Here is a 71,013-nt window from a genome sequence, read left to right as displayed (position 1 = left end):
AAAGAGAGTCAAGAGAGAGTCAAGAGGGAGTCAAGGAAGAGTCAAGGGAGAGTCAAGGGAGAGTCATAAAGTCATAGAGTTATACAGCACAGAAAGAGGCCCTTCAGCCCATCGCGTCTCCACCGGCCACAATGCCCTGTCTAATCTAATCCCATTTTCCAGCATTTGGACCGTAGCCTTGTATGCTATGGCATTTCAAGTGCTCATCCAAATGCTTCTTGAATGTTGTGAGGGTTCCTGCCCCTACCACCCGTTCAGGCAGTGAGTTCCAGATTCCAACCACCCTCTGGGTGAAAAGTTCTTCCTCAAATCCCCTCGAAACCTCCTGCCACTTACCTTGAATCTATGCCCCCTTGTTATTGACCCCTCTACTAAGGGGAAAAAGTTCCCTTCTATCTACCCTATCTATGCCCCTCTTAATTTTGTACACCTCAATCAAGTCCCAACTCAGCCTTCTCTGCTCCAAGGAAAATAACCCCAGCTTGTCCAGTCTTTCTTCATAGCTGAAGCGCTCCAGCCCAGGGAAAATCCTGGTGAATCTCCTCTGCACCCTCTACAAATCAATCACATCCTTCCTATAGTGTGGCGACCAGAACTGCACACAGTACTCCAGCTGTGGCCTTACCAGCGTTTTGTACAGCTCCATCATAACCTCCGTGCTCTTATATTCTATGCCTCGGCTAATGAAAGCAAGTATCCCATATGCCGTTTTAACCACCTTATCCACCTCAGGCGTCTATGTACGTGCACACCAAGGTCCCTCTGATCCTCTGTCTTTCCTGGTGTCTTACCATTCATTGTGTATTCCCTTGTCTTGTTAGTCCGTCCAAAATGCATCACCTCACACTTTTCAGGATTAAATTCCATTTGCCACTGCTCCGGCCATCTGACCAACCTATCTGTATCGTCCTGTAGCCAGAAGATTACCTCCTCGCTATTTACCACCCCACCAATTGTCGTGTCATCTGCGAACTTACTGATCATACCTTTTGCATTCACATCCAAATCATTAATGTAGACAACAAACAGCAAGGGACCCAGCACTGATCCCTACGGTACCCCACTGGACACAGGCTTCCAGTCACAAAAACAATCTTCCACCATCACCCTCTGCCTTCTGCCACTAAGCCAGTTCTGGATCCAATGTGCCAAGGCACCCTGGATCCCATGCGCTCTTACCTTCCTGACCAGTCTCCTATGCGGGACTTTATCGAAAGCCTTACTGAAATCCATGTAAACCACATCCACTGCACTACCCTCATCCACATACCTCGTCATCCCCTCGGAAAATTCAATCAAATTGGTCAGAGATGATCTTCCCTTGACAAAGCCAAGCTGGCTATCTCTAATTAATCCTTGCCTCTCCAAGTGGAGACTAATTCTGTCCCTCAGAATGTCTTCCAATAGTTTCCCTACCATTGAGTTTAGGCTCACTGGCCTGTAATTCCCTGGTTTATCCCTACTGCCCTTCTTGTATAATGGTACCAGGTTAGCTGTTCTCCAGTCACCTGGCACATCCCCTGTGGAAAGAGAGGTTCTGAAAATTTCTGTCAGAGCTCCTGTAATCTCCTCCTTTCCCTCACATAGCAGCCTGGGATACATCTCGTCCGGTCCTGGGGATTTATCCACATTTTAAGCCTGCTAAAACCGCCAGTACTTCCTCCCTCTCGATGCTAATATGTTTAAGTATATCACAGTCAAGGGAGAGTCAAGAGAGATTCAAGAGCGTGACAAGAGTGAGTCAAGAGAAGCAAGACAGACTCAAGAGAGAATCAAGGGAAACTGAGGAGAGAGTCAAGACAGTGTCAAGGAAGAATGAAGGGAGAGTCAAGTGAGATTCAATTGAGAGTCCAGGGAGAGTCAAGAGAGTGTGAAGGGAGAGTCAAGTGAGAGTCAAGGCAGAGTCAAGAGAATGTCAAGGGAGAATCGAGGGAGAGTCATGGGAGATTCAAGGGAGAGTCAAGAGAGTGTCAACACATTGTCAAGAGAGATTCAAGGGAGTGTCAAGGGAAAGTCAAGTGAGATTCAAGGCAGAGACAAGAGAATGTCAAGGGAGAATCAAGGGAGTGTCATGGGAGAGTCAAGGGAGAGCCAAGAGAGAGTCAAGAGAGAGTCAAGAGAGATTCAAGAGGGATTCAAGAGAGAGTCAGGAGAGAGTCAAGAGAGCGCCAACACTTTGTCTAGAGAGAGTCTAGAGAATGTCAAGAGAATGTCTAGAGAGATTCAGGAGAGAGTCAAGGGAGAATCAAGGGAGTGTCAAGAGTGAGTCAAGAGTGAGTCAAGACAGAGTCAAGACAGATTCAAGAGAGTGACAAGAGAGATTCAAGGGAGAGTCAAGAGAGTGACAAGAGAGTGTCAAGAAAGAGTCAAGAAAGTGTCAAGAGAGAGTAAAGAGAGAGTCAAGAGAGAGTCAAGAGAGATTCAAGAGAGTGACAGGAGTGAGTCAAGAGAATCAAGACAGAGTCAAGAGAGAATCAAGGGAGACTCAGGAGAGAGTCAAGAGAGTGTCAAGGAAGAATCAAGTGAGATTCAAGTGAGATTCATGTGCGAGTCAAGGGAGAGTCAAGAGAGTCAGATTCAAGAGAGGGACAATAGTGAGTCAGGAGAATCAAGACAGAATCAAGAGGGAATCAAGGGAGACTCAGGAGAGAGTCAAGAGAGACTCAAGAGAGTCAGCAGAGATTCAGGAGAGTGTCAAGAGAGAGTCAAGAGAAAGTCAAGAGAGAATCAAGGGAGAATCAAGGGAGAGTCAAGGGAGAGTCAAGGGAGAGTCAAGAGAGTGTCAAGGGAGAGTCAAGACAGATTCAAGAGAGTGACAGGAGTGAGTCAAGAGAATCAAGACAGAGTCAAGAGAGAATCAAGAGAGGCTCAGGAGAGAGTCAAGAGAGTGTCAAGGAAGAATCAAGTGAGATTCAAGTGAGATTCAAGTGCGAGTCAAGGGAGAGTCAAGAGAGTCAGATTCAAGAGAGGGACAAGAGTGAGTCAGGAGAATCAAGACAGAATCAAGAGAGAATCAAGGGAGACTCAGGAGAGAGTCAAGAGAGAGTCAAGAGAGAGTCAGCAGTGATTCAGGAGAGTGTCAAGAGAGATTCAAGAGAGATTCAAGAGAGAGTCAAGGGAGAGTCAAGGGAGAGTCAAGGGAGAGTCAAGGGAGAGTCAAGAGAGTGGCAAGGGAAGGTCAAGAGAGAATCAAGGGAGAGTCAAGGGAGAGTCAAGGGAGAGTCAAGTGAGAGTCAAGTGAGAGTCAAGAGATATTCAAGTGAGAGTCAAGGGAGAGTCAAAGGAGAGTCAAGGGAGAGTCAAGGGAGAGTCAAGGGAGAGTCAAGAGAGTGGCAAGGGAAATTCAAGAGAGAATCAAGGGAGAGTTAAGGGAGAGTCAAGGGAGAGTCAACAGAGAGACAAGAGAGTGTCAACACATTGTCAAGAGAGATTTAAGAGAGTGTCAATAGATAGTTAATGGAAAGTCAAGGGAAAGTCAAGCGAAAGTCAAGACAGGGTCAAGAGAGAGTCAAGTAAGTTTCAAGAGAGAGTCAAGAGAGAGTTTCAAGGGAGAGTCAATGAAGAATCAAGGGAGAGTCAAGAGTGTTTCAAGAGAGAGTCAAGAGAGAATCAAGAGAGATTCAAGATAGAGTCAAGTGAGAGGCAAGAGAGAGTAAAGAGAGAGTCAAGAGAGTGTCAAGAGAGCGTCAAGGGAGAGTCAATGAAGAATCAAGGGAGATCAAGAGTGTTTCAAGAGAGAGTCAAGGGAGATTCAACAGAGAGTCAAGGGGGAGTCAAGAGAGTGTCAAGGCAGAGTCAAGTGAGAGTCAAGGGAGAGTCAAGAGGGTGTCAAGGGAGAATCAAGGGAGTTGCAAGGGAGAACCAAGGCAGAATCAAGGGAGAATCAAGGGAGAGTCAAGACAGTTTCAAGTGAGAGTCAATGGAGAGTCAAGAGAGATTCAAGAGAGAGTCAGGAGAGATTCAAGAGAGAGTCAAGAGAGAGTCAAGAGAGTCAAGAGAGAGTCGAGAGACAGTCAAGGGAGAGTCACAGTCAAGGGAGAGTCAATGGAGAGTCAAGGGAGAATCAAGAGTGCGTCAAGAGAGAGTCAAGAGATAGTCAGGAGAGAGTCAAGAGAGAGTCAGGAGAGTGTCAAGAGAGTGTCAAGGACGAGTCTAGAGAGATTGAAGGGAGAGCGTCAAGGGGGAATCAAGAGAGTGGCAAGGGAGAGTGCCAAGGGAGAGTCAAGGGAGATTCAAGGGAGAGTCACGAGTGAGTCTAGACAGATTCAAGAGAGAGTCAAGGAAGTTTCAAGGGAGTCAAGAGAGAGTCAAGAGAGAGTCAAGAGAGTTTCCAGATAGGGTCAAGAAAGTGTCAAGAGAGAGTCAAGAGCGAGTGAAGGGAGTGTCAAGAGAGAGTCACGAGAGATTCAATGCAGATTCAAGGGAGAATCAAGGGAGAGTCAAGAGAGATTCAAGGGTGTGTCAAGAGTGAGTCAAGAGAGAGTCAACACCCAGACTCCAAGAGGACCCCCCCTCCCGGCCACCAGAGACCAGCGGGGTACAGACCAGGATTACTACAGGGACCACCACCACACCAACCAGGACCAGAGAGGGTCCCCACATACAACACCAATGTCGGACCTGCAACACTGCTGTCCTACAGGGGAGCAGGACCACCCCAGCCAGGCAGAGGGAGAGGTGCTCAGGACGTACGCAATACTACAGGCAGAGAAAATCCATTAAGAGACATAATGCAGATGTTCAGCAGCATCTACTCCCGCCTTATGGATCAGAAAGCTTAAGTACTAGTTGTTAGAAAGAGTAGCAGCCAATTATTCTCAGCATTTATAGACACTTGAAATGTTATTTTTTCCTCATTTAAACACGACAAACACACACACACCTATCACAGTAAAAGACCAATCTTTGCATGAAATCCTTCTATATCTCAACTGGAATATCCAAGGTCTACGCTCTTCTGTGCATGGCTTGAAGAGCAGGACCTCAGAGTTCCTAGATGAAATCAAAGAACTGGACATTATCTTTTTGCAAGAAACCTGGTGCAGAGGAGAAGGGCCCACTGGCTGTCCCACTGGATACACAGAGCTAGTGGTCCCCTCCAGTAACCTGCCAGGAGTAACCCAGGGCAGAGAATCTGGAGGCATACTGATTTGGTTTAAAGCAGTGCTTAGGAATTACATTACATTTATTAAAAAGTGTGAAAGCCACTTATGTCTCAAGATTAAGAAAGGCGTCATTTGTAGCATGCAAAATGTTTTCATTTGCGCACTCTATATCCCCCCCATAAAATCCCCGTACTTCAAAGAGGACACCTTCTCTAACATTGAGAGGGAGATTATCCAATTCCAGGCCCAGGGGAACGTGTTGATCTGTGGTGACCTCAACTCAAGAACTGGCGAAGAACCAGACTTTACCAATAATCAGGGGAATAATTACATATTTGCGAATAACCATTTTGATCTCCCTTTTCATTCACACAGGAATAACTGTGACCAACAGACAAATGCAAATGGAAAACAGCTCCTGCAGCTCTGTCGAAGCCTGGGCCTGTACATTGTCAATGGTAGGTTCAGGGGAGACTCCCTAGGAAGATCGACCTATTCCTCACCTCTTGGCTTCAGCACCGTAGACTATATGATTCCGGATGAGGACCCATCCTCTTTCAGAGGATTCACAGTCAAACCACAAACAACACTGTCAGACCTCAGCCAAATTACTGCGTTTCTTTAAAGGAAAGAAACAACCAACACAGAAACACAGCCCAGTAAGCTGTGCAACATTAAAAAATCCAACAGATGGGCCAAAAACAGCAAGGAAAAATACCAGAAATCAGTTAGCAATCAATCAACTCAAGCTCTCTTGGACACCTTTCTGGAAAACACATACACTCACAATCAAGAAGGCATAAACCGGGCAGTGATTAACCTAAATAATATTTTTGATAATTTGGTAGCAATGTCAAACTTGAAACTTTGCAAGAATAAACCCAAAACAAACAACCACGAAAAATGGTTTGATTCAAACTGTCATAACATGAGGAAAAATCTCAGAAAAATATCAAACCAAAAATACAGACAACCAGAAAACGAGGAATTATGCCTTACTTATTGTCAGGCACTAACACAATACAAAAACACACTCAGAACCAAGAAAGAACAGTATATTAAGAATACACTCAGCTCCATTGAGGAATCTATTGATTTTAATTGTTTCTGGGACAACTGGAATACATTACACAAAAAGCAACACGACGAATTACCCATTCAAAACGGAGACACATGGGAAAACCATTTTGAAAAATTATACCAGAAAAACACACTAAGCCCAGAGCAAGATCAAATATGTACAAAACTGGAAAAGCTCGAACTGACCATAAAAGATAACCAAAACCCGTTGGACTCCCTAATAACTGAAAAAGAGCTATCTGAAAAACTCAAGGACCTGCGACCAAGAAAACTTGCGGTGCAGATGGCATCCTAAACGAGATGATTAAATACACGGACGATAAAATGAAATTGGCTATCCTAAAACTCTTCAACTTGGTTCTGAGTGTCGGTTACTTCCCTGATATCTGGAACAAAGGACTCATAACGCACATATACTGAAGTGGAGACAAAGTTGACCCAAATAACTATCGAGGCATCTGTGTGAACAGCAACCTGGGGAAGGTATTCTGTAGTATCATAAACCAAAGACTTATAAACTTCCTTGAGGAGCACAATGTCTTGAATAAAAGCCAAATTGGATTCTTACCAAATTATAGAACATCGGATCATATCTTCACCCTACACACCCTAACTGACAAACGTGTTCACCAAAACAAAAGCAAAGATTTCCAGAAGGCTTTCGATTCTATTTGGCACAACGGTCTATTCTTAAAACTTATTGAAAGTGGTGTAGGGGGAAAAACATATGATGTAATTAAATCAATGTATATAAACAATAAATGTGCAGTTAAAATTGGAGACAAACAAACAAAATACTTCTCACAGGGGCGTGGTGTGGCACAGGGCTCGCCCATCTCACTGACACTCTTTAATATTTACATAAATGAATTGGCAAAACTACTTGAACAATCTACAGCACCTGGCCTCGCCCTATATGACTCCAAGGTTAAATTCCTCCTCTATGCAGTTGACTTGGTTCTGCTCTCACCAACTGAGGAGGGTCTACAGCAGAACCTGGATCTGCTAGAGTCGTTCTTTCAGACCTGGGCCCTGACAATAAACCCCCAAAAAACCAAAGTTCTTGTGTTCCAGCAAAGATCCAGACATCAGGGACCCAGAATAAATTTCACACTAGGAGCAACTAAAATTGAACAAACTACAAACTACACATACTTAGGCTTAAAAATCAGTTCTACGGGAAATTTTCATCTGGCTGTGAATAAACTGAAAGAGAAAGCAAAAAGGGCTTTCTATGCCATTAAAAAGTCAATCGAATTAGAATTCCCAATTGGCATTTGGCTCAAAATTTTTAAATCAGTAATTGAACCAATTGCACTCTATGGCAGTGAGGTGTGGGGTCCGCTAACACAACAAGAATTTGCAAAATGGGACAAACACCCAATTGAGATCCTACATGCAGAATTCTGTAAAAGCATTCTCCGGACTCAGAGGATAACCGCAAACAATGCATGCAGGGCAGAACTAGGCCAATATCCACTACAAATTAATATGCAAAAAAGAGCCATCAAATTTTGGAAACACCTAAAAATGAGCAACCCCCACTGCTATCATTACGAAGCCCTGAAATGCCAGGAGAGGATCATAGAGAAGAGTCCACTCAGTCAACTAGCCCTGGGGCTCAGTGAAGTAACTACTAACACCATTAATAATAACCAGCTCCAGGACAGTGACATTCTAGCACAGAGAATTCGACCCAACACAATTGTCACTAAACAAAAGGAAAAATATCTGACCTATTCGACAGAAACAACAAAAACCCAAAACAAACTCGTTTGCTATTTGGCCCTAAACAGACAATACACCATGGCTGAATACCTGACCACGGTAAAAGATAGCAAATTGGGAAAAACCTTGACTATGTACAGACTTAGTGAGCATAGCCTGGTCATCGAAAAAGGCAGACACAGGCAGACCTGGCTGCCAAGAGAGGACAGGATATGCTCTTACTGCAATCAGGGAGTGGTGGAGGAGAGATGCACTTTCTCACAACTTGTGGAAACTATCAGGGCATAAGGGAGAATTTTTACCCAAAATTCATAAAAATATGACCTGAATTCAAAAATTTGAATAACGACCAGAAACTCCCATACCTTTTAGGGGAACAGAGAAATTGCGTAACTTTAGTGGCAAACTATGTTACAGCTTGCCATAAGCAGAGGGACAACCCTTAAACCTAAGAAAAGATTATATGCATATTATATGAGTGTATATTTATACACACAGGGATATATCTGTTTATACACTGTATGGGTAGATCTGCGTTTATGTGTTCAACCATACATGGTTTTTTCGGTGCTTTGGCAACATAAGATGTATATTGTCATGCCAATAAAGAAATTTGAATTGAATTGAATTGAATTGAATTGAATTGAGAGTCTAGAGAGAGTCAAGTGAGAGGCAAGAGAGAGTCCAGGGCGAGTAAAGAGAGAATCGAGAGAGTGTCAAGAGAGCGTCAAGGGAGAGGCAATGAAGAATCAAGGGAGAGTCAAGAGTGTTTCAAGAGAGAGTCAAGGGAGATTCAAGGTGAGAGGCAAGAGAGAGCCCAGGGAGAGTCAAGAGAGAGTCAAGAGAGTGTCAAGAGAGTGTCAAGAGCGTCTCATGAGTGAGTCATGTGAAATTCAAGAGAGAGTCAAGGGAGACTCAAGGACGAGTCAAGGGAGATTGAAGGGCGGGTCAAGGGACAGTCAAGGGAGAGTCACCGGAGAGTCAAGAGATTGTCAATGGAGAGTCAAGAGTGTGTCAATGGAGAGTCAAGAGAGTGTCAATGGAGAGTCAAGAGAGAGACAAGGTAGATTCAAGAGAGAGTCAAGAGAGAATCAAGAGAGACTCAAGAGGGAGTCAGAGCGTCAAGTGAGCGTCAAGAAAGAGTCAAGGTAGAGTTGAGAGAGAGTCAAGAGAGAATCATGAGAGAGTCAAGCGACGTTCAAGAGACAGTCAATGGAGGGTCAAGGGCGATTCAAGGCTGTGTGAATGGAGAGTCAAGGGAGGGTCAAGGGAGTGTCAAGAGAGAGTCATGTGAGAGTCAAGCGAGGGTCAAGGGTGAGTCAAGGGAGAGACAAGAGACTGTCAAGTGAGAGTCAAGTGAGAGTCAAGGGAGAGTCAAGAGAATGTCAAAGGAGAGTCATGGGAGATTCACGGGAGAGTCAAGAGAGAGTCAAGAGAGAGTCATGTGAGATTCAAGAGAGAGCCAAGCGAGGGCCAAGGGAGGGTCAAGGGAGAGTCAAGTGAGAGTCAAGTGAGAGTCAAGTGAGTTTCAAGGGAGAGTCAAGAGAGTGTCAAATGAGAGTCAATAGAGAGTCAAGAGAGAGTCAAGAGAGTGTCAATGGAGAGTCAAGAGAGTGTCAATGGAGAGTCAAGAGAGTGTCAATGGAGAGTCAAGAGAGAGTTAAGAGAGTGACAAGAGAGAACCGTGAGAGAGTCAAGGGAGAGTCAGGAGAGAGTCACGAGAGAATCAAGGGAGAGTGAAGAGACAGTCAAGAGAGTGTCAAGAGAGTCATGTGAGATTCAAGAGACAGTCAATAGAGGGTCAAGGGAGAGTCAAGGGGAGTCAAGAGAGTGTCAAGAGCGATTCAAGAGAGAGTCAAGGGAGAGTGGCAAGGGAGAATCAAAAAAGTGGCAAGAGAGAGTGGCAAGGGAGAGTCAAGGGAGATTCAAGGGAGAGTCAAGGGAGAGTCAAGGGAGAGTCAGGAGAGAGTCAGGAGAGAGTCAAGAGAGAGTCAGGAGAGAGTCAAGAGAGAGCCAAGGAAGAGTCAAGCGAGAGTTAAGGAAGAATCAAGGGAGAGTCAAGGAAAGGTCAAGAGAGAGTCAAGGGAGAGCCAACAGAGAGTCAAGTGAGAGTCAAGAGAGAGTCAAGAGAGAATCAAGAGAGAGTCAAGAGAGAGTCAAGAGAGAGTCAAGAGAGCGATCAAGAGAGTCAAGGGAGAGTGGCAAGGGAGAATCAAGAAAGCGTCAAGTGGGAGTGGCAAGGGAGAGTCAAGGGAGATTCAAGGGAGATTCAAGGGAGAGTCAAGGGTGAGTCAAGAGAGTGTCAAGGGAGAGTCAAGGGAGAGTCAAGAGGAGAGTCAAGAGAGAGTCAAGGGAGTGTCAATGTAGAGTCAAGTGAGTGTCAAGAGAGATTCAAGAGTGAATCAAGAGAGAGTCAAGAAAGAGTCAAGAGGGAGTCAGAGAGCGTCAAGAGAGCGTCAAGGCAGATTCAAGGGAGAGTCAAGAGAGAGTCAAGAGACGTTCAAGAGAGTGTCAAGAGAGTGTCATGTGAGATTCAAGAGAGAGTAAATGGAGGGTCAAGGGCATTTCAAGGGTGTGTCAAAGGAGAGTCAAGGTAGAGGCAAGGGAGTGTCAAAAGAGTGTCAAGAGGTAGTCATGGGAGAGTCACGGGAGAGTCAAGGGAGATAAAGGGAGAGTCAAGCGAGAGTCAAGAGAGTGTCCAGGGAGAGTCAAGTGAGAGTGAAGGGAGAATCAAGAGAGTGTTAAGGGAAAATCAAAGGAGTACCAAGGGAGAGGCGAGGGAGAGGCAAGGGAGAATCAAGGGAGGATCAAGGGAGTATCAAGAGAGTGTCACGGGAGAGTCATGAGAGAGTCAAGAGAGAGTCAAGAGAGAGTCAAGAGAGATACAAGAGAGAGTCAAGAGAGAGTCAAGAGAGAGTCAAGATAGTGTTAAGAGGGTGTCAAGAGCGATTCAAGGGAGAATCAAGGGAGGGTCAAGAGAGATTCAAGAGAGAGTCAAGAGAGAGACACTAGAGTGTCAAGGGAGTATCAAGAATGCGCCAAGAGATAGTCAGGAGAGAGTCAGGAGAGACTCAAGAGAGAGTCAGGAGAGTGTCAAGAGCGACTCAAGAGAGAGTCAAGGGAGAGTGGTAAGGGGGAATCATAGAGAGGCAAGGGACAGTCAAGGGAGAATCAAGAAAGATTCAAGAGCGAGTCAAGGGAGAGTCAAGAGAGATACAAGAGAGAGTCAGGTGAGAGTCAAGAGAGAGAGGCAAGAGAGGCTCAAGGCAGAATCAAGGGAGAGTCAAGGGAGAATCAAGGGAGAGTCGAGAGAGAATTAAGAGAGCATCAAGGGACAGTGAAGAGACAGGCAAGAGAGTGTCAAGAGAGTGTCATGTGAGACTGAAGGAGCTTCAATGGGAGGTCAAGGGAGTGTCAAGCGAGCTCAAGAGCGAGTCAAGAGAGAGACAAGGGAGAGTGGCAAGGGAGAATCAAGAGATTGGCAAGTGAGAGTCAAGGGAGAGTCAATGGAGAGTCAAGAGACTGTCAAGAGAGTGTCAAGAGAGAGTCAAGAGAGTGTCAATAGAGAGTCAAGAGAGAGTCAAGAGATAGTCAAGAGAGGGGCAATAAAGTGTCAAGGGAGTATCAAGCATGCGTCAAGACAGAGTAAAGAAATAGTCAAGATAGAATCAGGAGAGTGTCAAGTGAGAGTCAAGAGCGATCAAAGAGAGAGTCAAGAGAGATTGGCAAGGTGGAATCAAGAGAGTGGCAAGGGAGAGACAAGGGATACTCAAGGGTGTGTCAAGGGAGAGTCAGGTGAGAGTCAAGGGCGAGCCAACGGAGAGTCAAGTGAGAGTCAAGAGAGAGGCAAGAGAGAGTCAAGTGAGAGTCAAGAGAGAGTCAAGGGAGAATCAAGGGAGAGTCAAGAGTGAATCAAAGGAGAGTTATGGGAGAGTCAAGAGAGAGTCAAGGGAGAGTTATGGGAGAGTCAAGAGAGAGTCAAGGGAGAGTCAAGGGAGTTTCAAGGGAGAGTCAAGGCAGAGTCAAGAGAGTGTCAAGAGAGTTTCAAGAGAGTGTCAAGAGAGTGTCAAGAGAGTGTCAATGGAGAGCCAAGAGAGAGTCCAGAGCGAATCAAGAGAGAGTCAAGCGACAATTATGTGAGATAAAGGAGAGAGTCAATGGAGGATCAAGGGAGATTCAAGGGTGTGTCAAAGAAGTGTCAATGGAGAGTCAAGGGAGTGTCAATAGAGTGTCAAGAGAGATTTTTGTGAGATTCAAGAGAGGATCAAGGGAGTGTCAAGGGAGAATCAAGGGGGACTCAAGGGACAGGCAAGGGAGAGTCAAGAGAGAGTCAAGACAGAGTCAAGAGAGAGATATGAGAGAGTCAAGGGAGAGTCAAGGGAGATTCAAGGGACAGTCAAGAGAGTTTCAAGAGAGAGTCAAGTGAGTGGCAATGGAGAGTCAAGAGAGTGTCAAGAGAGTGTCAATGGAGAGTCAAGACAGAGTCAAGAGAGAGTCAAGAGAGAGTAAAGAGAAAGTCAAGAGAGAGTCCAGGGAGAGTCGTGAGAGAGTCATTTGAGAATCAAGGGAGAGTGAAGAGACAGTCAAGAGAGTTTCAAGAGAGAGTCAAGGGAGAGTCACGGGAGAGTCAAGGGAGAGTCAAGGGAGAGTCACGGGAGAGTCAAGGGAGAGTCAAGGGAGAGTCAAGGGAGAGTCAAGGGAGAGTCAAGGGAGAGTCAAGACAGTTTCAATGGAGAGTCAAGAGAGGATCAATGGAGAGTCAAGAGAGAGTCAAGAGGAGAGTCAAGAGAGGGTCAAGAGGGAATCAAGAGAGAGTCAAGATACAGTCAAGAGAGAGTCAAGTGAGAGTTAAGAGGGAGTCAGGGAGCATCAAGAGAGCGTCAAGAGAGCGTCAAGGTAGATTCAAGGGAGAGTCAAGAGAGAATCAAGCGAGAGTCAAGAGGCGTTCAAGAGAGTGTCAAGAGAGAGTCCTGTGAGATTCAAGAGAGAGTCAATGGAGGGTCAAGGACGACCCAAGGGTGTGTCAAAGGAGAGGAAAAGGAGTGTCAAAAGAGTGTCAAGAGAGAGTCAAGGGAGAGTGAAGTGAGAGTCAAGGGAGAGTCAAGAGAGTGTCAAGAGAGTATCAAGAGAGAGACAAGGGAGAGTCAAGATAGTGTCAAGATAGTGTCAAGAGAGAGTCAAGAGAGATTCAAGGGAGAATCAAGGGAGGGTCAAGGGAGAGTCAAGAGAGAATCAAGCGAGAGTCAAGAGGCGTTCAAGAGAGTGTCAAGAGAGAGTCCTGTGAGATTCAAGAGAGAGTCAATGGAGGGTCAAGGACGACCCAAGGGTGTGTCAAAGGAGAGGCAAAGGAGTGTCAAAAGAGTGTCAAGAGAGAGTCAAGGGAGAGTCAAGTGAGAGTCAAGGGAGAGTCAAGAGAGTGTCAAGAGAGTATCAAGAGAGAGACAAGGGAGAGTCAAGATAGTGTCAAGATAGTGTCAAGAGAGAGTCAAGAGAGATTCAAGGGAGAGTCAAGGGAGGGTCAAGAGAGAGTCAAGAGAGAGACAATGGAGTCAACAGATAGTCAAGATAGTGTCAAGAGAGAGTCAAGAGAGAGACAATGGAGTCAAGAGAGTGTCAAGATAGTGTCAAGAGAGAGTCAAGAGAGATTCAAGGGAGAGTCAAGGGAGGATCAAGAGAGAGTCAAGAGAGAGACAATGGAGTCAAGAGAGAGTCAAGATAGTGTCAAGATAGTGTCAAGAGAGAATCAAGAGTGAGTCAAGAGAGAGTCAAGAAATAGTAAGGAGAGAGTCAAGGGGGAGTCAAGAGAGTGTCAAGAGAGAGTCAAGAGCGTGTCAAGGGAGAATCAAGGGAGAGTAAAGGGAGTGTCAAGAGAGAGTCAGGTGAGATTAAAGAGAGAGGCAAGGTAGAGTCAAGGGACAGTCAGGGGAGAGTCAAGTGAGAGTCAAGGGAGAGGCAAGGGAGAGGCAAGGGAGAGTCAAGGGAGATTCATGAGAGAGTCAAGTGAGAGTCAAGGGAGAGTCAGGGGAGAGTCAAGGGAGAGTCAAGGGAGAGTCAGGGGAGAGTAAAGAGAGTGTCAATGTAGTGTCAAGAGAGATTCAAGAGAGAGTCCAGAGTGAGTCAAAAGATCGTCAAGAGAGTGTTAAGGGAGAGTTAAGGGAGAGTCGAGAGATTCAAGAGAGCATCAAGGGAGAGTGAAGAGACAGCCAAGAGAGTGTCATGTGAGATTCAAGAGAGATTCAATGGGAGGTCAAGGCAGTGTCAAGCAAGAGTCAAGAGCGAGTCAAGAGAGAGACAAGGAATAGTGGCAAGGGAGAATCAAGAGATTGGCAATGGAGAATCAAGGGAGAGTCAATGGAGAGTCGATTGAGAGTCAACGGTGAGTCAAGAGAGTGTGAAGGGAGAGTCAAGTGAGAGTCAAGGGAGAGCCAAGAGAGTGCCAAGTGAGAGTCAATGGAGAATAAATGGAAAGTCAAGAGAGAGTCAAGAGAGATTCAAGATAGTGTCAAGATAGTGTCAAGAGAGAGTCAAGAGAGAGTCAAGGGAGAGTCAAGGGAGGGTCAAGAGAGAGTCAAGAGAGAGTCAAGAGGGAGACAATAGAGTGTCAAGGGAGAATCAAGAGTGAGTCAAGTGAGAGTCAAGACATCATCAGGAGAGAGTCAAGAGAGCGTCAGGAGTGTGTCAACAGAGAGTCAAGAGCGAGTAAAAGGAGAGTCAAGGGAGGTTGGAAGGGGGAATCAAGAGAGAGTCAAGGGACAGTCAAGGGAGGGTAAAGAGAGAGTCAAGAGAGAGTCAAGGGAGAGTCAAGGGAGGTTCAAGAGAGAGTCAAGAGAGAGTCAAGAGGGAGACAAAAGAGTATCAAGGGAGAATCAAGAGTGAGTCAAGTGAGAGTCAAGAAATCGTCAGGAGAGTGTCAACAGAGCGTCAGGAGTGTGTCAACAGAGAGTCAAGAGCGAGTCAAGGGAGAGTCAAGGGAGGTTGGAAGGGGGAATCAAGACAGTGGCAAGGGAGAGTCAAGGGAGGGTCAAGAGAGAGTCAAGAGAGAGTCAAGGGAGAGTCAAGGGAGGTTCAAGAGAGAGTCAAGAGAGAGTCAAGAGGGAGACAATAGAGTGTCAAGGGAGAATCAAGAGTGAGTCAAGTGAGAGTCAAGACATCATCAGGAGAGAGTCAAGAGAGCGTCAGGAGTGTGTCAACAGAGAGTCAAGAGCGAGTAAAAGGAGAGTCAAGGGAGGTTGGAAGGGGGAATCAAGAGAGAGTCAAGGGACAGTCAAGGGAGGGTAAAGAGAGAGTCAAGAGAGAGTCAAGGGAGAGTCAAGGGAGGTTCAAGAGAGAGTCAAGAGAGAGTCAAGAGGGAGACAAAAGAGTATCAAGGGAGAATCAAGAGTGAGTCAAGTGAGAGTCAAGAAATCGTCAGGAGAGTGTCAACAGAGCGTCAGGAGTGTGTCAACAGAGAGTCAAGAGCGAGTCAAGGGAGAGTCAAGGGAGGTTGGAAGGGGGAATCAAGACAGTGGCAATGGAGAGTCAAGGGAGAGCCATGGGTGTGTCAAGGGAGAGTCAGGTGAGAGTCAAGGGAGAGCCATGGGTGTGTCAAGGGAGAGTCAGGTGAGAGTCAAGGGAGAGCCTGGGTGTGTCAAGGGAGAGTCAGGTGAGAGTCAAGGGAGAGCCAAGGGAGATTATATGAGAGTCAAGTGAGAGTCAGGAGATGGTCAAGTGAGATTCAAGCGAGAGGCAAGGGAGAGTCAACTGAGAGTCAGGGGAGAGTCAAGGGAGAGTCAAGTGAGAGTCAAGGGAGTGTCAACAGAGAGAAAATAGAGTGTCAATGTAGAGTCAAGAGAGAGTCAAGAGATCGTCAAGAGAGTGTCAATGTAGATTCAAGGGAGAGTTAAGGGAGAGCCGAGAGAGATTCAGGAGAGCATCACGGGGAGTGAAGATACAGTCAAGAGAGTGTCAAGAAAGTGTCATGTGAGATTCAAGAGAGATTCAATGGGAGGTCAAGGGAGTATCAAGCGAGAGTCAAGAGCGAGTCAAGAGAGAGACTATTGAGAGTGGCAAGGGAGAATCAAGAGATTGGCAAGGGAGGGTCAAGGGAGAGTCAATGGAGAGTCAACGGTGATTCAATGGTGAGTCAATAGTGAGTCAAGAGAGTGTCAAGTGAGAGTCAAGGGAGAGTCAAGGGAGAGTCAAGAGGGTGTCAAGATAGAATCAAGAGAGAGTCAAGCGAGGGTCAAGGGAGAGTCAAGGGAGGGTCAAGAGAGAGTCAAGGGAGAGTCAAGGGAGGGTCAAGGGAGGGTCAAGGGAGAGTCAAGGGAGAGTCAAGAGAGAGACAATAGAGTGTCGAGGGAGTACCAAGAGTGCATCAAGAGAGGTTCAAGAAATAGTCAGGAGAGTGTCAAGAGTGGGTCAGGAGAGTATCAAGAGAGAGTCAAGAGCGAGTCAAGAGAGATTGGCAAGGGGGAATAAAGAGAGTGGTGAGGGAGAGTCAACGGAGAGTCAAGGGTGTGTCAAGGGAGAGTCAGGTGAGAGTCAAGGGAGAGCCAAAAGAGAGTCAAGTGAGAGTCAAGAGAGAGGCAAGAGAGAGGCAAGGGAGAGTCAAAGGAGAGTCAAGGGAGAGTCAAGGGAGAGTCAAGGGAGTGTCAAGGGAGAGTCAATAGAGTGTCAAGAGAGAGTCAATACAGTGTCAAGAGAGAGTCAAGAGAGAATCAAGAGAGCGTCAAGGGAGAATCAAGGGAGAGTCAAGGGAGAGTCAAGAGAGAGAGTCAATACAGTGTCAAGAGAGAGTCAAGAGAGAATCAAGAGAGCGTCAAGGGAGAATCAAGGGAGAGTCAAGGGAGAGTCAAGGGAGAGTCAAGAGAGAGTCAAGAGAGAGTCAAGGGAGAGTCAAGGGAGAGTCAAGAGAGAGTCAAGGGAGAGTCAAGAGAGAGTCAAGGGAGAGTCAAGGGAGAGTCAACAGAGAGTCAAGTGAGAGTCAAGAGAGAGTCAAGAGAGAGTCAAGGGAGATTCAAGGGAGAGTCAAGAGAGTGTCAAGGGAGAGTCAAGAGAGAATCAAGGGAGAGTCACGAGAGTGTCAAGAGAGAGACAAGAGAGAGTCAAGAGAGCGTCAAGGGAGAGTCAAGAGAGAGTCAAGAGAGAGTCAATAGATAGTCAAGAGAGAGTCAAGAGAGAATCAAGAGCGAGTCAAGAGAGCGTCAAGGGATCATCAAGAAAGAGTCAACGTAGAGTCGAGAGAGATTCGAGAGAGAGTCGAGAGAGAATCAAGAGAGAATCAAGGGAGAGTCAAGAGACAGTTATTTGAGATTCAAGAGGGAGTCAAGGGAGAGTCCATTGATGTCGAGGGAAAGTCAAGAGAGTGTCAAGGGAGAATCAAAGGAGAATCAAGGGAGAGGCAAGGAAGAGTCAAGGGTGGGTCAAGGGAGAGTCAACAGAGTCAAAGGAGCGTCCAGAGAGAGTCAAGGGAGATTCAAGAGAGAGTTTCAAGAGAGCGTGTAGAGAAAGTGAAGAGAGAGTTAAGAGAGATTGAAGAGAGTATCAGTGGAGAGTCAAGTGAGAGTCAGGAGAGTGTCAAGGGAGAGTCAAGGAAGAGTGAAGGGAGAGTGAAGAGAGAGTGAACAGAGAGTGAATAGAGAGTGAAGGGAGAGTGAAGGGAGAGTGAAGGGAGAGTGAAGGGAGAGTCAAGAGAGAGTCAAGAGAGAGTCAAGAGAGAGTCAAGAGAGAGTCAAGAGAGGGTCAAGAGAGAGTCAACAGAGAGTCAACAGAGAGTGTCAAGAGAATGTCAAGAGAGTGTCAAGAGAGGGACAAGTCAAGAGACTGTCAAGAGAGAGTCAACAGCGAATGTCAAGAGAATGTCAAGAGAGTGTCAAGACAGTGTCAAGTCAAGAGAGAGTCAACAGAGAGGGTCAAGAGAGTGTCAAGAGAGTGTCAAGGGAGAGTCAAGAGAGTACCAGCGAGAGCCAGCAGTCGCGCAGAAGACAGGGACAGCCAGAGACTGCAAGACAGCGAGAAAGAAGCAGATAAACAGACAGAGAGACAGAGACATACAGGCAGCCATAGACTGAGGCAGACTGAGACAGAGACAGAGAAAATTAGAGACAAATACAAACAAGTGAATGTGGTAGCCAGAGAGACAGAGGAAGACATACAGAGACAGACAGACAGAGAGACAGACACGGACTAACAGAGAGACAGAGACAATCAGAGACAGAGAAATAGAGAGGCAGACAGAGACAGGCATGCAGAGACTTAAAGACAAAGACAAGGAGAAGGAGACAGAGAGGCAGAGAGAGCTAGGCAGAGAGAAACAGACAGACACACAGAGATACTCAGACAGAAAGACAGAGAGACACAGAGAGAGACAGAGGGGTTCAGAGAGGGTCAGAGAGTTTCAGTGTGTGTCAGAGAGAGAGTCAGAGAGAGTCAGAGAGAGTCAGAATGTCAGAGAGTGTCCGAGAGAGACAGAGGAAGGCAGAGAGTCAGAGAGAGGCAGAGAGAGTTAGAGAGAATTGGAGCGAGTCAGAGCGAGTCAGGGTGGTAGCCAGAGAGACAGAGGAAGACATACAGAGACAGACAGAGAGAGAGACAGAGACGGACAGACAGAGACAGACAGAGAGTGAGACAGAGACGGGCAAACAGAGGGACAGAGGCAATCAGAGAGAGAGATAGAGAGACAGACAGAGGCAGGCATGCAGAGACATAAAGACAGAGACAGAGAGAAGGAGACAGAGAGACAGAGACAGACAGACCGAGATAGACAGACAGAGAGACAGAGAGAGACAGAGAGAGGCAGTGAGTTTCAGAGAATGTCAGATATTGTCAGAGTGGCAGAGAGTGCCAGAGAGTGCCAGGTATTGCCAGAGAGAGACAGAGAGAGTCAGAGAATATCTAAAATTTCTAGAGTGCCTGCTAAGTGTCTGTGGAGTGTCTGCGGCGTGTCTGTGGAGTGCCTGCAGTGAGCCTGCAGAGTGTCTGCAGAATGTCTGCAGAGAGTCAAGAGAGGGACAGAGCGAGCCAGCAGATGGGCAGCAGAGAGAGACAGACGACAGTCAGAGAGACAGGGACAGCAAGACAGGGAGACTGAAACAGAGAGAGAGAGATGGACAGACACAGGCACAGACGTATAGACAGCTAGAGACAGATACAGAGACAGTCTGAGACAAAAACAGACAAACTTAGAGACAGATACAAACAAGTGAAAGTGGCAGCCAGAGAGAAAGAGGCAGACATACAGAGACGGACAGACAGAGAGAGGGACACTGACAAATAGAGAGACATAGACAATCAGAGACAGAGAAATAGAGAGGCAGACAGAGACAGGCATGCAGAAATTTAAAGACAGACACAGGGAGAAGGAGACAGAGAGACAGAGACAGATAGGCAGAGAGAAACAGACAGACAGATGGAGATACCCAGACAGAGAGACAGAGAGAGACACAGAGAGAGACAGAGGGGTTCAGAGAGGACCAGAGCGTTTCAGCGTGTGTCAGCGAGAGAGTCAGAGTGTCAGAGTGTAAGAGAGTGTCAGAGAGTGTCAGAGAGAGACAGAGGGAGGCAGGGAGAGGCACAGAGAGGCAAAGAGGGTCAGAGAGAATCGGAGCGAGTCAGAGAGAGTCAAAGAGTGCTAGAGTGTATCAGAGAGTGTCAGAGAGAGACAGAGAGACAGAGAGAGACAGAGAGAGACAGAGTGAAACAGAGAGAAACAGAGAGAGAGAGAGCGAGTCAGAGAGTATCTCGAGTGTCTGCAGAGTGTCTGCAGGGTGTCTGCATAGTGTCTGCAGAGCTTCTGCAGAGAGTGAAGAGGGGGGCCAGAGAAAGCCAGCAGACGTGCAGAAGACAGAGACAGACAGACAGACAGAGAGACAGAGACAGCAAGGCATGGAGATAGAAACAGAGAGACAGACAGATAGGCAGAAAGAGACAGAGGGAGACAGAGTGAGACAGAGAGAGTATCTAGCGTGTCTAGAGTGTCTGCGGAGTGTCTATGGAGTGTCTGCAGAGTGTCTGCAGAGTGGCTGCAGAATGTCTGCAGAGAGTCAAGAGAGGTACAGAGATAGCCAGCAGACGGGCAGCAGACAGAGAAAAACAGTCAGAGAGACAGAGACAGCAAGTTAGGAAGACCAAAACAGAGAGACAGACAGATAGAAAGACACAGACACAGACATGCAGACAGACAGAGACAGAGACAGACTGAAACAGAGGCAGACAAACTTAGAGACAGATACAAACATTTGAAAGTGGCAGCCAGAGAGACAGGGGCAGACATACAGAGACAGACAGATAGAGAGACAGAGACGGACAGACAGAGAGACAGAGACAGCAAGACAGGGAGACAGAGATAGAGAGGCAGAGATAGAGAGAGAGGCACAGACAGAGACATACAGACAGCCAGAGACAGCGACAGACTGAGACAGAGACAGACAAACTTAAAGACAGATACATACAAGTGATAGTGGCAGCCAGAGAGACAGAGGCAGACAGACAGAGAGACAGACAGTCAGAGAGACTGAGAGAGAAAGACACCGACAATCAGAGATAGAGAAATAGAGAGACAGACATAGACAGACATGCAGAGACACAAAGACAGAGACAGAGAGAAGGAGACAGATAGACCGAGGGAAACAAACAGACAGACAGAGATAGACAGACAAACAGACAGAGAGTAACAGAGAGAGACAGGCATGCAGAGGCACAAAGGCAGAGACAGTGAGAAGGAGTCAGAATGACAGAGACAGATAGACAGAGACAGATAGACAGAGAGAAACAGATAGACAGAGAGACACAGACAGACAGGCAGAGAGCCAGGGAGGGACAGCCAGATAGAGAACCAGAGACAGAGAGGGACAGAGTGAGAAAAAGAGAGACAAACAGAGACAAAGAGAGACAAACAGAGACAGAGAAATAGAGAGACAATCAGAGAATGGCATGCAGAGACACAAAGACAGAAACAGAGAGAAGGAGACAGAGTGTCAGAGACAGATAGACAGTGAGAAACAGACCGACAGAGATAGAGAGACACAGAGACAGAGAGTGACAGAGAGAGAGAGACAGAGCGAGAGAGAGAGAGAGAGACAGCCATACAAACAGTGAGACAGTGAGAGGCACAGAGAGACAGACACAAACAGAGTCATACAGGCAGTCAGAGTGAGATAGGTACAAACAAAGAGAAAGTGGCAGCCAGACAGACAGAGAGAGACATACAGAGACAGGCAAACACTCAGACAGACAGACAGTCAGAGACAAACACAGACAGAGAGACAAACACAGAGAGAGAGACAGGGACACAGAATTCACAGAGTCAGAGAGACAGAGAGACAAAGAGACAGACACACACTGACGGTGACAAACACTTCAAAGAGAGGCAGACAGACTGAGAGGAAGACAGACCGAGAGGGAAACGGCGAAATGCAGGGGCAGACAGACAGACAGACTGAGACAGACAGGGAAACAGTCAGAGACGGACATTGAGAGGGAGGCCAGACAGAGATACACAGAGAGATAGAGACAGACTGGCAAACAGTGACCGAAGCATACATGCATACCGAGACAGCCAAAGACAGAACATGCAGAGCATGACAGGCCGAAAAGGACATACAGAGACAGACATACCGAGACAAATTGAGTCAGACTCAGACAGGCAGAGATGGATTCAGAGGGTCAGAGAGAGGCAGATACTTACAGACGGACACAGAAAGACAGAGACATGTTGAGAGAAAGAGACAAAAAGAGAAAAATCAAAGAGAACAGACACAGAGACAGACAGGGAGACAGACACAGACAGGGAGACAGAGACATATTCGCAGACAGAAAGAGAGTGAGAGAGATGGAGAAATAGACAAAAAGACAGACAGAGAGTGAGACAGAGAAAGATAGACAGACAAAGACAGACACAGACACACTTAAAGACAGATACAAACACAGTCAAAGAGGCGGCCAGTGAGACAGACAGACAGTCAACAGAAACAGACAGACAGACAGAGACAGACAGAGGCACACTTAAAGACAGATACAGACACAGTCAAAGAGGCGGCCAGAGAGACCGAGACAGACAGACAGAGACAGAGAGGCACACTGATGGAAGGCAGACACACAAGGAGAGGCAGACAGACCGAGAGGAAGACAGACTGAGAGGCAGACAACGATATACAGGGACAGACAGACAGAGACACAGAAATACAGACTGAGTCAGACCGAGAAACAGTCAGAGGCGGACATTGAGAGGGAAATCTGACAGAGATATACAGAGAGATAGAGACACACTGGCAGATAGTGACAGAGGCATACACGCAATACTCAGACAGACAATGACAGAACATGCAAATCATGACAGACTGATAAGGACATACAGCGATACACATACAGAGACTAATTGAGTCAGACTCAGACAGACAGAGACTGCCAGAGGCAGACTCAGAGGGCCAGAGACAGCAGAGAGTGACAGAGACAGAAAGACAGACAGACGGAGATAGACAGATATAGAGAGAGACAGGCAGGCAGAGAGACATAGAAGAATATCAGATAGACAGACACACAGAGAAAGATCCTCAGACTGACAGAGTTGGACAGACAGACAGTCAGACAAAGACATACAGACAAGGCAATGACAAAGACATACAGAGGCACAGTCAGCAACAGAAACTGACAGAGAGACAGAAAGAGAGGGCCAGAGAGTGCCAGCCGACGGGCCAAATAGGGGCAGAAGACAGAGAGAGACAAACAAAGAGACAGACATTCATAGACAGTCAGCCAGGGACAGACAGACAGAGACTGATATACAAACACAGATAGATGGAAATAGGGTTAGAGACAGTCAAGAGAAAGAAAGACAGAGAGACAGACACAAAGAAACAGATTCACAGAGTCAGAGACGCAGAGACAGAGAGAGAGACAGAGACATACATACAGACAGGCAGACAGAGACAGCCCACAGAGACACAGAGATACAAAGACAGAAACTCAGAGGTACAGAGACAGAGAGGCAGAGACAGAGACAGAGAGAGGCAGGACAGAGAGAGAAAGACGGAGAGAGAGTCAGACAGAGACAAAAAGACAGAGACATAGAGACAGAGAACGACTGAGACAGAGACAGATAAATTTGGAGACAGATACAAACAAAGTGTAACAAGCAGCCAGAAAGATGGAGACAGCCATACAGAGACAGGCAGGCACACAGATGGAAGACAGACACACAAAGAGAGGCAGACGGACCAGGAGGAAGACAGACTGAGAGGAAACAGCGATATAAAGGGAAAGACAGACAGAGACACAGAGAAACAGACTGAGACAGACCGAGAAACAGTCAGAGACGGACATTGAGAGGATGATCAGAGACAGATAGAGATAGAGACAGATTGGCAGATAGTGACAGAGGCCTACACGCAATACTGAGACAGACAATGACAGAACTTGCAGAGTGTGACAGACAGACAAGGACATACAGAGACAGAAATACAGAGACAAATTCAGTCAGACTCAGGCAGACAGAGACTGACAGAAACAAACTCACAGAGCCAGAGACAGCAGAGAGAGAGAGAGAGACAGATTCAGACAGACAGATCGACAGAGATAGACAGAAATCAAGAGAGCCAGGCAGGCAGAGAGACAGACAAACATATCAGATATACAGAGACACAGAGAGAAAGATCATCAAACTGACAGAGTCAGAGAGAGGTAGACAGAGAGACAGAGACAGTCAGACAAAGAGATACAGACAAGACAATGCCGAAGGCAGAAGTGGAACAGTCAGCAACAGAAATTGAGAGAGAGAGAGGGAGATAGAGAGAGACAGACAGAGAGAGAGCGTCAGAGAGAGACAGAGAGAGAGAGCGTCAGAGAGGGCCAGGGATGGCCAGAGAGGACCAGCGAGGGCCACGGATGGCCAGAGAGGGCCAGGGAGGGGCAGAGAGAACCAGCGAGGGCCAGAGAGGGCCAGAGAGGGCCACGGATGGCTAGATAGGGCCAGGGAGGGCCAGGGAGGGCCAGAGAGGACCAGCGAGGGCCACATAGGGCCAGAGAGGACCAAGGATGGCCAGAGAGGGCCAGGGAGGCCCAGGGAGGGCCAGAGAGGACCAGCGAGGGCCAGAGAGGGCCAGAAAGAGTCAGAGAGTGCCAGGGATGGCCAGAGAGGGCCAGGGAGGGCCAGGGAGGGCCAGAGAGGACCAGCGAGGGCCAGAGAGGACCAGCGAGGGCCAAGGATGGCCAGAGAGGGCCAGGGAGGGCCAGGGAGAGCCAGAGAGGACCAGGGATGGCTATAGAGAACAAGCGAGAGACAGCGAAGGCCAGCAGGCAGGAAGAAGAGGGGCAGAAGAGGGTCAGAAGACAGAGACAGAGACTGACAGTCAGCCAAGGTCAGACAGACAGAGACCGACATACAAACACAGATACATGGACATAGGGATAGAGACAGTCAGAGACAAACAATGACAAAGAGAGATAGAGCCAGAGAAATAGAGCCGCAGAGACAGAGCCAGAGAGCCAGAGGACCCGAGAGCCAGAGAGCCAGAGAACCAGAGCGCCAGAGAGATACACAGACAGAGAGATACAGAGAAAGAGAGACAGAGACTGAGAGAGAGATAGAATCAGAATGAGAGATAGAGACAGGGACAGACAGACAGACAGACAGACAGAGACAGACAGACAGACAGATAGAGACAGGGGCAGACAGACAGATAAAGTTAAATATTTGGGATTCTGTTGGTTTAAGAAGAGTAAAACAAGGTTACACTGCAGTAGGAGTAAATTGGCACAGCAGGCAGTGGAAACCAGTTTTCTAACCAATCAGCAGGGGTGACTCATTTGGCTGTAAACAAAAAAACAGTATAAAAAGACCAGGCTAGTGCGAGCAAGCACTGAATGCGAGTCAGCAGAGAGTGCTGTGAGTTTGGGTAAGTGTGTGAGTTAGGGTAAGTGGGGTGTTAGCTGCTCTTTCCAAACTTTATCTCTGTGGGTTGTAGTTAATAAGGCCTTTCTGGTGCAGAGTGACTGTTGGTAAACCATTAAACTGGTGTAATTGGAGGGATTGATTTAAATTAATTCCAATTAATTAAAGGGGATACTAGCATCTATAATCGGGCAGAGGGTGTCCATAACTAACAATAAAAAATTTAATTAATTACATAGAATGGAACAGGTGATGTGTCACTGTTGCGAGATGTGGGAGCCGGTCAACCCCATTGAGGCTCACGGTGATTACGTCAGTGAAAAGTGTCTGCTGCTATAGCAACTCCAGCTCCGTGTTGATGAGCTGGAGTCTGAGCTTCAGACACTGCGACACATCAGGGAGGGGGAGAAGTAACTGGACTCTGTGTATCAGGAGGTGATCACACCTATGAAGTTAATTAATTCAGATGTAGCCCATAGTCAGGGACAGGACGGTGTGACTACAAGTGAGGCAGGTACGGGGATCCAGGAGGTAGAGCTGGAGGAGCCGCAGCCCTTGCTCCTGTCCAGCAGTTTCAAGGATTTTACTCCATGTGGGGACGGGAGCAGCGACTGCAGGGAGGATGAGCAACCTGGCCACAGCACCGTGGAACGGGGGGCCATTCAAGAGGGGGGAGTAACAAGAAATGTTGTAGTGGTAGGGGATATTATTATTAGGGGGATAGATAGAGTTCTCTGCAGCCGAGAGTGAGAGACCCGAAGGCTGTGTTACCTACCCGGCGCCAGGGTTAAGGACATCTCCTATTGGCTGGAAAGAAACTTGCAGTGGGAGGGGGTGGAACCAGTTGTCGTGGTCCATGTTGGTACAAAGGACGTAGATAAGTCTAGGAAGCCGGTTCTGTTAAAGGAGTATGAACAGCTAGGGGTCAAATTAAAAAGCAGAACCTCAAGGGTAATAATCTCTGGATTATTACCTGAGCCACGAGCGAATTTGGCTAGGAAAAATACAATTAGAGAGTTAAATGCGTGGCTCAAAGACTGGTGTGGGAGAAATGGGTTTTGCTTCCTGGGGCACTGGCACCAGTACTGGGGCAGGAGGGAGCTGTTCCATTGGGACGGGCTTCACTTGGCCAGTGCTGGGACTAGAGTCCTGGCAGATCATATAACAAGAGCTGTATAGAGGGCTTTAAACTAACTAGTGGGGGGGAGGTTCCTAGAGAGCAAATAATAAAAATGACAACAGAGAAGGTCATAGACTTAGGTAGCAGTGGGGAAATTAAAAACCAGATCGTGCCAGGAAGGGGCAGAAGGTATGGAGTAAAAGGTAAAGTATTAAAAGGGCAAAAGCAGGAACTAAGTTTCACAAAACATATTTGAAAGTTCTCTATCTGAGTGCACGTAGCATTCGTAACAAAATAGACGAGTTAATGGCACAAATAACTACATATGGGTATGATCGTGTGGCCATTACAGAAACATGGCTGCAGGGTGACAATGCCTGGGAATTAAACATACCCGGTTATTTAACGATCGGGAAGGCCAGGCAGGAAGGAAGGGAAGGTGGGGTGGCTATGTTAATAAAGGAAGGAATCACTGTAATACAGAGAAATGATATTGGGTCAAAAGATCAGGATAATGAAACAGTTTGGGTGGAGGTAAGGAATAATAAGGGGAAAAACACTAGTGGGCGTAATCTAAATGCCTCCAAACAGTTGCAACTATGTTGGATGGAGTATCAATCAGGAAATAGTTGAGGCTTGTAATAAGGGAACATCTATAATTATGGGGGATTTTAACTATCATATTAATTGGACAAATCAAATTGGGCAGGGCCGCCTTGAGGATGAGTTCATTGAGTGTATTAGAGATGGGTTTCTTGAGCAGTATGTAACTGAACCGACCAGGGGGCAAGCAACCTTAGATCTGCTCCTGTGTAACGAGATAGGATTAATTAAAAATGTCCGAGTAATGGATCCCTTTGGAATGAGTGACCATAACATGGTTGAATTCCATATTCAATTAGAGGGTGAGAAGGTTGGATCGCAAACAAGCGTGCTAAGCTTGAATAAAGGAGACTATGAAGGTATTAGAGCGGAATTGAGTAGAGTGGATTGGGAAAATAGATTAAAGGGTAAGACGATACATGATCAGTGGTGTACATTTAAAGAGTTATTTTACAACTTCCAAAAAATATATATTCCACTGAGAAGAAAAGGGTGTAAAAGAAAAGTCAGCCATCCATGGCGAAGTAAAGAAATTAAGGATAGTATTCGACTAAAAACAAGGGCATATAAGGTAGCCGAATCTAGTGGGAGGATAGAGGATTGGGAAAACTTTAAAAGACAGCAAAAAATAAAAAAAAGATTGATTAAGGAAGTGATGAGAGATTATGAAGTAAATTAGCAAAAAATATAAAAACAGATAGTAAGAGTTTTTATATAGTTATATAAAAAGAAAAAGGGTGGCTAAAGTAAATGTTGGTCCCTTAGAGGATGAGACCAGGAAATTAATGGTGGGAAATATGGAGGTGGCAAAAACACTGAATGAATATTTTGTATCAGTCTTTACAGTCGAAGACACTAAGAATATCCCAACACTGGACAAACAGGGGGCTATAGCGGGGGAGGAGCTATACACGATCAAAATCTCTAAGGAAATGGTACTCGGTAAAATAATGGGACTTAAGGCAGATAAATCACCTGGACCTGATGGCTTACATCCTAGGGTCTTGAGGGAAGTGGCGGTAGGGATTGTGGATGCATTGGTAATAATTTTCCAAAACTCCCTGGACTCAGCAAAGGTCCCGGCAGACTGGAAAACTGCTAATGTAACACCCTTATTTAAAAAGGGCAGTGGACAGAAGGCTGGAAACTATAGCCTAACATCTGTGTTAGGTAAAATTTTGGAGTCCATTATTAAGGAGACAGTAACAGGACATTTGGATAATCATCATTTAATAGGACAAATTCAGCATTGTTTTATGAAGGGGAAGTCATGTTTGACAAATGTGCTGGAGTTCTTTGAGGAAGTAACATATAGGGTGGATAAAGGGGAACCAGTGGACGTAGTGTACTTAGACTTCCAAAATGCATTTGACAAGGTGCCACACAAGATTATTGCTTAAGATAAAAATCACGGGATTGGGGTAATATTCTGGCATGGATAGAGGATTGGCTATCTAACAGAAGGCAGAGATTTGGGATAAATGGTTCATTCTCAGAATTGCAATCAGTAACTGGTGTTGTTCCGCAGGGGTCGGTGCTGCGTCCCCAACTCTTTACAATCTATATTAACAATTTGGAGGAGGGGACCGTGTAACATATCAAAGTTTGCAGATTATACTAAGATGGGAGGGAAAGTAGTGAGTGAGGACGCCATAAAAAACCTGCAAGGGGACATAGACAGGCTAATAAGTGGGCAGAGATTTGGCAGTTGGAATACAATACTGGAAAGTGTGAGGTTATGCACTTTGGCAGGAAAAATCGTAGAGCAATCTATTATCTTAATGGCAAGAAACTGGAAAGTACTGAAGTACAAAGGGATCTGGGGGTCCTGGTGCACGAAACTCAAAAGGTTAGTATGCAGGTGCAGCAAATGATTAAGAAGGCCAATGGAATGTTTGCTTTCATTGCTAGGGGGATAGAATATAAAAATAGGGAGGTATTGCTTCAGTTGTACAAGGTATTGGTGAGACCACACCTGGAATACTGCATACAGTTTTGGTGTCCATACTTAAGAAAATACATACTTGCTCTCGAGTCAGTACAAAGAAGGTTCACTCGGTTAATCCCGGGGATGAGGGGATGGACATATGAGGAGAGGTTGAGTAAATTGGGATTCTACTCATTGGAGTTCAGAAGAATGAGAGGCGATCTTATTGAAACATATAAGATTGTGAAGGGGTTGGATCGGGTGGATGCAGGGAGGATGTTCCTGATGATGGGTGAAACTAGAACTAGGGGGCATAGTCTTAGAATAAGGGGCTGCTCTTTCAAAACTGAGACGAGGAGGAACTACTTCACTCAGTGGGTGGTAGGTCCATGGAATATGCTGCCCCAAAAAGCTGTAGAAGCTACATCATTACATAAATTTAAAACAGAAATAGACTGTTTCCTAAAAGTAAAGGCAATTAAGGGTTATGGGGAGCGGGCAGGAATTTGGACATGAGTCTAGGTTCGGATCGGACATGGCCTTTTGGGTAGCGGAGCGGGCCCAGGGGCCGTGTAGCCTGATCCTGCTCCTATTTAGTGTGTCTAATTCTGTTAGGTTCAGGAGATGGTTCTGTGATAGTAGATTGGCGGATAGGATCAGATCAGCCATGGTCTTATTAAATGGTGGAGCAGGCTCGACGGGCCAATTGGGTTTCTCCTGCTCCTATTTCTTATGTTCTTATGTTCTTATGTAGAGACAGAGGCAGACAGACAGAGACAGACAAACAGACATATAGAGACAGAGGAAGACAGACAGAGACAGACAAACAGAGACAGTAAGAAGAAACGGACAGGATTTATACAGACAGACAGACGTAGAGACAGACAGGGATAGAGACAGTCTCAGGCAAACAAAGAGACAGAGACAGGCAGAGATAGAGACAGACAGACAGACAGACAGAGACAGACAGACAGAAACAGACAGACAGAGACAGACAGACAGACAGAAACAGACAGAGACAAGAATAGAGACAGACAGAGAGTCAGAGACAGACAAACACAGAGACAATCAGAGAGATAGAGACAAACGGAGACAAACAAAGAGGACAGAGACCGACAGACAGAGGCAGAGGCAGACAGAGATAGAGACAGACAGAGGCAGACAGAGAGACAGACAGAGGCAAACAGAGACAGACAGAGGCAAACAGTGACAGACAGAGACAGATAGACAGACAGAGAGAGACGGACAGAGATAACCACGCTGAATGAGACTGAGACTGAGATTCGGAGACAGACATGCAGTGGCAGACTCAGACAGAGATAGGCACACTGAGACACAGACGGACAGATGGGGACAGACAGAAATACAAACAAGCAGAGGGTGATAGACTGACAACCAGATGCAGGCTATGACAGACAGACAGAGAAAGAGAGACAAAGACACAGATATGCAGAGAGAGAGACAGAGCAGGTAGACATGGACAGACATACAGTGACATAGAAACAGAGATAGAGACAGAGGGAGAGAGCCAGAGAGACAGATTGAAAGACAGATTGAATGAGACATCGACATACATACAGACTACACCAGACAGAGACAGGCAGACAAAATTAGACAGAGAAAAGAAAGACAGTTGAGGCAGACAGACAGAGACAGACAAACTGTGCTAGACAGAGAGAGGCAAACATACAAACACGACATACAAAGACAGACATAGTGTGTCAGACATAAAGAGACAGAGACACGGAGAAAGGCATCTGGAGACAGACAGACAGACACAGGCATCCAGAGACAGACGTAGACAGAGAAGGAGAGATACTGAGGCAGACGGACAGAGAGAGAGAGAGTTGTCAGAGAGACAGTGACAAAGATAGAGACAGAGGGAGTCAGACAGAGATACAGAGAGGGAAACAGACAGAGAGACAGCCAGAAATAGTGACAGAGACAGACAGACACAGAGAAACATACCTCGACGGAGACACGGACAGATAGACGGAGACACAGTCAGACAGAGAGGAGCAGACAGGTAAATCTGGTTTCATCAACGGATATGTAAGCGCTGGTGCCGTATCTGCCACTGGAAGCTTCAAGTGGGAGCAAGTAGAAGAGGAATAATTGAGGGCTAGGATAGATCCTTGGGATTCATCACAGGGAACGGTGCTGCAAAGAATGGGTGAGGGAGGAGAAGCCATTGATGGAGATTCTCTGGCTCCGGTCAGGTAGGTAAATGTGGAAACATGCAAAGGGATGTCCCACCAAGAGGCCAATGTCAGAGGCATGAAGAGGCGACGGGTTGGAGGAGAGGACGGAGTGTCTGCAGCTGGTAAATGCCTCATTGAGAGTTTGAGGGCCAGTTGGGCTAAGGCAGGGGCAGAGGCTGGCGATATTATGGTGGTGGAAGAAGGGCCAGATATGATGGAGAGGATATGACGTGTGGAGTAGTGGAGGGTGGAGAGAGATGGCGGAGAGCTGGAGCTGGGTGTTGTCAGCAGACATGTGGAGCAGTGGAGGGTGGAGAGAGATGGTGGAGAGCTGGAGCTGGGTGCTGTCAGCAGACATGTGGAGTAGTGGAGGGTGGAGAGAGATGGTGGAGAGCTAGAGCTGGGTGCTGTCAGCAGACATGTGGAGTAGTGGAGGGTGGAGAGAGATGGTGGAGAGCTGGAGCTATGGTGAGGTCAGCAGACATGTGGAGTAGTGGAGGGTGGAGAGAGATGGTGGAGAGCTGGAGCTGGGTGTTGTCAGCAGACATGTGGAGTAGTGGAGGATGGAGAGAGTTGGTGGAGAGCTGGATCCTGGTGTTGTCAGTGGACATGTGGAGTAGTGAAGGATGGAGAGAGAGTGTGGAGAGTTGGAGCTGGGTGTTGTCAGCAGACATGTGGAGTACTGGAGGGTGGAGAGAGATGGCGCAGAGCTGGAGCTGGGTGTTGTCAGCAGATATGTGGAGTAGTGGAGGATGGAGATAGATGGTGGAGAGCTGGAGCCTGGTGTTTACAGCCTACATGTGGAGTAATGGAGGGTGGAGAGAGATGGTGGAGAGCTGGAGTTTGGTGTTGTTAGCAGACATGTGGAGTAGTGGAGGGTGGAGAGAGATGGTGGAGAGCTGGAGCTGGGTGTTGTCAGCAGACATGTGGAGTAGTGGAAGTACGAGAGAGATGGCGGAGAGCTGGAGCTGGGTGTTGTCAGCAGACATGTGGAGTAGTGAAGGATGGATAGAGATGGTGGAGAGCTGGAACTGGGTGTTGTCAGCAGACATGTGGAGTAGTGGAGGGTGGAGAGAAATGGCGGAGAGCTGGAGCTGGGTGTTGTCAGCATACATGTGGAGTAGTGGAGGATGGAGAGAGATGGTGGAGAGCTGGAGCTGGGTGTTGTCAGCAGACATGTGGAGTAGTGGAGGGTGGAGAGAGATGGCGGAGAGCTGGAGCTGGGTGTTGTCAGCGGACATGTGGAGTAGTGGAGGGTGGAGAGAGATGGTGGAGAGCTGGAGCTGGGTGTTGTCAGCATACATGTGGAGTAGTGGAGGGTGGAGAGAGATGGTGGAGATCTGGAGCTGGGTGTTGTCAGCAGTTATATGCAGCAGTGGATGGTGGAGAGAGATGGTGGAGAGCTGGAGCTGGGTGTGGTCAGCAGACATGTGGAGTAATGGAGGGTGGAGAGAGATGGTGGAGAGCTGGAGCTGGGTGATGTCAGCAGACATGTGGAGGGTGGAGAGAGATGGTGGAGAGCTGGAGCTGTGTGTTGTCCGCAGACATGTGGAGTAGTGGAGGTTGGAGAGCGATGGTGGAGAGCTGGATCTGGGTGTTGTCAGCAGACATGTGGAGTAGTGGAGGGTGGAGAGAGATGGTGGAGAGCTGGAGCTGCTGTTGTCAGCAGACATGTGGAGTAGTGGAGGGTGGAGAGAGATGGTGGAGAGCTGGATCTGGGTGTTTTCAGCAGGCATGTGGAGTAGTGGAGGATGGAGGGAGATGGCGGAGAGCTGGAGCTGGGTGTTGTCAGCAGACATGTGGAGTAGTGGAGGGTGGAGAGAGATGGTGAAGAGATGGAGCTGGGTGTGGTCAGCAGACATGTGGAGTAGTGGAGGATGGAGAGAGATGGTGGAGAGCTGGAGCTGAGTCCTGTCAGCAGACATGTGGAGTAGTGGAGTGTGGAGAGAGATGGTGGAGAGCTGGAGCTGGATGTTGTCAGCAGACATGTGGAGTAGTGGTGGATGGAGAGAGATGGTGGAGAGCTGGAGCTGGGTGTTGTCAGCAGACATGTGGAGTAGTGGAGGGTGGAGAGAGATGGTGAAGAGATGGAGCTGGGTGTGGTCAGCAGACATGTGGAGTAGTGGAGGATGCAGAGAGATGGTGGAGAGCTGGAGCTGGGTGTTGTCAGCAGACATGTGGAGTAGTGGAGATTGGAGGGAGATTGTGGAGAGCTGGAGCTGGGTGTTGTCAGAAGACATGTGGAGCATTGGAGGGTGGAGAGAGATGTTGGAGAGCTGGAGCTGGGTGTTGTCAGCAGACATGTGGAGTAGTGGAGGGTGGAGAGAGATGGTGTAGAGCTGGAGCTGGGTGTTGTCAGCAGACATGTGGAGTAGTGGAGGGTGGAGAGAGATGGTGGAGAGCTGGAGCTAGGTGTTGTCAGCAGACATGTGGAGCAGTGAAGGGTGGAGAGAGATGGTGGAGAGCTGGAGCTGGGTGTTGTCAGCAGACATGTGAAGTAGTGGAGGGTGGAGAGAGATGGTGGAGAGCTGGAGCTGGGTGCTGTCAGCAGACATGTGGAGTAGTGGAGGGTGGAGAGAGATGGTGGAGAGATGGAGCTGGGTGTTGTCAGCAGACATGTGGAGTAGTAGAGGGTGGAGAAAGATGGTGGAGAGCTGGAGCTGGGTGTTTTCAGCAGACATGTGGAGTAGTGGAGGGTGGAGAGAGATGGCGGAGAGCTGGAGCTGGGTGTTGCCAGCAGACATGTGGAGTAGTGGATGGTGGAGAGAGATGGTGGAGAGCTGGAGCTGGGTGTTGTCAGCAGACGTGTGGAGTAGTGGAGGGTGGAGAGAGATGGTGAAGAGCTGGAGCTAGGAGTTGTCAGCAGACACTTGGGGGGTGGAGAGAGATGGTGGAGAGCTGGAGCTGGGTATTGTCAGCAGACATGTGGAGTAAAGGAGGGTGGAGAGAGATGGTGGAGAGCTGGAGCTGGGTGTTGTCAGCAGACATGTGGAGTAGTGGAGGGTGGAGAGAGATGGTGGAGTGCTGGAGCTGGGTGTTGTCAGCAGACATGTGGAGTAGTGGAGGGTGGAGACAGATGGTGGAGAGCTGGCGCTGGGTGTTGTCTGCAGACTTGTGGAGTAGTGGATGGTGGAGAGAGATGGTGGAGAGCTGGAGCTGGGTGTGGTCAGCAGACATGTGGAGTGATGGAGGGTGGAGAGAGATGGTGGAGAGCTGGAGCTGGGTGTTGTCAGCAGACATGTGAAGTAGTGGAGGGTGGAGAGAGATGGTGGAGAGCTGGAGCTGGGTGTTGTCTGCAGACATGTGGAGTAGTGCAGGGTGGAGAGAGATGGTGGAGATCTGGAGCTGGGTGTTGTGAGCAGACATGTGGATTAGTGGAGGGTGGAGAGAGATGATGGAGAGCTGGAGCTGTGTGTTGTCATCAGACATGTGGTGTAGTGGAGTGTTGAGTGAGATGGTGGAGAGCTGGAGCTTGGTGTTGTCAGCAGACATGTGGAGTAGTGGAGAGTGGAGAGTGATCGTGGAGATCTGGAGCTGGGTGTTGTCAGCAGACATGTGGAGTAGTGGAGGATGGAGAGAGATGGTGGAGAGCTGGAGCTGGGTGTTGTCAGCAGACATGTGGAGTAGTGGAGGGTGAAGAGAGATGGTGTAGAGCTGGAACTGAGTGTTGTCAGCAGACATGTGGAGTAGTGGAGTGTGGAGAGAGCTGGTGGAGAGCTGGATATGGGTGTTCTCAGCAGACATGTGGAGTAGTGGAGGGTGGAGAGAGATGGTGGAGAGCTAGAGCTGGCTGTTGTCAGCAGTCATGTGCAGTAGTGGATGGTGGAGAGAGATGGTGGAGAGCTGGAGCTGGGTGTGGTCAGCAGACGTGTGGAGTAGTGGAGGGTGGAGATAGATGGTAGAGAACTGGAGCTGGGTGATGTCAGCAGACATGTGGATAGTGGAGGGTGGACAGAGATGGTGGAGAGCTGGAGCTGGGTGTTGTCAGCAGACATGTGGAGTAGTGGAGGGTGGAGAGAGATGGTGGAGAGATGGAGCTGGGTGTTGTCAGCAGACATGTGGAGTAGTGGAGGGTGGAGAGAGATGGTGGAGAGCTGGAGCTGGGTGTTGTCAGCAGAGATGTGGAGTAGTGGAGGGTGGAGAGTGATGGTGGAGAGCTGGAGCTGGGTGTTGTCAGTAGACATCTGGAGTAGTGGATGTTGGGGAGAGATGGTGGAGAGTTGGAGCAGGGTGTTGTCAGCAGACATGCGGAGTAGTGGAGGGTGGAGAGAGATGGTGGAGAGCTGGAGCTGAGTGTTGTCGGCAGACATGTGCAGCAGTGGAGGATGGCGAGAGATGGTGGAGAGCTGGAGCTGGGTGTTGTCAGCAGATATGTGGAGTAGTGGAGGGTGGAGAGAGATGGTGGCGAGCTGGAGCTGGGTGTTGTCAGCAGACATGTGGAGTAGTGGAGGGTGGAGAGAGATGGTGGAGAGCTGGATCTGGGGGTTGTCAGCAGACATGTGGAGTAGTGGATGGTGGAGAGAGGTGGTGTAGAGCTGGAGCTAGGTGTTGTCTGCATACATGTGGAGTACTGGAGGGTGGAGAGAGATGGTGGAGAGCTGGAGCTGGGTGTTGTCAGCTGACATGTGGAGCAGTGGACGGTGGAGAGAGATGGTGGAGAGCTGGAGCTGGGTGTTGTCAGCAGACATGTGGAGTAGTGGAGGGTGGAGAGAGATGGTGGAGAACTGGAGCTGGGTGTTGTCAGCAGAGAAGTGGAGTAGTGGAGGGTGGAGAGAGATGGTGGAGAGCTGGAGCTGGGTGATGTCAGCAGACATGTGGAGTAGTGGAGTGTGGAGAGAGATGGTGGAGAGCTGGAGCTGGGTGTTGTCAGCAGACATGTGGAGTACTGGAGGGTGGAGAGAGATGGTGTAGGTCTGGAACTGGGTGTTGTCAGCAGACATGTGGAGTAGCGGAGGGTGGAGAGAGATGGTGGAGAGCTGGAGCTGGGTGTTGTCAGCAGACATGTGGAGTAGTGGAGGGTGGAGAGAGTTGGTGGAGAGCTGGAGCTGGGTGTTGTCAGCAGACATGTGGAATAGTGGAGGGTGGAGAGAGGTGGTGCAGGGCTGGAGCTGGATTTGTCAGCAGACATGTGGAGCAGTGTAGGGTGGAGAGAGATGGAGAAGAGATGGAGCTGTGTGTGGTCAGCAGACATGCGGAGTATTGGAGGGTGGAGAGAGATGGAGAAGAGATGGAGCTGGGTGTGGTCAGCAGATATGTGGAGTAGTGGAGTGTGGAGAGAGATGGTGGAGAGCTGGAGCTGGGTGTTGTCAGCAGACATGTGGAGTTGTGGAGGGTGGAGAGAGATGGTGGAGAGCTGGAGCTGGGTGTTGTCAGCAGACATGTGGAGTAGTGGAGGGTGGAGAGAGATGGTGAAGAGCTGGAGCTGGGTTTTGTCAGCAGACATGTGGAGTAGTGGAGGGTGGAGAGAGGTGGTGAATAGCTGGAGCTGGGTGTTGTCAGCAGACCTGTGGAGTAGTGGAGAGTGCAGTGAGATGATGGAGAGCTGGAGCTGGGTATTGTCAGCAGACATCTGGATTAGTGGAAGGTGGAGAGAGATGGTGAAGAGCTGGAGCTGCGTGTTGTCAGAAGACATGTGGAGTAGTGGAGGGAGAAGAGAGATGGTGGAGAGCTGGAGCTGGGTGTTGTCAGCAGACATGTGGAGTAGTGGAGGGTGGAGAGAGATGGTGGAGAGCTGATCTGGGGGTTGTCAGCAGAGATGTGGAGTAGTGGAGGGTGGAGAGAGGTGGTGTAGAGCTGGAGCTAGGTGTTGTCTGCATACATGTGGAGTACTGGAGGGTGGAGAGAGATGGTGGAGAGCTGGAGCTGGGTGTTGTCAGCTGACATGTGGAGCAGTGGACGGTGGAGAGAGATGGTGGAGAGCTGGAGCTGGGTGTTGTCAGCAGACATGTGGTGTAGTGGAGGGTGGAGAGAGTTGGTGGAGAGCTGGAGCTGGGTGTTGTCAGCAGACATGTGGAATAGTGGAGGGTGGAGAGAGATGGTTCAGGGCTGGAGCTGGTTTTGTCAGCAGACATGTGGAGTAGTGTAGGGTGGAGAGAGATGGTGGAGAGCTGGAGCTGGGTGTTGTCAGCAGACACGTGGAGCAGTGGAGGATGGAGAGAGATGGTGGAGAGCTGGCGCTGGCTGTTGTCAGCAGACATGTGGAGTAGTGGAGGGCGGAGAGAGATGGTGGAGAGCTTTAGCTGGGTGTGGTCAGCAGACATGCGGAGTATTGGAGGGTGGAGAGAGATGGTGAAGAGATGGAGCTGGGTGTGGTCAGCAGATATGTGGAGTAGTGAAGTTTGGAGAGAGATGGTGGAGAGCTAGAGCTGGGTGTTGTCAACAGTCATGTGCTGTAATGGATGGTGGAGAGAGATGGTGGAGAGCTGTAGCTGGCTGTGGTCAGCAGACGTGTGGAGTAGTGGAGCGTGGAGAGAGATGGTGGAGAGCTGGAGCTGGGTGATGTCAGCAGACATGTGGAGTAGTGGAGGGTGGAGAGAGATGGTGGAGAGCTGGAGCTGGGTGTTGTCAGCAGACATGTGGAGTAGTGGAGGGTGGAAAGAGATGGTGGAGAGCTGGAGCTGAGTGTTGTCAGCAGACATGTGGAATAGTGGAGGGTGGAGAGAGATGGTGCAGAGCTGGAGCTGGTGTTGTCAGCAGACATGTGGAGTAGTGTAGGGTGGAGAGAGATGGTGGAGAGCTGGAGCTGGGTGTTGTCAGCAGACATGTGGAGCAGTGCAGGATGGAGAGAGATGGTGGAGAGCTGGCGCTGGGTGTTGTCAGCAGACATGTGGAGTAGTGGAGGGCGGAGAGAGATGGTGGAGAGCTGGAGCTGGGTGTGGTCAGCAGACATGTGGACTATTGGAGGGTGTAGAGAGATGGTGAAGAGATGGAGCTGGGTGTGGTCAGCAGATATGTGGAGTGGTGGAGTGTGGAGAGAGATGGTGGAGAGCTGGAGCTGGGTGTTGTCACCAGACATGTGGAGTTGTGGAGGGTGGAGAGAGATGGTGGAGAGCTGGAGCTGGGTGTTGTCAGCAGACATGTGGAGTAGTGGAGGGTGGAGAGAGATGGTGGAGAGATAGAGCTGGATGTTGTCAGCAGTCATGTGCATTCGTGGATGGTGGAGAGAGATGGTGGAGAGCTGGAGCTGGGTGTGGTCAGCAGACGTGTGGAGTAGTGGATGGTGGAGAGAGATGGTGGAGAGCTGGAGCTGGGGGATGTCAGCAGACATGTGGAATAGTGGAGGGTGGAGAGAGATGGTGGAGAGCTGGATCTGTGTGTTGTCAGCAGACATGTGGAGTAGTGGAGGTTGGAGAGAGATGGTGGAGAGCTGGAGCTGGGTGTTGTCAGCAGACATGTGGAGTAGTGGAGGGTGGAGAGAGATGGTGGAGAGCTGGAGCTGGGTGTTGTCAGCAGACATGTGGAGTAGTGGAGGATGGAGAAAGATGGTGGAGAGCTGGAGCTGGGTGTTGTCAGCAGACATGTGGAGTAGTGGAGGGTGGAGAGAGATGGTGGAGAGCTGAAGCTGGGTGTTGTCAGCAGACATGTGGAGTTGTGGAGGGTGGAGAGAGTTGGTGAAGATCTGGAGCTGGGTGTTGTCAGCAGACATATGGATTAGTGGAGGGTGGAGTGAGATGGTGGAGAGCTGGTGCTGGGTGTTTTCAGCAGACATGTGGAGTAGTGGAGGATGGAGAGAGATGGCGGAGAGCTGGAGCTGTGTTTTGACAGCAGACATGTGGAGCAGTGGAGGGTGGAGAGAGATGGTGGAGAGCTGGAGCTAGGAGTTGTCAGCAGACACGTGGAGTGTGGAGAGAGATGGTGGAGAGCTGGAGCTGGGTGTTGTCAGCAGACATGTGGAATAGTGGAGGGTGGAGAGAGATGGTGGAGAGCTGGAGCTGGGTGTTGTCAGCAGACATGTTGAGTAGTGGAGGGTGGAGAGAGATGGTGGAGAGCTGGAGCTGCGTGTTGTCAGCAGACATGTGGAGTAGTGGAGGGTGGAGAGAGATGGCGGAGAGCTGGAACTGGGTGTTGTCAGCAGACATGTGGAGTAGTGGAGGGTGTGGAGAGATGGTGGAGAGCTGGATTTGGGTGTTGGCAGCAGACATATGGAGTAGTGGAGTGTGGAGAGAGATGGTGGAGAGCTGGAGCTGGGTGTTGTCAGCAGACATGTGGAGTAGTGGAGGGTGGAGAGAGATGGTGGAGAGCTGGAGTTGGGTGTGATCAGCAGACGTGGAGGGATGGAGGGTGGAGAGAGATGGTGGAGAGCTGGAGCTGGGTGTTGTCAGCAGACATGTGGAGTAGTGGAGTTTGGAGAGAGATGCTGGAGAGCTAGAGCTGGGTGTTGTCAACAGTCATGTGCTGCAGTGGATGGTGGCGAGAGATGGTGGAGAGCTGGAGCTGGCTGTGGTCAGCAGACGTGTGGAGTAGTGGAGCGTGGAGAGAGATGGTGGAGAGCTGGAGCTGGGTGATGTCAGCAGACATGTGGAGTCGTGGAGGGTGGAGAGAGATGGTGGAGAGCTGGAGCTGGGTGTTGTCAGCAGACATGTGGAGTAGTGGAGGGTGGAGAGAGTTGGTGGAGAGCTGGAGCTGGGTGTTGTCAGCAGACATGTGGAATAGTGGAGGGTGGAGAGAGATGGTTCAGGGCTGGAGCTGGTTTTGTCAGCAGACATGTGGAGTAGTGTAGGGTGGAGAGAGATGGTGGAGAGCTGGAGCTGGGCGTTGTCAGCAGACATGTGGAGCAGTGGAGGATGGAGAGAGATGGTGGGAAGCTGGCGCTGGCTGTTGTCAGCAGACATGTGGAGTAGTGGAGGGCGGAGAGAGATGGTGGAGAGCTTTAGCTGGGTGTGGTCAGCAGGCATGCGGAGTATTGGAGGGTGGAGAGAGATGGTGAAGAGATGGAGCTGGGTGTGGTCAGCAGATATGTGGAGTAGTGGAGTGTGGAGAGAGATGGTGGAGAGCTGGAGCTGGGTGTTGTCAGCAGACATGTGGAGTTGTGGAGGGTGGAGAGAGATGGTGGAGAGCTGGAGCTGGGTGTTGTCAGCAGACATGTGGAGTAGTGGAGGGTGGAGAGAGATGGTGAAGAGCTGGAGCTGGGTGTTGTCAGCAGACATGTGGAGTAGTGGAGGGTGGAGAGAGGTGGTGAATAGCTGGAGCTGGGTGTTGTCAGCAGACATGTGGAGTAGTGGAGGGTGCAGTGAGATGATGGAGAGCTGGAGCTGGGTATTGTCAGCAGACATCTGGATTAGTGGAGGGTGGAGAGAGATGGTGAAGAGCTGGAGCTGCGTGTTGTCAGAAGACATGTGGAGTAGTGGAGGGAGAAGAGAGATGGTGGAGAGCTGGAGCTGGGTGTTGTCAGCAGACATGTGGAGTAGTGGAGGGTGGAGAGAGATGGTGGAGAGCTGGATTTGGGTGTTGGCAGCAGACATATGGAGTAGTGGAGTGTGGAGAGAGATGGTGGAGAGCTGGAGCTGGGTGTTGTCAGCAGACATGTGGAGTAGTGGAGGGTGGAGAGAGATGGTGGAGAGCTGGAGTTGGGTGTGATCAGCAGACGTGGAGGGATGGAGGGTGGAGAGAGATGGTGGAGAGCTGGAGCTGGGTGTTGTCAGCAGACATGTGGAGTAGTGGAGTTTGGAGAGAGATGCTGGAGAGCTAGAGCTGGGTGTTGTCAACAGTCATGTGCTGCAGTGGATGGTGGCGAGAGATGGTGGAGAGCTGGAGCTGGCTGTGGTCAGCAGACGTGTGGAGTAGTGGAGCGTGGAGAGAGATGGTGGAGAGCTGGAGCTGGGTGATGTCAGCAGACATGTGGAGTCGTGGAGGGTGGAGAGAGATGGTGGAGAGCTGGAGCTGGGTGTTGTCAGCAGACATGTGGAGTAGTGGAGGGTGGAGAGAGTTGGTGGAGAGCTGGAGCTGGGTGTTGTCAGCAGACATGTGGAATAGTGGAGGGTGGAGAGAGATGGTTCAGGGCTGGAGCTGGTTTTGTCAGCAGACATGTGGAGTAGTGTAGGGTGGAGAGAGATGGTGGAGAGCTGGAGCTGGGCGTTGTCAGCAGACATGTGGAGCAGTGGAGGATGGAGAGAGATGGTGGGAAGCTGGCGCTGGCTGTTGTCAGCAGACATGTGGAGTAGTGGAGGGCGGAGAGAGATGGTGGAGAGCTTTAGCTGGGTGTGGTCAGCAGGCATGCGGAGTATTGGAGGGTGGAGAGAGATGGTGAAGAGATGGAGCTGGGTGTGGTCAGCAGATATGTGGAGTAGTGGAGTGTGGAGAGAGATGGTGGAGAGCTGGAGCTGGGTGTTGTCAGCAGACATGTGGAGTTGTGGAGGGTGGAGAGAGATGGTGGAGAGCTGGAGCTGGGTGTTGTCAGCAGACATGTGGAGTAGTGGAGGGTGGAGAGAGATGGTGAAGAGCTGGAGCTGGGTGTTGTCAGCAGACATGTGGAGTAGTGGAGGGTGGAGAGAGGTGGTGAATAGCTGGAGCTGGGTGTTGTCAGCAGACATGTGGAGTAGTGGAGGGTGCAGTGAGATGATGGAGAGCTGGAGCTGGGTATTGTCAGCAGACATCTGGATTAGTGGAGGGTGGAGAGAGATGGTGAAGAGCTGGAGCTGCGTGTTGTCAGAAGACATGTGGAGTAGTGGAGGGAGAAGAGAGATGGTGGAGAGCTGGAGCTGGGTGTTGTCAGCAGACATGTGGAGTAGTGGAGGGTGGAGAGAGATGGTGGAGAGCTGGAGCTGGGTGTTGTCAGCAGACATGTGGAGTAGTGGAGGGTGGAGAGAGATGGTGGAGAGCTGGAGCTGGGTGTTGTCAGCAGACATGTGGAGTAGTGGATGGTGGAGAGAGATGGTGGAGAGCTGGAGGTGGGTGTGGTCAGCAGACATGTGGAGTGATGGAAGGTGGAGAGAGATGGTGGAGAGCTGGAGCTGAGTGTTGTCAGTAGACATGTGGAGTAGTGGAGTGTGGAGAGAGCTGGTGGAGAGCTGGATATGGCTGTTCTCAGCAGACATGTGGAGTAGTGGAGGGTGGAGAGAGATGGTGGAGAGCTAGAGCTGGCTGTTGTCAGCAGTCATGTGCAGTAGTGGATGGTGGAGAGAGATGGTGGAGAGCTGGAGCTGGGTGTGGTCAGCAGACGTGTGGAGTAGTGGAGGGTGGAGATAGATGGTAGAGAACTGGAGCTGGGTGATGTCAGCAGACATGTGGATAGTGGAGGGTGGACAGAGATGGTGGAGAGCTGGAGCTGGGTGTTGTCAGCAGACATGTGGAGTAGTGGAGGTTGGAGAGAGATGGTGGAGAGATGGAGCTGGGTGTTGTCAGCAGACATGTGGAGTAGTGGAGGGTGGAGAGAGATGGTGGAGAGCTGGAGCTGGGTGTTGTCAGCAGAGATGTGGAGTAGTGGAGGGTGGAGAGTGATGGTGGAGAGCTGGAGCTGGGTGTTGTCAGCAGACATCTGGAGTAGTGGATGTTGGGGAGAGATGGTGGAGAGTTGGAGCAGGGTGTTGTCAGCAGACATGCGGAGTAGTGGAGGGTGGATAGAGATGGTGGAGAGCTGGAGCTGAGTGTTGTCGGCAGACATGTGCAGTAGTGGAGGATTGCGAGAGATGGTGGAGAGCTGGAGCTGGGTGTTGTCAGCAGATATGTGGAGTAGTGGAGGGTGGAGAGAGATGGTGGCGAGCTGGAGCTGGGTGTTGTCAGCAGACATGTGGAGTAGTGGAGGGTGGAGAGAGATGGTGGAGAGCTGGATGTGGGGGTTGTCAGCAGACATGTGGAGTAGTGGAGGGTGGAGAGAGGTGGTGTAGAGCTGGAGCTAGGTGTTGTCTGCATACATGTGGAGTACTGGAGGGTGGAGAGAGATGGTGGAGAGCTGGAGCTGGGTGTTGTCAGCTGACATGTGGAGCAGTGGACGGTGGAGAGAGATGGTGGAGAGCTGGAGCTGGGTGTTGTCAGCAGACATGTGGAGTAGTGGAGGGTGGAGAGAGATGGTGGAGAACTGGAGCTGGGTGTTGTCAGCAGAGAAGTGGAGTAGTGGAGGGTGGAGAGAGATGGTGGAGAGCTGGAGCTGGGTGATGTCAGCAGACATGTGGAGTAGTGGAGGGTGGAGAGAGATGGTGGAGAGCTGGAGCTGGGTGTTGTCAGCAGACATGTGGAGTACTGGAGGGTGGAGAGAGATGGTGTAGGTCTGGAACTGGGTGTTGTCAGCAGACATGTGGAGTAGCGGAGGGTGGAGATAGATGGTGGAGAGCTGGAGCTGGGTGTTGTCAGCAGACATGTGGAGTAGTGGAGGGTGGAGAGAGTTGGTGGAGAGCTGGAGCTGGGTGTTGTCAGCAGACATGTGGAATAGTGGAGGGTGGAGAGAGGTGGTTCAGGGCTGGAGCTGGATTTGTCAGCAGACATGTGGAGCAGTGTAGGGTGGAGAGAGATGGTGGAGAGCTGGAGCTGGGTGTTGTCAGCAGACATGTGGAGCAGTGGAGGATGGAGAGAGATGGTGGAGAGCTGGCGCTGGCTGTTGTCAGCAGACATGTGGAGTAGTGGAGGGCGGAGAGAGATGGTGGAGAGCTTTAGCTGGGTGTGGTCAGCAGACATGCGGAGTATTGGAGGGTGGAGAGAGATGGTGAAGAGATGGAGCTGGGTGTGGTCAGCAGATATGTGGAGTAGTGGAGTGTGGAGAGAGATGGTGGAGAGCTGGAGCTGGGTGTTGTCAGCAGACATGTGGAGTTGTGGAGGGTGGAGAGAGATGGTGGAGAGCTGGAGCTGGGTGTTGTCAGCAGACATGTGGAGTAGTGGAGGGTGGAGAGAGATGGTGGAGAACTGCAGCTGGGTGTTGTCAGCAGACATGTGGAGTAGTGGAGGGTGGAGAGAGATGGGGGAGAGCTGGAGCTGGGTGTTGTCAGCAGACATGTGGAGTAGTGGAGGGTGGAGAGAGATGGTGGAGAGCTGCAGCTGGGTGTTGTCAGCAGACATTTGGAGTAGTGGAGGGTGGAGAGAGATGGTGGAGCGCTGGAGCTGGGTGTTGTCAGCAGGCATGTGGAGTAGTGGAGCGTGGAGAGAGATGGTGGAGAGCCTGAGCTGGGTTTGTCAGCCTACATGTGGAGTAGTGGATGGTGGAGAGAGATGGTGGAGAGCTGGAGCTGGGTGTTGTCAGCAGACATGTGGAGTAGTGGAGGGTGGAGAGAGATGGTGGAGAGCTGGAGCTGGGTGTTGTCAGCAGACATGTGGAGTAGTGGAGGCTGGAGAGAGATGGTGGAGAGCTGGAGCTGGGTGTTGTCAGCAGACATGTGGAGTAGTGGAGGGTGGAGAGAGATGGTGGAGAGCCTGAGCTGGGTGTTGTCAGCAGACATGTGGAGTAGTGGAGGGTGGAGAGAGATGGTGGAGAGCTGGAGCTGGGTGTTGTCAGCAGACATGTGGTGTAGTGGTGGGTGGAGAGAGATGGTGGAGAGCTGGGGCTGGGTGTTGTGAGCAGACATGTGGAGTAGTGGAGGGTGGAGAGAGATGGTCGAGAGCTGGAGCTGGGTGTTGTCAGCAGACATGTGGAGTAGTGCAGGGTGGAGAGAGATGTTGGAGAGCTGGAGCTGGGTGTTGTCTGCAGATATGTGGAAGCTGACCCCATGTCCGTAGATGATGTCACAAAGGGCAGCATGTAGACGAGGAAGAGGAGGAACAAGATTGGAAAGTTCAGAGACTCGAGAAAGAATGGTGCTGGTGTGGGAAGAGAAGTCATTGCTGGAGTTTCTCTGGCTGCCATCAGATCAGTAAGACTGGAACCAAGTGAGGGCAGTCCCACCGAAAGAGGCCAGTGTCAGAGGCGTGGAGAGATCACAGGTGGGTTTACTGCTAGGTTGGAGGAGCGGGTGGAGAGGGCGAGGTGTGAGGCCATGGAGGGATATAACCCAAGGGTAACAATTTTTAATTTAATACTTTGGCAGATTGAGAGACACGGAGGCCCAGTGAGGGCGATGGTGATGGGCGAGCGGGACTTGGGGAGGGCTGGACATGGACAGCAGAGTTTACAATCGGTTGACATTGTTGGAAGGTGGAGGTTGGGTGACCGGCCAGAGTGAACTGGATGAATGGAGTCAGGAGGTGGCACAGTTCTAATGTTACTGGAACCGTTAACCTATGTAGAATAAACAGGTAAATATCTGCAGTAAAATAGCGGAGGAATGTCAATGGGGCACATTCAATGATAGCCCCCTAATGTCACCCACGGTAATTTCTGGGCTCCTCTCCTGAAACATGCCCTTTAACTGTCCCTGTGTCGGAGAAAGCAACACATTTCAACGGGGAAACTGCAGGCACAGAGAGAAACGTGGCTGTTTCTGCTCCTTGATTCAATGTACACTGCGGAGAAATTGGTAAAATGTACAACTCAATTGGCTGGAGTGAACATGGTCGATACAAATACATGAAAACTGTAAATGAAGCCGTTCATTATCGTTGGATCGGTCCTGCATGAGCACAGCTTTCAGTCTTATTCCCGAGAGAGCTCTCATTAAGATAATGTCCTGAACTTTGAGATATTTGTGTTTTATTCAACACATGATTTACATCGGTGTCAAAGGTCCTGAAGTAATGTGTTTGTTCAAGTGACTGGAACTAAGAGCAATGCTCAGAGGTGTAACCTGTCAGTGTCAGTGGAGACTTATCCCCGGTATAAATCAGGGCCCAATGGAAGGGATCAGCTCAGAGTGCCTGCCGGAGCTGTGGTTCCACTTCAACAGAAGTCGCTGCTTCTCACAGAAATGGGCTATCCAGTAGTCTATCAGATAGAAGACATCTACTATCCTGTTATTGCAGCTGTTGGAGTTACTGGTAAGCGGGTATCTCAGCTGTCAATTGCATAAATTTCTGTTAATTGTGCTGTAGAGCTTGGCAATGTTTAACTCGGTGAATGTTTTCCACAGCCGGCTGTTCTGTTCCAGCAGTTGATTGATGGGATGTCCTCAGTCTCTGCCCCTGTGGTCTTGCAGGAGTTTTATTATATCTGTAGTGGTCGTTGTGGATCCAACCCTGACATTGTTACTGGATCATTTTCTGTACTGAATGTACTGGAATCAGGTTTATCAGGAGTCTGCGCTCAGAGCAGTTATCAGACCATCAGGAGCTGTTGTCCAATTTATGTTGTGGTACTCACCTGTCCTCGAATATTTTTTCATAAATGTGCTTTCATTGATTGAAAATGAGACAGCTCACGATCTCGGTGTCCTCCTCCCAGTAACATGGTTCAGATTATCTTGGATTTAAATGTGTGATTGATTATCACTGTTGTAAAATAATATTTCCCTGTGTGCGTCTCTGACGCCGCTTCAGAGGTCTGGCGACTGAATTGCATTTGTTGCTGGCTCCTTCACATCTCCTTCTCTACTTCAGTGTGGGTGGATTCACTTGCTGACATTGGTCTTCATTGTAAAATGAAATGTTTTGAGGTTATCTTGTAACAGTTTGCACTGTATCTGTTGGAATTAGGAGCCCTTATGGAGATTATAATTAGCAGCGGTGATTTTGGTGCTCTGTTAATTGAACAATCGCGCCATCTAACGCTGGACATTATAATTACAGCAGAAGGAACTTAAATTATTGTCAGCTCTTTCTGGAAGAGATATTCGGTTCTGCTTATTGTATGCACTGCAGATCAATGTAGGTGATCAGGTGAAGACTTGGGTGATCTGTAGGAACAGCAACCGATTCAAAGAAGCCTAGATGAAGGGACCGATTGCAATGTACCCACGTTTTCTGAAGGTACAAAGCTAGGTGGGACAGTAAGCTGTGAGGAGAATAAAAAGAGTCTGCAAGGGATATAGATAGACAAAGTGAGTCGGCCATAAGGTGGGAGATGGAGTATAGTGTCAGGAAATGTGAGGTTTTCCCACTTTGGTAGCAAGAATAGAAAAACGGAATATTTTTAAATGGTGAGAAACTTTCCAGTGTTGGTGTTCAGAGAGATTTGGGTCTCCTCGTGCAAGAAACACAGAAAGCTAGCACGCAGGTACAGCAAGCAATAAGGAAGGGTAATGGCATATTGTCCTTTATTGCAAGGGGGTTGGAGTATAGGAGTAAGGAAGTCTTGCTACAATTGTACAGGGCCTTGGTGAGACCACACCTGGAGCACTGTGCACAGTTTTGGTCTCCTTATCTAAGGAATGATATACTTTCCTTGGAGGCGGTGCAACGAAGGTTCACTAGATTGATTCCTGGGATGAGAGGGCTGTCCTATGAGGAGATTGTGTAGAATGGGCCGATACTCTCTGGAGTTTAGATGAATGAGAGGTGCTCACATTGAAACATACAAAATTCTGAAGGGGATTGACAGGGTAGATGCTGAGAGTGTTCCCCCTGGCTGGAGTGTCTAAAACCAGGGCGCATATTCTCAGGATAAGGGGTCGGCCATTTAAGACTGAGATGAGGAGGAATTTCTTCACTCAGAGGGTGGTGAATTTTTGGAATTCTCTGCCACAGCGGGTTTTGAATGCTGAGTTTATGAGTATATTCCAGGCTGAGATAGATATATTTTTGGCCGCTAGGGGAATCAAGGGATATGGAGATCGGGCGGGAAAGTGGACTTGACTTCAATGATCAGCGGAGCAGGCTCGAGGGCCATAAGACCTACTCCTGCTCTTACTTCTTATGTTCTTATGTTGAAGAGATCACCAGCCCTGCCCCTAACTGTGGCCATTTTGCTGTTGCAGTGGCCATTATTCATGTGGCTACCAGGCCCGAACCCCCCCCCCCACAGCGACCAAATTGATAATGTCACCTCCTGGTAGTGGTGGCCATTTTTCATATGGTACCCAGCCCCACCCACAACTGCCATTTTGATGATGGCACATCCTGGCGGAGGTGGCCATTTTTCAGCTCAGACCCTGTCAAACTGCTAATTTGTCTCCAATCTGACCAGTAATTTCTCTGCTTCCTTTCATTTCTCTTACAGTTAACTTGGTGGCGATTGTGATCCTGTCCCGAGGAAAGTGCGGTCTCTCCAAATGTATCACTCGCTACCTGGTGGGAATGGCAGCGGCTGATCTCCTGGTCGTCATCTCTGATCCCATATTGAGGCAGATTGGTTCGATTTATTTACCAGGTTCATTCCTGAACATTACTCCCGTGTGTAGTCTCGTTTTTTTCCTGCTTTTTGCAACCACAGAGGTTGCTGTCTGGCTCACAGTCGCTTTCACCTTTGACCGATTTGTAGCCATTTGTTGGGAGAAGCTGAAAACAAAATATTGCACCGAGAAAACGGCCACCGTGGTTATCGGAACAGTGAGTGTGCTGGGCTGTTTAGAGTCTGTCCCGTGGTACTTTACACTTGAACATGGATATATAATTGATAATATTCCCTGGTATTGTTTCACTAAACCGAGCTTCGACACTTCCCCCTCGTGGGCCGCGTTTGAGTTGTTTCACCGAATTTTAACCCCTTGTATCCCGTTCTTTCTGATTTTGCTGCTCAATGTTCTGATGGTCAGACGTATTTTAGCGGCCAGTAGAGTACGCAGGGGACTCCGGGGCCGCAGCGCTGGAGAGAATCACAAGGACCCAGAGATGGAGAACCGAAAGAAATGCATCGTTATACTCTTCAGCATAACCGGCAGTTTTATACTGTTATGGGTGACCCAGGTTGTACTTTCCATCTATCAGCGAATTACAGATATTAGTCCTTCCTCCGTCACTGACCCTCTTTATATAACACAACAGACAGCAGCAATGCTTCAGGTTCTCAGTTCCTGCACAAACATGTGTATTTACGCTGTGACCCAGACTAAGTTCAGAGAGGAGCTGAAGAACACGGTGAAATACCCGCTCAATCTAATTGTTAAATTAGTTAAATCATAGAAAGAGCTGAAGAGTTTGCAGCACCAGAACTGCAGCCCATTTCATCCCCCATCTCATGCACTACACACTTGATGGACAGTACATTTGACATTAGCAGCACCGAGCCCTGAGATGATTTATATCTCATTTTGATGTCAGATTTTATTGAAAACCCCACCTATTGGGGCGGGTCACATTTGCAGACAACACATGAATTGTTTCTCCAAAGGGCAGCGCTGAATAGCTCAGCTGGACTTCAACTGAAAAAGCTGCTGTTAACCCGTGGACAGAATGACAGAGGAAGGCCGAGAAAATCCCAAAAGCTGCTGTTAACCCGTGGACAGAATGACAGAGGAAGGCAGAGGAAATACCAAAAGCTGCTGTTAACCCACTGAGAGAATGACAGAGGAAGGCAGAGAAAATACCAAAAGCTGCTGTTAACCCGCGGACAGAATGACAGAGGAAGGCAGAGAAAATACCAAAAGCTGCTGTTAACCCGCTGACAGAATGACAGAGGAAGGCAGAGAAAATACCAAAAGCTGCTGTTAACCCACTGACAGAATGACAGAGGAAGGCAGAGAAAATACCAAAAGCTGCTGTTAACCCGCGGACAGAATGACATAGGAAGGCAGAAAAAATACCAAAAGCTGCTGTTAACCTGCGGACAGAATGACAGAGGAAGGCAGAGAAAATAACAAAAGCTGCTGTTCACCCGCGGACAGAATGACAGAGGAAGGCAGAGAAAATACCAAAAGCTGCTGTTAACCCGCGGACAGAATGACAGAAAAAATACCAAAAGCTGCTGTTAATCCGCTGACAGAATGACAGAGGAAGGCAGAGAAAATACCAAAAGCTGCTGTTAACCCGCGGACAGAATGACAGAGGAAGGCAGAGAAAATACCAAAGCTGCTGTTAACCCGTGGACAGAATGACAGGGGAAGGCAGAGAAAATACCAAAAGCTGCTGTTAACCCGCGGACAGAATGACAGAGGAAGGCAGAGAAAATACCAAAAGTTGCTCTTAACCCACTGACAGAATGACAGAGGAAGGCAGAGAAAATACCAAAAGCTGCTGTTAACCCGCGGACAGAATGACAGAGGAAGGCAGAGAAAATACCAAAAGCTGGTGTTAACCCGCTGACAGAATGACAGAGGAAGGCAGAGAAAATACCAAAAGCTGGTGTTAACCCGCTGACAGAATGACAGAGGAAGGCAGAGAAATACCAAAAGCTGCTGTTAACCCACTGACAGAATGACAGAGGAAGGCAGAGAAAATACCAAAAGCTGCTGTTAACCCGCGGACAGAATGACAGAGGAAGGCAGAGAAAATTCCAAAAGCTGCTGTTCACCCGCGGACAGAATGACAGAGGAAGGCAGAGAAAATACCAAAAGCTGCTTTTAACCCGCTGACAGAATGAGAGAGGAAGGCAGAGAAAATACCAAAAGCTGCTGTTAACCCGCGGACAGAATGACAGAGGAAGGCAGAGAAAATACCAAAAGCAACATATTTGAAAGTTCTTTATCTGAATGCACGTAGCATTCGTAACAAAATGAATGAGTTAAAGGCACAAATAATGACATTTGGGTATGATCTTGTGGCCATTACAGAAACATGGCTGCAGGGTGACCATGACTGGGAATTAAACATACCAGGTTATTTAACAATCAGGAAGGACAGGCAGGAAGAGAGAGGAGGTGGGGTGGCTATGTTAATAAAGGAAGGAATCACTATAATACAGAGAAATGATATTGGGTCAAAGGAGCACGATAGTGAAACAGTTTGGGTGGAGGTAAGGAATAATAAGGGGAAAAAAACACTAGTGGGTGTAGTCTATAGGCCTCCGAACAGTTGCAACTCTGTTGGACGGAGTATTAACCAGGAAATAGTTGAGGCTTGTAATAAGGGAACAGCTATAATTATGGGGGATTTTAATTATCATATTAACTGGACAAATCAAATTGGGCAGAGCAGCCTTGAGGAAGAGTTCATTGAGTGTATTAGGGATGGGTTTCTTGAGCAGCATGTAACTGAACCGACCAGGGGGCAAGCAACCTTAGATTTGGTCCTGTGTAATATGACAGGATTAATTAAAAATGTCCTAGTAAAGGATCCCCTTGGAATGAGTGACCATAACATGGTTGAGTTCCATATTCAATTAGAGGGTGAGAAGGTTGGATCTCAAACAAGCGTGCTGAGCTTGAATAAAGGAGACTATGAAGGTATGAGAGCGGAATTAATGAGAGTGGACTGGGAAAATAGATTAAAGGGTAAGACGGTACATGACCAGTGGTGTACATTTAAGGAGTTATTTTACAACTTCCAAAAAAAATATATTCCACTGAGGAAAAAAGGGTGTAAAAGAAAAGATAGCCATCCGTGGCTAAGTAAAGTAATTAAGGATAGTATCCGGCTAAAAACAAGGGCATATAAGGTAGCCAAATCTAATGGGAGGATGGAAGATTGGGAAGTCTTTAAAAGACAGCAAAAAATAACAAAAAGATTGATTAAGAAAGGGAAGATAGATTATGAAAGTAAATTAGCAAAAAATATAAAAACAGACAGTAAACGTTTCTATAGTTATATAAAAAGAAAAAGGGTGACTAAAGTAAATGTTGGTCCCTTAGAGGATGAGACCGGGAAATTAATGGTGGGAAACATGGAGATGGCAAAAACACTGAACAATTATTTTGTATCAGTCTTTACGGTAGAGGACACTAAGAATATGCCAACACTGGAAAAACAGGGGGCTCTAGGGGGGGAGGAACTAAATACAATTAAAATCACTAAGGAAGTGGTACTTGGTAAAATAATGGGACTCAAGGCGGATAAATCCCCTGGACCTGATGGCTTGCATCCCAGGGTCTTGAGGGAAGTATCGGTAGGGATTGTGGATGCATTGGAACTAATTTTCCAAAACTCACTGGACTCAGCAAAGGTCCCGGCAGATTGGAAAACTGCTAATGTAACACCATTATTTAAAAAGGGTAGTAGGCAGAAGGCTGGAAACTATAGACCTGTTAGCCTAACATCTGTGGTTGGTAAAATGTTACAGTCCATTATTAAGGAGACAGTAACGGGACATTTGGATAAACACAATTTAATAGGTATACTCAGCATGGTTTCATGAAGGGGAAGTCATGTTTAACAAATTTGCTTGAGTTTTTTGAGGAAGTAACATACAGGGTGGATAAAGGGGAACCAGTGGACGTAGTGTATTTAGACTTCCAAAAGGCATTTGGCAAGGTGCCACACAAAAGATTATTGCTCAAGATAAAAAATCACGGGATTGGGGGTAATATTCTGGCATGGGTGGAGGATTGGCTCTCTAACAGGAAGCAGAGAGTTGGGATAAATGGTTCGTTCTCAGATTGGCAACCAGTAACTAGTGGTGTTCCGCAGGGGTCAGTGCTGGGTCCCCAACTCTTTACAATCTATATTAACGATTTGGAGGAGGGGACCGAGTGTACCATATCAAAGTTTGCAGATGATACAAAGATGGGACGGAAAGTAGTGAGTGAGGAGGACATAAAAAACCTGCAAAGGGACATAGACAGGCTAAGTAAGTGGGCAGAGATTTGGCAGATGGAATACAATACTGGAAAGTGTGAAGTTATGCACTTTGGCAGGAAAAATCATAGAGCAAGTTATTATCTTAATGGCAAAAAACTGGAAAGTACTGTAGTACAAAGGGATCTGGGGGTCCTGGTGCACGAAACTCAAAAAGTTAGTATGCAGGTGCAGCAAGTGATCAAGAAGGCCAATGGAATGTTGGTTTTTATTGCTAGGGGGTTGGAATATAAAAACAGGGAGGTATTGCTGCAGTTGTACAAGGTATTGGTGAGGCCGCACCTGGAATACTGCATTCAGTTTTGGTGTCCATACTTAAGAAAAGACATACTTGCTCTCGAGTCAATACAAAGAAGGTTCACTCGGTTAATCCCGGGGATGAGGGGGTGGTCATATGAGGAGAGGTTGAGTAGATTGGGACTCTACTCATTGGAGTTCAGAAGAATGAGAGGCGATCTTATTGAAACATATAATATTGTGAAGGGGCTTGATCGGGTGGATGCGGTGAGGATGTTCCCAATGATGGGTGAAACTAGAACTAGGGGGCATGATCTTAAAATAAGGGGCTGCTCATTCAAAACTGAGATGAGGAGAAACTTCTTCACTCAGAGGGTGGTAAGTTTGTGGAATTTGCTGCCCCAGAAAGCTGTGGAAGCTACATCATTAAATAAGTTTAAAACAGAAATAGATAGTTTGCTAGAAGTAAAGGGAATAAAGGGTTACGGGGAGCAGGCAGGAAATTGGACATGAGTCTAGGTTCGGAATGGTCATGGCCCTGTGGGTAGTGGAGCGGGCCCAGGGGCCGTGCAGCCTTGTTCTGCTCCTACTGTGTTCTAATTCTGTTAGATTTCAGGAGATGGTTTTATTCCTGTTCCTGGCTGGGGTGGAGATCGCCTTTACAGAAGGTAAGTACTGTAGAAAATATAGGGACAGAGTGATCTCCTGGAAGAATTTCGATCGCCTAGATGGGTCGGAGAGGAATTTCCCAGATTTTTTTCTCCCAAATTGGCCATTGGGTCTTTATCTGGTTTTTCGCCTCTCCCGGGAGATCACATGGGTTCGGGTGGATGTAGAGTGATAGAAGATTTGAGGTTAGGATCAGATCAGCCATGATCTTATTGAATGGTGGAGCAGGCTCGAGGGGCCGATTGGCCTACTCCTGCTCCTATTTCTTATGTTCTTATGTTCTTACAGTAGCTGAATAGCAAAAAGGAGCAGGAGCACAGATAGAAATAAGAATATAAAGAGGCACAATAACGTGACAAGCTAATAAATGCACAAAGAAGCAGAGATTGAAACATGCAGAGTCAGAAAAAGACAGAGACATCCATGAAGAGAAAATGGAAAGACAGACAGAGGCAGAAAGTGTGAGAAAGAGAGAAAGAAAGAAAGAAAGAAAAAAGGAAGGAAAGAAAGAAGGAAGGAAGGAACGACAGAAAGACAGCTGCCTTGAACCTAATTATTGGAATATCTACCCTAAACTTCTCTGCATCTCTACCACTCTCTGCTTCTTAAAACCACCCTCTTTCACCCAGCTTTTGGACATCTGTCCTGATATCTCCTTCTGTGACCCGGTGTTAGAAATTGTTTAATTGAAATCGCTAAGTTAAACTCCTTGGGGCGGTTTACTACGTTAAATGCGCTATATAAATGTAACTTGTTGTTGGGGGAAGGATAGAAACATATACTCATAAAACCAAGAAAGAGGTGGACAAGTTTTGGTCCACAATACAATACTTTCATTAATTTGCATTCATACAGCCTCTTTTATTTCGACATATCGCCAAACACTTCAGACATTGAATGATACAATGAAGTGTGGCGCCAGTTATGTAGCTAATGTCTTAATGGATAAGCAATAGCAATATACTGTGGCTACCAGACATGTCTTCCTTTTTCCTCAACCGAGGATTCCCCTCTACCGTGGTTGACATGGCCCTTGACCATGTCCTTTCTATTTCCCGCACTTCTGCTCTCACCCCTGCCCCTCCCTCCCAGAACCACGATAGAGTTCCCCTTGTCCTCACCTTTCACCCCACCAGCCTCCACATTCAACGGATCATCCTCCACCATTTCCGCCACCTCCAACGTGATCCCACTACCAAACATATCTTCCCCTCACCTCCACCTTCAGCATTCCGAAGGGACTGCTCCCTCCGTGACACCCTGGTCCAGTCCTCAATCACCCCCAACAGCCCTGCTCCTTCACCTGGCACATTCCCGTGCAAGTGCAGGAGATGCAACACATGCCCTTTTACTTCCTCCCTTCCCACTGTGCAGGGCCCCAAACACCCCTTCCAGGTGAAACAGCGATTTACTTGTACTTCTTGCAATTTAATATACTGTATTCGCTGCTCACGATGCGGTCTCCTCTACATTGGGGAGACCAAACGCAGATTGGTCGACCACTTTGCAGAACGCCTCCGTTCAGTCCGTACGGGTGACCCTGAGCTTCCGGTCGCCTGTCACTTTAATTCACCGCTTCACTCCCACTCTGATCTCTCTGTCCTCGGGCTATTGCATTGTTCCAATGAAGCTTAACGTAAGCTCGAGGAACAGCACCTCATCTTTCGATTGGGCACTTTGCAGCCTTCCAGACTCAACATTGAGATCAACAATTTCAGATAATTATCCCTGCCCCCATTTTTCATGCAGTTTGCCATTCCCATTTGCAACATTTTATCTTTCCTGCCTCTTACAAAAGTACAGGATGTTCTTTCTATTCCGTCCTCCCCTCCTAACCCCACCCCCGCCTCTGCACATGCTTAATATCTGTTACATCTCCAGCTTTTTCTAGTTCTGATGAAGGGTCCCAGACCTGAAACGTTAACTCTGTATCTCTCTCCACGGATGCTGCCTGGCCTGCTGAGTTTTTCCAGCATTTTCTGTTGTTATTTCAGATTTCCAGCATCCGCAGTATTTTGCAATTATGACCTAATCTTGTTGCTGTTTGAAAACCAAGGATATCGAAATGCGACCGATGGTTGTGGTACGGCTTCAAGCGCTCAATCATGAACGAGCTCTGGGGTAGGAGCTAGACTGCTTTAACCATCAACAATCCAAGGCAACGCAGCAGGATTCAGGAAAAAGGAACATACACACGTGTCAGTTGTATTCAATTTGATAGCGGGTTTGGCAGATATCAAGTTACATGGAGTCAATGTGACAGTCGCTGAAGGATCACTGTTCTAATCATACAGTCCTCAATCTTTTACAGGTAGCATAGAAAGTGGGAGTTTGTTGTAAGGAAATTGGACACTTCTCACCTCCAATATAGGCCGAGTCCAAGAAGGAGAGGGCGAAGTAAATAACAGCTTCAAACTTTAACGAAAATGAAGGAGTATTATCTTGGATGTTGTGGTTTGAATATTATGTCCAAAAGCGCACTTGGGCAGGACTTTTTGAGAAGTGTGCAGTCAGCAAATTAATATCATACTTTAGTTTATGTAAGAATATGTAAAATGTAGCACCAGTGTACAGGGTGGACGTAGTGAATTACTTCATACCCTGAGTTCAATGGTAGATAGGTCTGTATTATGTATTTATCCAGCTAAACTCTAAAGACAAATACTGAGATGATGGGAAATTAAACTGCGAAGCCAGCTGCAGAGTCTGGCTTGTGGGAAGATTGGGGAGGTTGCCTATTCGGCCAGGCAGGATAGCATGCATAAAAGATAACATACATAAGAATTGAGTTTTCCTTCAGCGACTGTCACGTTACTTCGCTTGTTTGTGAAGCTACAACATGGTTCTCTAAAAGACAAAATGGCTTAAATCAAAGTCTGGTGGAACTAATTACACATATGCTTGCCCTGCAGAAGTAACATGAGCAGGTTACAAGGTCAGAATCTGTGCATTGCAGTGATGGTTTGGACAAGTAGGCCGATTGAACAAGAACTGTCATCTAATGAAAACATGTTACTGAGCCGCAACATCTGGCAGAGACAATGGACGACTGTGGCTCCAGGCTACAAGAGCAGATAAGAAGAAGGCCACGGTGATAGAGGAGTTGGAATAAGTCAAAAAAGCAACAAACATGATTAACTGCGGGATATGGGGGGGAAGAGTAAAAATGTCACGCGGTAGAAGCAATGGAATACCAGAGACTATGATTGATAGATTTGTACCTGCCCCTAGGGCAGGATGTGACTGAAAAGATTATGTATAAGAATGTAACTCACTAAACTTTCGGATCTGAGAAGGGTCTCAGAAGGTTCTCGCCAGGCCTGTGAATAAAGACCATTTTGAACCATGGATCGAATTCTGTCATTTATACTATAGCTAAGCGTCGACCTTGTATATTACTTGGTCCACTTGTAGCTTACATCAATCGGCATAGTCGGCAGGATTGTAGACACTGGCCGATCCCACAGGAACGTTGAGCTAGAAAGGATGAGTACATTTAAATTACCACCCAAAAATTAGAAAGCTCAGAACGTCCTGTGAGAATCGGTAGGTCTGCGATTAAAAGCACATAGGTAGACAGACTCGAGAAAGGGGTGCAGTCTGATAAGCTGGGAAGGTGCAAAATCCACTAAGCCGGGAGGCAGCAAAATCCTCTAAGCCGCGGAGGGGGCAAAATCCTTTAGGTCGGATAGGTGGGTAAATGACCGGTAAAGTCCTATGAATATTGAATCCTTGGGAGTCATGGGGTGATCGACATTGACAAGGATGGCTGCCTATCCCAAACAGCTAGACTGAGCCCGAATTAAGAGGACATAGTCCCACGTGATGGCCAGGATCATGTAGATGTAGGGAACTAAACACACCACAGAATCGTGATACCGTGATGAGTGAGTGCGCAAAATAATTGTGTGTGGGTGAATGATAGAGTAACATAAGAACCATTGAGAAGTAGGTCGGAAGTTATATAGAATGCCTCAAAAGGATGCAGAGATAAAGGAGGAGGGACTGTCCCCTTGGGGAGATCCTGACTCCATCACTCACTATTTAGCGGACAAAGATCAAAAACTTATTGAAACTAAGAAAAAAAAGGGTGGGATCCCGAAGACAGTGCAGAGAGCCAAAGGACATGGTGGAGAAGACAAACCAAAGATAAAGAGGGAAAAGGGTGAAAGTGGAATCTTAGTTTGTTACCAGAAACAATGTAAGGAATTGAAACAGAAGGAAGAGATAAAGAAGTAAAAAGATATAATTTGCAAGCTAACGAATCTGAAAACTCAGCAGAGGAAGTGAAAAAAACAGGGATTTGGAAAGCCAGGCAAAGCTGCTGAGTCACTGATTTAAAAAGGGGGAAAAAAATGAGCAACTTCAATTTTTACTGACATGGAAGTTATTAACGTCTGTGCTGAGACAAATAAAACCCAAGATTGCTGAGTGAAAGGAATCTTAAACAAATGCTGGAATTTCAGTTTGTATGCAAGTGTGTGTTAAAGTGTGACATTTTTCCTGACTGAATTTTTTAGAAGTTACTGTATTTCATTATCTGAACGTCTGTCCTTAAATGAAAGATTCTGTTATGAGTGTTTTAGCTCCACCCACTTCTCTATTAAAAACGTTTAAAACTTTTGTCTTGTCTTGGATTTTGGAAGTTTTAAGACTGCGTGAATAAGATTGTGCCCCCAGAATTGAAAAAAACTACTACAATTTAAGTTAAGCTGGTGTGTAAAAAACTGAGAAGAACAAAAAAAGTTTGTTTAACAAAAGATTAAATTTCAGTCGAAGATTTAACCTTGGAGTTGCGGTTGCTATGGTGAAAACTTCTAAAGCAGTTTGATTTGCTTAAATGTGAAAAACTAATTTTTCTCCAGTTACATTCAATGTTTTTTTTACAGTATTTTGGAAAGACATCTGAAGAAAGGACAATAAGAAATATGACGTAATTTACTGTTTTCTGCAAGAATGTGCTATTTTGTTTTGTTTTATCTGTTCACTGTTTTACAAAAGATAAGCTTCAGCCTTGAAGTTACAGTTGTCAATGTGCCTGGAAGAAAATGAATTTGAATATTTACAATGCATACGTGATTGCTCCTTTGTGAAAAATAGTTTCTTTCTTTCTTTACCAAGTGATACTGATTGGTAAAATAAAATTGACCTGGATCAAATTGGAGTTATGAGGATAATTAAACTATTAATACCAGACTTCACAGTGGCCAGGGTGAAATGCTAGTTGGTATAAATTGGTGTAGTCCGAATTGAATAAGATAACTCCAGTTTGTAAGAACATCCGATAGTGGCAGGTCCCTCTACAATACTTAATTGACTACGGTACTGGAAGCCCTACAGAATGCGGGACTAAAGGTAAACTCTGGAAAGATACAGGTAGGGAAGGATGGAGTAATCTACCTAGGATACATAATATAATAAATTAAAACACACAAGATGATTACTGACCAACACCAACAGGGCAATGCATGGGCAGCCAGGGCAGTCAAGCAGGCAGCTGAGAAAGGGAATCTGACCAATGAAGCCCAAGTGTTCGTGTTTAGTTAAAGTGTGAAAACACAACTGTCTATTTCGATCAGGAAAGTTTTCTTTAATTTATGTGAAGTGACGCAATTGCGTGCAGCTGAAAATGTTTCGCTCCAGCTTCTTAAAAATATGCAAAGGAGTTAACCCTTTCCACAGACAGCTGTTTAAGTTCACCAAGCAACAAATTTAGTATGAACTTTAAAGATATTGGACATTATTAAATTTAAGTTTCTTAATTTTAAGCTGGTATTGCCCCAGTGACAGAAGGAAAATTATGATTTGATAAATTAACCCCTTAGGCTCTAAGAAGAGTCACAATGGATTATCTTCTTTCTTTTGTTCTATGGAAGTTATCTTGTAAACTTATTGCTGCAACACCTCAAACGGCAGGAAGGCTGCTTGGGAGGCTGTCCTGTTAGCCAAAGATAAATCTATACAGATAGTTAGACATGAGCCAGAACCCCACATCTATGATGGGAATGGAAGGAGAGGAGCACTGTTGCACCTGTGAAGAGGAACTAGAGTATGCAGACAGGATCAAGGAATTACCTTTGACGGAAACGGACTTACAGCTATATGTGGATGGGTCTCCTAAATATGTTAACGGAACACAACAAACAGGTTGGGCTGTGGTGATGGGAAACGGCACCATCCAGAGGGAAGGTAGACTACCAGGGGATAGTTCAGCACAAGGTGCCGAGTTAATGGCATTGACAGAGGCATTAAAATTAGCAGCAGGAAAACGGGTGAATATCTATACCAATAGTCGCTATGTTAATGGCATAGTACATGCTTATATGGCTGCCTGGAGTAGATGTGGTACATCGCCTGGGGGGCAAACACTCACTGCATGAGGGCTTAGTAAAGAGATTGGTAGCCACCTCGGGGCTGCCCACGGAAACGGCGGTAGTGAAGGTAAAATACCACCAGTGGGGGAATTCCCCCACAGAGAAGGGAAACAGAGCCGCCGATCCTGCAGCCAGAAATGTGGTACAGCAACAGATTGCAGCGGTAAACAAGAGTGAAACAGAACCAGAAATGCAAATAGACATAGCCGCTATTATTGCATTACCAGAGGATATAGACATAATTACATAAGGAAGTCTCCTAGGAGGAGAAGCAGCTGTGGGAACGAAGGGGTGCAAGAGAAAGGGCGGGGGGAATATGGAGGAAAGAGCAGCAAATATGTACACCAAGCTGTATACAACAAGAATGAATGAAAATGTACCATGCTAGACAACACACAGATATATCCAATATCTTAAACAACCTCCAGCGAGGAAACAAGCTGTGGACAGATTATTTAGACACTGCCCCATATGTGCACAGCATAACATAGGGTAACCTGTCAATGTAAAGTGTGCACATCAGCCAAGACCAGGAGGCCCATGGGAGAAGTTGCAGATGGACTTTACTGGACCTCTACCAAAATCAAAGGGAAAAATATACTGCTTGGTAATAATAGATCAATTTAGTAGATGGGTTGAATCATTCGCCACTAGAGATTGTACAGAAACAACAGTAGCACGAATAATGGCAGAGCAGGTAGTACCACGATGGGGGGTCCCGCTGCAGATTGATTCAGAACAGGGAACACACTTTACAGGGAAGGTTATAAAGGAAACATGTGCATTATTAGGTATCAGACAAAGGTTCCACACACCATACCACCCTCAGAGTTCAAGGATGGTGGAAAGGATGAATCGAACTTTCAAATTATCCTTAGATAAAGCAATAGAAGACACAGGACAGGGATGGGCGGAGTTACTCCCGAGTATACTGGTGAGGCTTAGGGCAATCCTGAATAGAACTACGGGGCGGACATCTTTTGAACTAATGACTGGACGAACAATGACACTGCTGGAAGGAGACACAACCGAGTGTGAGGATGTAGGGCCCCTGAAGGATAGAACTAGGAGATTTAATAAACAATTGTGTATGCAATTACACGCTCTCAGACATGAGGCCAGAGACCAACAGATTATATGGGATCTAGAACAGCATACACGGGACGACCAGAAGGAGGTTCCAGCAATAGGTAGCAAGGTAATGGCAAAACTAATACCAGACAAACCAGGGTTAGCACTTAGATGGTCAGGACCCTACGAGGTATTGATGAACAGTGACACATGCGCTTGTATATACGAGTCTGGAACAGGTAAAGGAAGGTGGAAACTTAGAAACATAGAAACATAGAAGATAGGAGCAGGAGTAGGCCATTCGGCCCCTCGAGCCTGCTCCGCCATTCAATGCAATCATGGCTGATCATCCAAATCCCTGCTTTCTCCCCATAACCCTTGATCACTTTAGCCTTAAGAAATATATCTAACTCCTTCTTGAATATATTTAATGAATTGGCCTCTACTGCCTTCTGTGGTAGAGAATTCCATAGGTTCATCACTCTCTGGGTGAAGAAATTCCTCCTCATTTCTGTCATAAATGGCTTACTCCTTATCGTTAGACTATGACCCCTGGTTCTGAACTCCCCGACCATTGGGAACATCCTTCCAGCATCTAGTTTGTCTAGTCCTGTTGGAAATTTATAAGTTTCAAATGAGATCCTCTCTCATTCTTCTAAACTCCAGCGAGTATAAGCCCAATCGACCAAATCTCTCCTCATATGTCATTCCTGCCACCCGAAGTACCAGCCTGGTGAATCTTCGCTGAACTCCTTCCATGGCAAGAACATCCTTCCTCAGATAAGGCGACCAAAACTGCACACAATACTCAAGATGTGGTCTCACCAAGGCCCTGTACAACTGCAGCAAGACATCCTTGTTACTGTTCTCAAAACCTCTCGCTACACAGGCCAACATACCATTTGCCTCCTTAAACACCTGCTGCACCTGCATGCTTACCTTCAGCGACTGGTGCACAAGGACACCCAGGTCTCGTTGCACTTCCCCTTCTCCCAATCTATTACCATTCAAATAATAATCTGCCTTCCTGTTTTTGCAACCCAAAGTGGATAACCTCGCATTTATCCACGTTATATTGCATCTGCCATGATTCTGCCCAATCACCCACCCTGTCCAAATCATCCTGGAGTTTCTCTGCATCCTCCTCACAGCACACACGCCCAACCAGCCTTGTGTCATCTGCAAACTTCGAGATATTACATCTAGTGCCCTTGTATAGATCATTAATATATATTGTGAATAGCTGGGGTCCAAGGACCGATCCCTGCAGTACCCCACTAGTCACTGCCTGCCACTCAGAAAAGGACCCGTTTATGCCAACTGTTTGCTTTCTGTCTGCCAACCAGTTCTCTATCCAAGTCAATACCTTGCCCCCAATCCCATGTGCCTTATCTTTACACGCTAATCTCTTATGCGGGACCTTATCCAAAGCCTTCTGAATGTCCAAATACATCACATCCACTGGTTCTCACTTATCTATTTTACCAGTTACATCCTCAAAAAATTCCAATAGATTAGTCAAGCTCGATTTTCCTTTTGTAAATCCATGTTGACTTTGTCCAATCCTGTCACTGTTTTCCAAGTGCTCTTCCATTACATCTTTTATAATGGACCCTAGTATTTTCCCCACTAGCGATGTCAGGCTTACCAGTCTGTAACTCCCCGTTTTCTCCCTACCACTTTTTTGAACAGTGGGGTAAAATTAGCTACCCTCCAATCCATGGGCTCTGTTCCAGAATCTATCGAATGTTGGAAGATGATCAGCAATGCATCTACTATTTCTAGGGCCACTTCCTTAAGTACCCTAGGATGTAGATTATCAGGCCCTGGGGATTTATCGGCCTTCAATCCCGTCAATTTCCCTTACACCATTTCCCTACAAATAATGATTTCTTTCAGTTCCTCCCTTTCATCAGACCCTATGTTCCCCGACATCTCTGGGATGTTATTTTTGTCCTCCTTTGTGAAGACAGAACCAAAATATGTTTTTAATTGGTCTGCCATTTCTTTGTTCCCCATTATAAATTCCCCTGATTCTGACTGCAAGTGACCTACTGGAAGCACTGGACTCAGTTACAGGTATAAAACAAGGACAGTGATTAAGCCAGAGATGGTGCCTTTTGAGGAGAGTGAGGAATATGCTAGAATGTATAAAGAATGGGAAGGGGATTAACTTCATATTTCAATGATAGGGCTGTGCGTGAAGTTAATATTATACACCGTGGTTTGCATCTTGAAGTATATCTGGAAACAGAGCCACAGACCAATAAATGAATAAGATGTAAAACATCTCGAACTAAAAAGCAATTAAGAATGGAATAATTCTAACCAGCTGGTGATGACTGGCCCCTTTGTCTATCATTACAGGAATGATAAACTCGTAGAAAGATGAAGTGGAACATCATTTGCGCGCTCATCAGGATTTTATGGCTAATTATAAGCGCTGAGTCTGTTGGGAATAAAGAGGGAGAGAGGCGCTGTCCAGCAGGATTTACAGTATGAAGTAACGAAATCTGTACATAAAATCAGAGTGGTAGGAGGACCAGACGTGGTGATGGTGGATACGGGCTACCACCGGAGTGTTTGGTTAAGATGATCACCGGACAATGGGGCACATGTTTAAACGGCACTTTCTGTGTGAAAAACATCCCGCCATCATCCACAACCCCACTACCTTGCCCGTCAATGGAAAAAGTAGCATGAGGGGGTTCAATAATAAGAAAAACACAAGATGAGGTGTATTTTAGTGTAACACATAGAGTTATTAAGCTTGCCATTAATATGTGTACTTTTCAGATGCCCGTGATATGTAACAAGCATACAAAAGAATTATGGAACTCCCTGTGGGTAAATCAATCAGGGAGTCCACAGGGAAAATCTATCTTACAAATACGTAAGAAACGGGGAATATTTGAAATGGCTGGAGCAGGGTATGCGGCCGCGTTAGCAACAGTTAATAGTTTTGATTTAGAAGGAGTAAACGAAGGAGTAGAGGAACCAGAAGCAAAAATAGATAAGTTACTAAAGCAAACCACCGGAAATAGCCAGCAATGGCACTGGCAGGAAAACAAACGACAACAAAATTGTTCGGGTGGAAGGGATAGCAGCCCACTATGAAAAAACAATTAATAGATTTATTGATCAGATCAGCAATACATCACGCCAAACCCATAAGGAATTGATTTGTGCAATGTATGGCTCATGGATATGGTCGAATGCTCAGCATAACATGAGGCAAATAAATAATGGGCAAATCCCTGACTGGATTACTAATGAGGATCTGGAAACTTGGATTGACACAAATAAAAGCCTATGCAAAGGGCGTAAAATGGGGCAAGTATACAGGGTAGGCAATTGTCTGACCCCATGCACTAAGGTGATTGGCTTTGTAGTAGCCATCCCACAACTCCCAGAAGAGGGACAGCCCCTATGCGACGTGATTAATTTAGGAGAGATACAAAGGGAGAGTTTGGTTAAATATCATGATGTCCCTACCAAGGCAATTTGGAAAAGGGATGAAGATAATAACAAGAAGAATGGAACCTTAAGCGGGTGGTAATGGACGGGTGCCACCATAATGGAAGGACATGGGTGCGTACACACCCCCCCACCGAAGGAGAAACAGCCGAGTGTGGATTTACGAAAACCACCAATTGCACCCTTGAGCTACACCCACGAGGGATACACCGGACAAGTATAGCAACGAGGAACAACGGGACATTTTGTGTCACCACAACTGAACAGAAATATGAATATCAAGATCTGACTTGTCGCATTCCCCAACCAAACTTTTGTTCCTATCCAAAGATATCTACACAGATGGGGCACCAATATATACACCCACCAAGACCACAGAAAGGGAAAACCTGGTCGCTTGATAATATGGGACTTAATAAAGAGGTTAAAACTTATGTCATATCAGAGCCCAAGGCAATTCCTAAGTTAGAGGAAGAAAAAGCTTGGAAGAAATTAGAGCAGGAAATGAAGGAAATTTTAAAGTATTATTATTAAATAGAAGAAGACGTAAAGAAACAACAAAAAGACATTAGTAAAAGGTTAGCAGAGACTCCTTGGTACAATAAGATCTGGGACTGGGGGCTAAATGTTGATATACATCCCTGGATAAGGATCATATCACACGTATTAGTAGTTGTGCAAGGCGCCGTATTAATGATCCTTTTCTTATTAATTTGTGGATATTGCCAGTGCAAAAGAACCGAAACTTAGCACAAGCCATAATCTAACAAATAACGAAGGAAGGAGGGAAAGAAAGACTGTTGCTAACCACCAACAAACAAGTGGTAGGGCGTGAGAAGAGTGATTATGAAAACTGTGTTTAGGATTGTGGAAGTATGAGCACTAGACACCCTTGGCGATTCAAGCAGAAAGTAAAACAAGCTCTTCACCCCATTATTACATCACAGCATCACGAGAGGCCTAGGCCACAGGAGAATACTACTTATTTAACGCTCTTGAAACCGTGAAAGCAATTTTAACCATTGGAAATATTTATTTTGCAACCCATTGAAGAAAGTGCACGTCGTCTGTGCAGCCATCTTCCAGTTGATGCTGCTTACTACTGCAATGCTTATTTAATGAACTAAGCCAGACGAGCCACAGTTCTCAACCCCGCCGGCCAAGATCGGTACATGAGAATGTTGTATCTGTGTGTTAATGGAGACACGGAATGCAGGAGTTGGTTTAACAGGTGTTTACTGGACAAAGTCTGGAGGTGAACTAACAGATACATGACATTATACAGGCTTATATAGCCCGAGTGGCCACTACAGGCATTACAGTACACAGGGGCTCTTAAAGGCACATACACCACAATTCCTCCCCTTTTAGACAACCAGTACATAACATTTTAAGTAATTGTTATTAACATGCGAACAAGAACAATAATCTAAACATTTGCTGCAGTTAATCAATTATAAGTCAGTCTCTCTGGAGGCTTCCTGACTCGGTCCGGATAATGCCTCGGTGGTGTAGTAATTTTCGGTGGTGTAGAAGGTTCTTTTGGCAAGGTCGATTCGGCTTGAATGCCAGTGTCGGCTTCATCTGGTCCCAGTATCACCGGATCGGAGGTAGATAATATGGGTATCTCTGCTTCATCATTAGCTGTATAGAGTGGTGGTGTAGGATGTCCCTTTTCGGATGACTCTATGATCTGGTCAGCATGGCACCTTATTATGCTTTCTCCAATGTCCACGGTATACATCAGTGGTCCTAGTCGTGTGCAAATAGTTCCAGGCTGCCATTTCTCGGTACGGTAGTCCCGGGTCAAATCTTGTTGACCTATCTGGAAGGTTCTAGTTGGCCTTTCATTCATGCCTTGAAATTGCCGGTTCTCTACGTCCCTTCTGATGTTTGGCTTGATCAAATCCAGCCGGCATCTTAGTCTTCTATTGAAAAACATCATGGCGGGAGTTTGGTTTGTAACCATATGTGTTGCTTTCCTGTCGGCAAACAAGAAGCTATCTACCTTATGCTGTCGATTAATGCCTTCATTACCCATAGCCTTTATGGCGTTCTTGAAGGTCTGGACAAACCTTTCAGCCAATCCATTGGTGGCGGGATGGTATGGGGTGGATGTATAGTGCTTAACCCCATTGTTTTTTAAGAACTTTCTGAATTCTTCGGACACAAATTGTGGTCCATTATCAGAACAGATCTGTTCAGGCAGCCCATTCATGGCAAATATGGTCCTTAATACTGTGATTTTTTTTCCGTGGTGGTGGAGGGCATCTTTATTACCTCTGGCCACTTGGAGTGTGCGTCAACCGCGATTAAGAACATTGAGTCCATAAATGGACCAGCAAAGTCGATGTGTACCCTTTGCCATGGAGATGAGGGCCACTCCCATGGATGTAGAGGGGCTTGTGGTGGGGCGTTTTGGACCTTCTGACATCCTAGACAGCCCTTGGTCATTTCTTCGATGTCTCCATCGATACCTGGCCACCACACAAACGCTCTGGCTAGGTTCTTCATTTTCACTCCACCCAGATGCCCCTCATGAAGCTCCTTTAGCACTTTATCCTGGAGTTTGGGTGGAATCACCATTCTGGATCCACACATCAAAGTTCCTCGGCACACTGACAGCTGTTCCCTTCTTTGCGAGAATGCTGGCAACAGTGGTACGCCATGTGCTGGCCATCCCTTTACCGTTAAATCGTAGACTCGTGAGAGAGTCGGGTCATTTCTCCTTTCCTTTTCAATGGCAGAATTTGTTACTGGTAGATAATCTACTATGGTAAAGTGGAACATTTCCACTGGGACCACTGAAGGTGCTTCTTCTACCGTTGGCAACGGTAGACGCGATAAACCATCAGCATTCCCATGTCATATCGGTGTGCCCCAAGGAAAAGGGACCACCTCTGTTGCCTTTTTGCTGTCATAATGGGAACGCCCTTTTTAGGGTTGAATATGGAGACGAGGGGTTGATCGTCAGTCAACAAGGTAAATTATTGTCCGTGTAGGTAATGGTTGAATTTCTTCACTCCCCATACCAGGCTGAGTGCTTCCTTGCCGATCTGGGCATAGTTACGCACAGCTGAGTTCAATGAGCATGATGCAAAAGCTTTCGGCCGCTCCGAGCCATCAGGGAATCTATGCGATAATACCGCCCCTACGCTGTAAGAGGATGCATTGCACGCCAGTCTGATTGGCAGTGATGGGTTGTAATGAGCCAAAATTTATATTTATGGAAGGCACATTAACAGTCCTCGTTCCATTCCCAAATTATTCCCGTTTGTAGCAGTTCATTAAGAGGGTGCAGAACAGTTGACAAGTTCGGTAAAAATTTATGATAGTAATTTATCAATCCCAGGAACGACTTTAATTGTGAGACATTTTCAGGTGCTGGGGCTTTTATGACCGCTTCAATTATTTCAGGGGACTTATGCAACCCTTCCTCCTTAATTATGTGGCCACAATATGATATTTGTTTCTGGAAAAATTCGCACTTGGGGCAGTTTGCTCGTAGGCCCCGTTCTCTCAACCTAGTGAGCACCTGCTCCAAATTGGCAAGGTGCTCGTTGTTGTTTTCTCCTGTTACAAGGATGTCGTCCAGGTAGCATTGAGTCCCAGGAATCCCTTGCAGGACTTGTTCCATAGCTCTTTGCCAGATAGCTGGAGCTGATGCTACTCCGAAAACCAGTCGATTGTACTGGTACAGGCCTTTGTGTGTGTTTATTGTGAGATACTTTTTAGAGGCCTCCTCAACCTCCATCTGTAGATATGCCTGTTCCAAGTCAATTTTTGAGAAACGTTTCCCTCCAGATAGTGAGGCGAAAATATCTTCTCTCCTCAGAAGAGGATACTGTACCGTGTGAAGGACCGGGTTTACAGTCACCTTGAAGTCCCCACAGATGCGAATTTTTCTTTGTTCATCAGATTTATCATTATTCAAAGTTTTCTTCATGACCGGGATGATGGGTGTTGCCCACTCGCTCCAATCTATCTTGGATAACACGCCTGTCCTTTCCAAATTCTCCAGCTTTGCCTCGACTGCTGGGCGAATTGCGTATGGCACTGGCCTTGCTTTAAAAAACTTGGGAATTGCCGCATCTTCCACCATTATTGAGGTGGTGACGCCTTTCAAGGTTCCTAGTTCCTGTTGGAACACTTCTTTGGCGTTGGCCAAGATGTCTTTCAATCATTCAGGAATGACGTCATCATCATTTTTTTTTTACTGGTCACCGTCAGTGCCTGAATGGAGTGCCAGTCTAAACGTATCCTTCTGATCCATTCACGCCCCAACAGCGGTGGACCACCATTTTGCAGAACGTATAAATACAACTTCTGTATTTCCTTGCCGTTGTATGCAACAGGCACCCTTATTTTCCCTCTGGGGTATACTTTCTGCCTCGTATATGTTTTTAAGATAATGGATGTGTCTTTCAAGGGTATATGCGGAAATAGCCACTCATAATCCTGCCGACTTATGACGGTCAGAGCTGATCCTGTATCTAGCTCCATTTTAACTGGGGACCCTGCTACCGTGAGGGTAATCCAAATTGTCTGGTAATCTTCTTTGGCAATTAAATTATATAATTTGAGACAGCTTAGTCTCTTGTTTTCGGAGTCGCTATCGATCTTCTGGTCTTCGGAGCTACTGTCCGTCATCATTTGTACCTTTTTGTACTTTTCTTTTTTGATTTTTTTTTGTCAGTGGATTTTTTGTTTCCAGATCGGCATACACGTGCAATGTGTCCCATCTTTCCGCATTGCCTGCATGCTTTGTCCTTGAACCAGCAGTCCCTCTGGTCATGGGTGGACCTGCTGCACCGATAACATCTCTCGAAACCCTGTGTCATTTCATGCGTGCCAAAATCCTCTGGCTTTTGCTGTATCTCTGCAGCTCTTCTCGCTGCTGCTTTGTATGATACAGACATACTGAAAGCCTTGTCCAGTGTTAAATCTTTCTCAGAAAGTAGCCTTTTCTGTGTTCCTTCACTTAGGAGACCGCAGACGAGTTTGTCTCGAAGAGAATCTGCCAGTCCTGCTCCGAATTGGCAGTGCTTTGATAGCTTCCTTAATTCGGTGAGGTAATCAACGTTACTTTCATTCTTGTGCTGATTCCTCCTGAAGAATTTGAACCGTTCCGCTATCAGCAGCGGTGTTGGGTTTAAGAGCTCCTGTAGGGTATCAACAATTTCCTTAAAATTCTTGTCCATCGGTTTGGCTGGAGTGATTAAGTTTCGTTACAGCCCATATGTCTTTGCGCCCATTAGATTTAGGAGTATCGATGCCTTTTTATCATCCTCTATTTCATTTGCTGTGCAATATATCTCCACTCTTTCCACATATGTGGTCCAATCCTCTACATAACTATCGAAAGTAGTAATATCGCCAGTCTAAGGCATCCTGGAAAAAAAAGGCTCCTCCCGCACTTTCCTTTCTTCCTTGCTGAGAAAAAAAATGGCACCTCCCAAGCTTTCCCGCCACTGTTGCTGCTGACAACGCTGTGCTCCGCGGTTTTTATTTATAAAATATTTTTAATACTCGGAGATTTGTTCCCGCCGGACTCTCTGGGACTTTCCCCTCCCTTTGTGTGGTCTGAACGCCGACCTGCTTTGCAGAGCATGCCATTTCTCGAGTGCTCCACCCTTCGTCTCTGTTTGCCTGCGCCTTCATTGCTTGGCCCCGCTGTAGAGCCAGCCGATCGAGCCCCAGCCTGCCGCCCAGGAAGGGTTATTGCAGTACCTGCCACCAGCCCAGCTAGCTGGTGAAACCACAGTTTTTTCTTTTTCTTTTTTCTTTTATTCTTCTTCCTTCATCTGAGGAATCGATCTCCTTGAGCTGCTGCCGAATTGCAGGTAAGTCCGTTTCCAATTCGTCGCCACTGTTGCATCCATGTGTTAATGGAGACACGGAATGCAGGAGTTGGTTTACAGGTGTTCACTGGACAAAGTCTGGAGGTGAACTAACAGATACAAGACACTATACAGGCTTATATAGCCCGAGTGGCCACTACTGGCATTACAGTACACAGGGGCTCTTAAAGGCACATACACCACAGAGAACATAAGAAATAGGAGCAAGATTTCGCCATGTGGCCCTCGAGCCTGCTCCACCAGTCATTAAGATCACGGCTGATCCTCTACCTCAACTGAAGCTTCCAGACCTAGCCCCATATACCTTGATACCCGTAATGTCCAAATCCATCTCAGTTAGGAATGTGCTCAATGATTAAACAGCCACTGCCCTCTGCAGTAGAGAATTCCAAAGATCATCATCTCTATCCAAATTGGCGGGCCCCTTATTCTGAAACATTGAATGCTAGCTCTGGGCTCCACAGCCAGGGTAAAAAGGCTCTCATTATCCGCCCAGTCAAGCCCTGTAAGAATTTATATGTTCTTCCTTCGTACAATCTGCTGATTTCATTTCACCACAGAAAACAATGTTTAACTGAATGGACACGCAGCAGGAAATAGAATGCAGCTGCAGATTTATTCTCCAACCACTTTTTCTGACACGCAAGTGACGGTATAAAGCGAAAAAAGCAGCACACGAGAGAAAAGGCGATTTCAAACCCTTTCGTAGTGTCGAATTGCCTCAATTTGGCCGAACACCATATGAAGCAGCAACTTGAATCAGACATTGCACTTCGTTTCAGTCTCAAAACTTTAAGCGATCACTCACTGAAAACTGCATGGAAAAACAAAAGCACACAGCCCATGCGAGTCAGTAAACCGCATTCAAATACAGCAACCAAATCAGCTTGCGACAAAGATTTTGTGATTAGAAATTCATATCTCTAGCATTTGGCTGAAAACAAGAGATTGCAGGGGCTGCTCGCCTCTCGGCCGCGGCGCCAGCGACAGGAACAAATCATCCAATGTACTGGAGCTGCTTGTGATGGAGCAGCTCAATCCTCAGGCCCTGATTGGGCACATTCAATTGGGGCATTCTGGCGCTGCTGTATGTGATTGGTTGGTTATTGCCACGTGATCAGGGTACGGGCGATGCCAGGAAGCTAAAATTGTCTTCACCCAGAGAGTGGTGAACCTGTGGAATTCTCTACCACAGAAGGCAGTAGAGGCCAATACATCAAATATATTCAAGAAGGAGTTGGATATATTTCTTCAGGCTAAAGTGTTAAAGGGGTATGCGGAGAAAGCAGGGACCGTGTAC

At 47.3% G+C, this 71,013-nt stretch overlaps 1 protein-coding gene across 1 annotated transcript; it reads left to right on the top strand.

Annotated features, from left to right (window-relative positions):
• Positions 1-18,136: 18,136 nt before the first annotated feature.
• Positions 18,137-48,478, top strand: LOC147084738 (putative G protein-coupled receptor 139). The gene is made up of 5 exons (XM_085979330.1): positions 18,137-18,259; positions 18,593-18,748; positions 19,561-19,692; positions 45,250-45,460; positions 47,577-48,478. The coding sequence occupies exons 1-5, from the start codon at positions 18,137-18,139 to the stop codon at positions 48,476-48,478; spliced, it is 1,524 nt and encodes a 507-aa protein (XP_085835456.1).
• Positions 48,479-71,013: the final 22,535 nt, after the last annotated feature.

Source organism: Somniosus microcephalus, unplaced genomic scaffold (assembly GCF_052327205.1).
Source record: "Somniosus microcephalus isolate GS21.2 unplaced genomic scaffold, FLI_Smic_1.0 unresolved_chr9, whole genome shotgun sequence".
In the NCBI taxonomy this organism is placed as follows: domain Eukaryota; kingdom Metazoa; phylum Chordata; class Chondrichthyes; order Squaliformes; family Somniosidae; genus Somniosus; species Somniosus microcephalus.
The sequence above is the reverse complement of the archived record's forward strand: the minus strand, read 5'-3'. Positions and strand labels throughout refer to the sequence as shown.

Coding starts and splice junctions, on each gene's coding strand:
- LOC147084738 (XM_085979330.1), top strand. CDS start 18,137: ATGCAGAGACTTAAAGACAAAGACAAGGAGAAGGAGACAGAGAGGCAG. Junction 18,260..18,592: donor CAGAGAGACACAGAGAGAGA/CAGAGGGGTTCA, acceptor GCAGGCATGCAG/AGACATAAAGACAGAGACAG. Junction 19,693..45,249: donor CTGCAGAGCTTCTGCAGAGA/GTGAAGAGGGGG, acceptor ACTGGAACTAAG/AGCAATGCTCAGAGGTGTAA.